Source organism: Oryza sativa, chromosome 12 (genome assembly GCF_034140825.1).
Source record: "Oryza sativa Japonica Group chromosome 12, ASM3414082v1".
Taxonomy (NCBI): domain Eukaryota; kingdom Viridiplantae; phylum Streptophyta; class Magnoliopsida; order Poales; family Poaceae; genus Oryza; species Oryza sativa.
In genome coordinates this window covers 13,085,627-13,157,715 of record NC_089046.1, presented here as the reverse complement: position 1 = coordinate 13,157,715, position 72,089 = coordinate 13,085,627, and the positions used below count along the sequence as shown (strand labels likewise).

At 41.4% G+C, this 72,089-nt stretch overlaps 1 long non-coding RNA gene across 1 annotated transcript; it reads left to right on the top strand.

Moving 5' to 3' along the window:
• The first annotated feature begins 35,717 nt into the window (after positions 1–35,717).
• On the top strand, positions 35,718–39,383 carry LOC9270269 (uncharacterized). The gene is made up of 3 exons (XR_010738687.1): positions 35,718–35,863; positions 37,893–37,948; positions 39,288–39,383. It is a non-coding gene; the product is annotated as an uncharacterized lncRNA (long non-coding RNA).
• The last annotated feature ends 32,706 nt before the right edge of the window (positions 39,384–72,089 follow it).

Genomic DNA, 72,089 nt, shown 5'->3' with positions numbered 1-72,089 from the left:
GATATTTACTTTATGCTTTCACTATCATATTTGGTTTAGGTCAGTTTTCAACTCTAGCTACAACAACAATTATAACTTTTACATCTTTATTTGCAAATTGATCGAAAACTGAAGTTCCGTCACTTAGAGGAAACAATCCAATTACTTCGTGAAATTTCTGAAATGTGCTCAAATATTCCAAGAGAGCCAAACAATCTTCCATGTAAGTGCTCTAAATATATTCTATGGTACCATTTAAATGACTTTAGATAATATTTAATGGTTTTTTAGTATACAGTAAGATGAAGTGCCATCAGTTAGAGGAAACAATTCAATTACTTCACAAATTTTCTGAAATGTGCTCAAATAATCCATGACTGCCAAACGATATTCCACATAAAGTTCTCTAAATATATTATATGGTACCATTTAAATGACTTTAGACGGTATTTAATGGTCTTTTAATATATAGTACATAGATACACATGCAGGTAGCTATGTGCTTCTATTCCATACCTACATATATGAACATTAACTTGCCATAAACATGTTTCTGTGTATACATACACTAGAAGAAATGAGTTTGGAATCCATTTATATTTTTACGATACACCGAGACTTGAGAAAAAAAGATTAATTATATAAACTTGAACGATACCGTGAACACTATTACAATGGATCACATGGCAACCTCCATGTCTCAGCATTAGACAAGTTATAAAACCATGTAGCATGATGTCTAGGAGGTGCAACAAAACCATTACCAACAAACAATTGTCACATACTAGACATACACAAATTTTACACTGAAATTTGTTTAGACTTTGGAACCCAAAAATTTTCTGCAAACTTGGATGAGAAAGGAAAGCAGGGAGAGAGTAAGTAGATCTTTCTTAATAAGATAAGAATAATGCATCAATAGAGGATGCGAGAGTTGTAATGAGCTCAGCCAGGGCTTATTTTTATCGCCGTAGGGCATATTGAGAAGGAGCTACAAGAGGACTGTATAGCAACCAAACAAATTGATTTTCATGCTAGAAATGCGAAAAGCTTTTAAATAATTTGTCTGATATTTGAAACACATATTTTCTAGGGTCTTCCAGAATTTGATGGAATATGTGATAATTATGGCAAGTGGATATACATTATAGGTCTCAGTTAAACGATTATATATTCTAACTGTACTTAATTCATACCGAGTGCAGCTAGCTAAACAAAATATTTGTAGATTGGTTACTTTTGAGTACATAATTCTTAATAGTTAGCTATAAATTTTATAAAATATTTAAATCATGGAACAATAAAAAAATTTCATTCCAAAATAATGATGCCTTCGCAGTTATGTTTAGCTGTCCAATCATGTTCTCGCTAGGCCGTGAGGAGCCTCGCACACTTGCATTAAATGATCCCATATGGGTTGTCTCCTACACTGCACAATAGAATTAGACTCTACAAGCATGTGTATTTGACATAGTCTCAAATCCCCCAAACCATAAAAAAAAATGAGAACCTATTTTAGTTTTATATGTGTATACAAAAGTCGATTAATTTTTATTTTTTAAAAAGGTTGACATATAAGGTGTAACGCTCTATCACTATTCTATCATCTCACAAAAAATGATCTTAAAATAAGATTACATGCGATAAAATAGAAAAATATGAAATGTCAATAAGGGTTAAAGTGAACTAATTTTAGAAAAACTTATAAAATTCATAGAAAGGTTCTTAGATTTCACTTAAACAAGAACACCCATTAACATAATCACTGCATCATTTTTGCGTGCTTAAATGCTTACATGGAAGTATGTCGTAAGTATGAAACAAGTAGCGTCAATGTGAACCAATTAGAGGGCACTAGCTTTATTGTGTTGGATTTTTTTTAAAAAAAATAGAGCCCTTAAATTATAAAAAGGAAAATACCTTACTTTTAATTTACACTTAATTTGTGAAATATGTTCCCAAAACAAGCTAAACCTATCTTCTTTTAAAGATGATTAAGCGAATTATAGATAATTTCTTATAGGGGCAAATTAATTTGTATAATACAATGATAACAAAATAGATTGGAAAAACGTTATTTAAGCAATACCATGAAGAATGTCTTTGGAAATCATACTTTTCAACCTCAACACGAGTAATCCAGCTGGTGTTATATGTCCTTATAAGTTTCTAACGCAATCTAATATGCATGCCCGCGCGAATGTGCGGGCTACCTTCCTAGTTAAATTATAAAAGTTATATTATGGTCCTAAAAACACCACGGCACATAAGGCCGACATATGTATGATAACTTTTCAGAAAATCACATCATATTTTAGGGAGGGCAATATCACTTCACAAATATGCAACAGAATTTAAATGTACATATGTAAAAATTCTATTATATACTAAATGTCCACTAAACCTCCTACGGACGCTCTTAAGCCGCCATGTGACACTCACTCCTAAGCCGCCACATGGGCAGTATATAATCTCACCGTTGATTTTTACTTAAATTGGTGGACCCATTATTTTTACACCATTAGATTGGACTTCAACACAATTTAGTTGTGCTTAAGTAGATCTGATTAAATTATAATTTGTTTGAGATTAAGATTCTCAAAGTATTTTTATATTTCTAGAACTATTTGACTATACATATTTGTCAAAATATAAATAATAAAATGATGCTCTGGATATTATCGTGGTGGTATGTCTCATGAGCTATAATTTTTTAAAATATCATCGAACGATTAACCTCGGTCATTTTCAAAAGAGAGTATTCTATATATCTATATCATAAAAAATTGAGTAGTAATGATCAACACCATAAACAAATTGTATCTACACTGCACCACAAATCTACTCAAAACATTTTAAAAAACTACTTTGGTCACCTCCATCTCTTTGTTCTTCCCTGAAGGATACCAAACTTGGACAACAAAGTTTATTATGGTGTCGTAAGTATAGCATGGAATATATGGCTAAGTTAGGACAGTCCCAGTGGAGGCCAACATCGCTAATAGTGCTCAAATTTCTACTTACCGATGCAATACTCCATGAACATGTGATAATGAATTATACATTAAAATTAAGCTCCAAGTTGGTCTTCAGGAGCATGACTCCATCGATGCGGGACCCACCCATTAGAGAAGCATCCGTGTTTAACTTTGATGTTGCTATTCCATTAATGGATACAAGTGGTAGTATTTTTACAATATTTATAAATGGATTTAGAAATAAATGAGACATGAAACCTAAGTAGTGGATAATTTAGTGTATTAATGATGTATTAGGTTTATTTTTTGTGCATATGCAGTTCACTCAGCTTTTAAAGCATAGCAAGGGCATGTTTAGTTTGCGAACCAAAATTTTTGGCGTGTCACATCAGATATACGGACATACATTTGAAGTATTAAATGTAGACTAATAACAAAACAAATTATAGATTCCGCCTGGAAACTGCGAGACGAATTTATTAAGCCTAATTAATCCATTAGCAAGTGGCACCCTATAAATGCTTTTAAGTCGCCAAGAGGCACCCTAATAAACAGGAGAAATCTAACCATCTATTTTTACTTAAATTGATGGACCCGCTGTTTTGGATGGTTAGATCTATTTTGTAAAAAAAAAAACAGAACTAACATACCTAACCAACGTACAAATGTTCGTACTAATCTAACAAACTTATGTATCGTTCGTATAGATACGTACTCCCCTTATGTCCTTTAAAGGCAAAAACATACAAATTTGTTATTTTCTATTTCATGAGAAACTAAATTCAAAATTGCTTTTGAAGGAAAAAAGAAAAAGCACAAATAGACCAACTACTAGGTCTAGCAGGTCTCCCTCCATCACTTTTAAGATCCTACGAATGCTTCTAAATCGCTACGTGGTGCTATTAAATTAAAGAATGTACTAGAAAATCATAAAAAAATACAAAACAATCGATTATTATTTTCTACTTAAATTAATGGATTTAGATTGTTAGAATTTTTAATGAAAAAATCCCAAACCTCTCTCTCTCCCTTACCATCCCCGTGCAATGTTAAAATCCATTAAACATTTTATAAACACCTCTAAGCTACTATATGACATACTTAAATTTTAAAAAAATCTTAGAAATTTCTGAAAAACTATTATATACTAGAAGTTCATTAAACATCCTACCAATACTCCTAAGACCATCGATTATTATTTAAATCGGTGGATCCATTATTTCTTAGGTTAAATCGATTTTTTTTAAAAAAACCACACATCTGGAACCTCCCCGTCACGTACATACCAAAACCACCAAGTGGCACCCTATAAACACTCTTAAGTTACCAAGTGGCACCCTAATAAACAAGAGAAATCTAACCATCTATTTTTACTTAAATTGGGACCCGCTGTTTTGGATGGTTAAATCTATTTTGTAAAAAAAAAAATCCCGGAACTAACATACGTAACCAACTTACAAACCTTCGTAATATAATAGTCTAACAAACGTATGTACTGTACGTGTACATACGTACTCCCCTTATGTCCTCTGTTATTTTCTATTTAATGAGAAACGAAAATCAAAATTGCTTTTACAGTCAAAAAGAAAAAGCACAAATAGACCAAGCAGCTCTCGCTCCGTCACTTTTAAGATCCTACGAATGCTTCAAAATCACTACGTGGTGCTATTAAATTAAAGAAACTACTAGGAAATCATAAAAAATACAAAACAACCGATTATCGTTTTCTACTTAAATTATTGGATTTAGTGTTGGTATTTCTTACGATCACAGATAGAATCCGGAAGCGCACGGATATACCGATGTAGCACTTCTCCTACGGAGTATTCCAAGGGTATCGAATCAAAGTGAACGTGTGCGATTATCTCTTCCTCCGGTTCATCCAAGAACACAAAGCTAATATGGGCAGAGGGCAGAGAGGATTTCCTAATGAGAAACAGTGTCTAGGGAAAGCTTAACTTTAATTCTAACGCAATACTTTAGGCACTGGCAACCCGCTGTTCCCAGATGTCGCTCTACTACGTACCCAGACAGGGAGGACTTAAGTGCTTTTGAGGGCTGTCACCATCTCTACACCCACCTCAAATGTACCGTGGGATACGCAGCAACCACTGCAGATTTATTACCCAGACACCGCATTTACGCAATTAATAACTACTCTAGTGCCGATCAAACACTAAAGCAATCACTATAAATAAATAGACTACAGGAAAGAATGATCACATATGCTAATTAGGAACTAACCAAGAATTAATTCTTACTAAGCAAATCTTAATTACTCAGAATGATATTTCTATTAAAGCAGAGTAATTAACAATATACAAAAGTAGAAGGAGAATACCGACAACTCCAGAATTCCTCCGATTCCTTCTACCTACTCTCTCCCTATTCTAATATACAATGAAGTACACTAGAGCCTCTTGTAATTCAATGAAGTACACTAGAGCCTCTTGTAATTCAGCTTATGCTTTGGTGTGTGTGAATGAGGGAGAGGAGAGGGGTATTTATAGTGTGGAGCTTGCTTGGGAGTGCGGAGATGCTAGGAATATTCTCCATAGAATCCAAAGTGCATCTTCCTTCTCCTCTTGCCATGTGTCCTATCTATGACGGTTTCCACCGATAGAAACGGCCACAACCGTCATTGGGATGAGGAGTACAACCGTCATACCGAATATGGGCTGGACTGGGCTAGCTGTGGGTTCGGTCGAACCAGGGAGTTCGGCCGAACCCTGGTTGGCTCCCCTGGCCCATATCCTTCTTCAGGATGCTGACATGTGGGCCCCAATTCATGATACTCCATGTTTTGGCTCCAAATGGTTGCACATTTTATATGTTGTAGCTCAAAACCATGTGAGTCCATCAGCGCAGAATATATTTCCATTCTTTATGCTCATTCTCTCCCAACTTTAGTGGTTGTTCACCTCCATACAAATATACACCAACACTCGTGGAAATTGTTAGAAATAAATCCTACCACTATGTTGGATGTTTCACATTTATGGTTTTATGCAGGTATTGACGACGTTATTTTGGCACTTAACAGCTGTCAACAAAACCCCCCACACTTAGCTCTTTACTCGTCCCGAGTAAAGGTTAAGGATTAATGTGGAATAAAATTTCCCAAGATATAATACAAGTACACAAATTATTCTAAGCCATACCTGTACCTGTGAACTTTTCAAGTGTCTAACTTACCATCTTGGGCAATTGATGAATGGAACGGTCGTGATTCAAATCCTCCTTTATCATCCTGTCAATCTCTTGGGGTTTTTATATATTTTCACAAAGTAGCTATACTCCTCAAATGACCTTCTCTGAGTTAACTCATGTGGTTTTATTTGTGGATCCTCACCAAGGCATGTTTGCCAAATTGTCCCTATTCTAAAAGGCTGTATAGGTGGAGCTTGGTAGGGATCAATCAGGGCATACCTACATCACATATATTGCAAAGCCAAAATACCGGACCCAAGAAGATAGAAAGTCATACTCTCTGATCAAGAATGTGCATGTGTGCGGTATGTGTATGGGTATGTGTATGTGTATGTGTATAGAAAATTGTGTGGATGGAAAAGGAAATAAAAGATAACAACTCCTTTGGTATACCTCCTCCTCCAACTTTTTCTCATTAGAAATTTGAGAGAGTGCATAGTTGTTTCTTTTCTTTTTTTTACATCATGCCCCATACTTTGTATGAGCAAGATTTTTTTTCTATTTTTTTTCTTCTTCTTTTTCATAGCCATGCCTTTCTCTCTCTTTTTTTTCTTTGAAAGAATTTTGGAGGAAGAGACAAAACTGAATGGACTATTTATTCTGTGGATGATGGATAAAATAAATAATGGATGAGGGATGCTAGCTTCCAGTGTAGAAGTTTAGCATAGTGTGTATATGTGGAGTGTGCGTGCGATCTTGATCATGAAAGTATGAAAAGCATCTCACACGGGTCACAATAATTTGACAAAGCTCAATGTAATGTCAAGCAACCTATACATATACAAGGTTTTCCAATGATAATCGTATATGGCCTTGGTAGGTAATAATATAGTCAGTGAGGAGTAGTGCTCTAAAAGATTTTTTTAAACTTTCGCAAAGACAAAATCTTAAGTATCATGATAGTTGGACAAGAATTTCTTTTGTCATAACCATATCACATATATCAATTACTTAGATGAGCAAAGTTCCCTATGATATGTCACGCCTGGAAATTCACTAGTAATTTCCGAACTTATTTATGCATAAAACCCTCGTCCAGGAATCAGCCAAGGTACACAAACTGACAATTTAAAATACAAATCCATCGTAATATTAATGTTACATACTTACAAAAGTAAAGAAAACAGCAGCGGAATTAACGGTCTAGCGATGGCTTCAGCTCCACTCCTACAGGCAGCTCAACTGGGGTATAAGCCAAACGTCTTCTCCTTCTGGATCCTTTTTCTTCAACTGAGGTTGATTGATTATTATAAGGTGAGCATATGACATACTCCGCAAGCCACACAGCAAATATGCAAGTGCACAAGGATACCAAAGGATGGCATAATATAGGCTCATTTGCAAAAGCAGCATTTAGCAAACATTTAAGAGTAGTGAAACAGTAAAGTAATTAATCATCAATTTTAATCAACACTGAACAACACGCCCATGCTGCTCAGGCCCAACCATTCTGAACAATCATACCTGACTGTACAGATCTAACTCCAAACCAGGAGCTAAGCAAATTATTACCAGTTATAGCATCAATAATTGTTGTGAGAGGTGTGAGACTAATCACGAAAAACATTACTCAACCCGCCCATAACCGTGGGCACGGCTATTCGAATAGTTTTACTCTGGCCAGAGGTGTACCACTGTACACACAAGACACAGCCTCAACATCATGTCTACCATGCGTCGCGATACTGGAAAGTACCCGAATAGAGGCTGTGACAGTACCCCCTGCACAACACAACTCACCATAGTGCACCATTCCTGGATCATAATCACCCCCTCTATAAATATAACCAGAGGCATGGACTCCCCAGCGACCCCCACGGACTTCTCACCGCTTATCAGTCTGGCACCCCGTAATGAATCATGCTATACAAAAGGTAAAGCCGTTGCCTACGCTGGCTTGTGGTTGGCACGGTTAATGTCTCACAACAGTAGCTCACGAACCTGTCTTTAATTGCCATGAGCACGACCTTCAAAACCATGTGCTCACAACCCACCATTGACAAGTTTCTAAGCAACTATAAATAACATCTAGCTGAACCAATCCAATATATAAGGTCCATGCTAGTCAAATTATAACCCATAGGAAAATAAAGTCATCTTCGGCCAGAATTAAATGGGAAATGCTCACCACCCAATGACATTCTAAAATAATAAATAAGTTGGAATAAAACATTAGCTTTAAACGGGTTCGACATGCTCAAAGGGTTGTTTGGGATCTGTGTGACTTGTCTTGCAATAATCGGTCTTCAATTAATCTTCTTGAACACTTCCGACGCACTCACGAACCTTCGCAACGACGGAAACGGCAAGCTAACACGCAAAACGAAGAAAAAGACTAATAAAAACCAAAAAAACAGTACACATAAAGTAAACAAACATGTAGATCATGATTTTAGATGAATTTAGCAACTTGAACCACTCGAATCCGAGTTACGATGATTTAGTTATGAATTTCCGAAGTTTAATTGATTTTCAACTAATAGAGAAAAAAGGATTAATGACGTCATCGCTGACATCATCGCCGGCCATGGCACGGCTTCCACGCGACCACCGGCAAAAGAGGGCTCGGTTGGGCTAACCGAGGACACCAACGTGAAGAGGACGACGACGCGAACTCACTGGTGCAAAGAACAACGACGGCTGGCGACGAGGTTCGACGGCGGCTCGGCTCGGCTCAACGACGGCGACGGCGCTCCGGTGGTCTTCGGCGGCTGCGAAGGGGCGGCTGAGGTACTCCTCCTCCGCGCGCACCCGACGGCGGCGACGGACGGCAACGGCGACGGCTACCGCGGCGGCGCGACGCGGGTGGAACGTCGACGGCGACAGCGGCGGCTAGGGCGACGCGGCGGTGGCGCTACGGGCGATGAGGGAGCTCGGGACTTGGGGCAAACGGAAGAGGACGTTAAGGGGATGCTTTATATAGGCTTGGACTAGAGAGATCGGACTCCAAACGAGAGGAATCGAAGCCGGAAAATCTTCGGGTTAGTTTGGAGAGATAAACTCGAAAACGAATTTGATTCGGTTTATCCGGGCAAAATTAATCTCCGAGACTTTAGGGGAAAGGGAGAGGATAAGGTGGAGATGATTTTCCCTCAACTAATTTTGCAAACGGCTGGCTGGAGCTTGAAGACGCACTGTAGCGAGAGGGAGGAAGATTAGACTTTAGGCTGGGCTGAGGAAGGGAGAGAGAAGAGGAAGGAATGGGCCGAAACGGGCCCAAGCTGAGGAGGAGGGTTTTTATTACTTTTCCAAGTAAATTAATCACTAAAATGATCTTTGAATTGTTAAAAATACTTCCTATGCTCAAATAATTTCAGGAAAAATCCTGAAACTAATTGGACACTCAAAGTACTTAACAAGATTATAATCAGACCATTTAAGGATTAATTTGTTATTTCAATAATTGCTGAACTGCTCTTTGTATTATTAAAATTAGGAATTGAGCTCCGAAAAATTCGAGAAAATTCCAGAGAGTATAATTAACCATGCAGAATTTAACAAAAATTAAATCCATCCATGCTTTATATTTAGGAAATTTTATTTCCCACATTTAACTTCACTTGTAAATTAATGAACATTTAATATAAATTCTAATAATAATTTATTAAATAATTTATAAATCCTAAAACGAAAATTAGGATGTGACATGATAGATGAGTGTTCACAAGTGACAAGTGTTAGCAAAGAATAAAAAGTATACATGATCAATCACAGGAATATTTTATTTGTTGAGAGTTAATGTTTTCAATTTTCATTTGGAGTCAAACTAAATTGTATTCAAGTTTTTTTGCCAAGTTTAACTCACCACTAGGGGAGGATAAGGGAGGAGACGTGCAAACCTGACCACACGGCGGAACAGGTGACAGAGCCAAGCCAGGCAGGGGGTCAAGCGAACACTTGGTTTAGCCATCCTAGCCAGGACTTGGTTCTGGTTGCTGAATTTTGTGCGCAGCCGTGGGCCGGTGTTCATCATGTTGTCATGTTGAGTTGATGCTATTGCGCGTCAGGAGTTCCAAAAGGACTCCCCCACACTTGTTTTGTACCTTGTCTTTATTGAACAAAAAACATAAAAAAACAAAAAAGGGCTTACACCGAGGTGAAATACCGGTGAGCCAAATTTTATTCAAATAACTCTAGGCGCATGAAGTGCCTAAAATTTTTATTTTATTTTATTTCACTTTTATTTTAATTTTTTTTTTGTGGCAACAATGAGCATGGTGGGTATCCTAGCAGGGTGGATATATGATGTCATGATTCTTACCAGATTGTACTTACCAAGCTTTGAACCAAATCGACGGTAACAAAGTGTTGCATTTGCTCTGCTTGGTTCTGTGTGCATCTCTCTCATAAACCAAGGATCATGGTATGGGTGTTGGAGTTATTGTACACTGCTCCTTAGTTGTCTTTTTTTATTTCTTGCAAAAGGTTAGTGGACAACAAATACCCGAGGGACTACAAAGATTTGAAAAGATTTTATCATAGCCTCAAGATTAGTTGTTCACATCCACGCTAAAAAGGATTTGGATTCAAAACTTAAAGAGCATGGATCCCACAAATTTGCCATAATTTTATTATGTCATTTTTTGAGAGACATTTCTTTTTTTCTTAAAAACAATTTTTTTTTGTTCACCAAACTTTTATTTAAGCAAAACTCATACAGGGCTAAGATAAAGTTACATAACGTAGCAAAGGAGCATTTGGCAATATACGTACCGTGCACCTTGAGAGGTGATATGTTTCTCCTTTGCCTGTTTTGGCAATTGATTTGTTCCTAGCCCTTGACTTACCTCCAGTGTGACTCGTGCTTGATAACTCACCCATCAAATTGAAAACTTTTCCTACAAGGGTTAGTCCACGAAAGATATACATCCAAAGTCCATGAAAGTACTGGCTCTACGGTTCATTTAAGCAAACTTGACACCACTTCAACTTTGATTAATGCAGGCTATTTATCCTAAGCATCATGCTTAATTTAAGAAGCCTATGAATGTCGACGACCACCCAAACCATAGCATACGAAAATGGGCCGAGGACGCATAGCCATGTATGATCAAGCCAGACTCAACTAGAGATAAGTATGAGTAAGAGAAATGGTGAATCTTTTGCTTCATGCCGTATACCTGAGTGTACTTACCTCCAGCATGATGTATATGTTGAAATCTCTGGAGCGGTGGCATGGTCACATGTAATTGTCGATATCTCCTCCGTCTTGATGTGGGTTGTGGCGCAAGTAGGCATTTTGACCATGCCAAATCAGGTGAGTGGTTTGGTTCTGCATACACCTCTAGTGCAAGAACCTTGTGCCTTGAAGGCATGTTCCGTTGGCACAATGCTAAACAGACTTAGGATACATCTCCTTTGGGGCATGTATCCAAGTGCCAACTGGAGTGGAGCAGCAAACACCTCGAAAAGAATAGGGCATCTCCTCTTGCTTGTATGCATGTAGGTGTTGCGGGAGCGAGAAGTTGTGCACAGCTAGGAGTGGATGAAGGCTAAGCCAAGGCTGCACATGAGCTCAAGAGAGGGGCTGGTTGTAGCGAGGCAGCATGATCGCTACTAGCGAGGTGTATGGCCGTATTTTGAAGACTCACAAATAATGCGGTCTTTGATCCAGATGTAGCATGTCAGCCCTCTTACTCTCTTCCTCTTCTCCCATCTTTCATTTCTTTTTTTTTCTTTCTCTCTTTTCTCTTTTTCTTTTTTTTCTCCCCCTTTTTTTTCAGCAAGGTAAGACTAACACTAATTATAAACCCAGATGGCCTTGGTTGATGGAACTCGTCATGCAAGCTCGTCGACCTCCCACCACACTTGGACTTTTGTGTCGCAAGACATCAAAAACCAAGTGTGATGTTGGAGTCTTCATAAAGTGTGTTTCAACACCAAGGATCACCAAAATGCATAGTTGATGTAGCTCCCGAGTTCTTAGGCATCGTACGTCCTTCGTTCTTAATCTCAACCTGAAATAGTTACTGACCAAGAATACCCGAAGGTGTATAATATCCTAAGAACTGGTTCTTGCTTTTATTATAAAGAAAACTTACCAAGATAATCCGGGGTATCTCCCGGCAGTGCTTTGTTTATGGTCACAAGCTCGACCATGGAGACATGTCGCTGCAAGATTAGTACCACAAACACATATGAGATTTGCAATATTTATGATAAATAAAAGCATCCAAAACCAACCTTCTAAACATGTTAGAGGTAAGGCCCAAAAGGTGGTTATGGTTCTCACACAAGGAAGTGATAGTAATCAGACAGAACTCTGAGGATTCTTTATGTGAGCATGAACACTGAGGAACTTTGAAAGAGAAGCTTTCATGCTCATTTGTTGAGTTCTCATCCTCTAGAGTTGATGTCTCAAGCTTGTCCATGGCTTGCAGGTTCTCCTTCTCAAGAGATGCATCGTGCAAGAAAAAGGTTGTTTCTTGACAAATGTCGAGAACAACATTTTGATGGCCAGAGGGACAAGGTTCAGGCTCGATAGGAGGTTGTGATGGTGGTTCTTTGGAGTGCAATTCAAGGGTCTCGCCAGAATCTTCTTGAATGAAATGAAGATCATCCTGCTCTAGAATAGATTCAGGGGACTCATGAAGAAGAACCGCCATTACTTCCTCTATCGGCGTATTATCAGGGAGGATGCCTGTCAAGGTTTTCTCTTAATCGCTATGAGGATCATCCCTGAATTTAGGAGCGCAACCCGGAGCTTGAATTTCTTTGGAATCCGGTGATGGCTCCACGGAGGACTCTTTAGTTAGACCCGAAGATGTTGAAGGCTTGGGTTCAGGCTTGGCTAAAGAAAGTTCCTCCCGTCTTGACACAAATGCCTCTGGATGGGGTTCAACACACTGCCCGACAAAGGAGGTATTTTCCGATATGCGATCGAGAATTTCCTAGCCTTCGGCGGGAGTTTTGTGCATAAATGATCCTCCAGCAGTTATGGCAAGGTAAAATGCAGACTCCCTATCTAAACCCGTTTGAAAATGCTGCAATAGCATGTAATCGGGTATAAACAGGGTTGGTCCAGATTGCACTAAATTAGTGAATCTGGACCAGGCTGCACCAATCGGTTCTTTATTTATCTGCTGGAAACTCAGGATTTCTACACGAAGAGTAGTAATACAAGTTATAGGGAAAAATGCGAGGCAGAAGCTGTCTTGTAATTTATCCTAGTCACCATTTACATACCCAACAGTAGATGTGTACCATTGTTTCACTCTGTCATGAAGAGAGAACGTAAACAATTTCCACCGAACAGTCTCTTGCTTCATGTCTTGAATCTTAAGGCACGAGCAAAACTGCTCGAATTCCCGCAGATGATGGTAGGGGTTTTCCTGGCCTAAACCAGAGAAAGATTTCTCCCTAACCATACTGATGAATTCGGGATGAATTTCATAGCCAGGCGTTAAGATAGGCTCCGATGAAAGAGGGCTCACAGAATTCGCCCCGAGGAGCAGACAACTCGAAGAGAGGTCGCTCCATGGTCGAGAAGGATTAAACAGGAATACTTATCTGGGATAGCAGGGGTGAAGGAAGAAGAAAAAAATAAAAATGATATGAGGATAAACAAGGTTCGGAGATAAACAGCAACCGTTCCCCAGCAACGGTGCCAGAAATGCTTGTTGGTATTTCTTACGATCACAGATAGAATCCGCAAGCACGGGTATACCGATGTAGCATTTCCCTACGGAGTTTTCCAAGGGTATCGAATCCAAGGGAACGTGTGTGATTATCTCTTCCTCTGGTTTATCCAAGGACACAAAGCTAATATCGGAGGGTAGAGAGGATTTCCTAATGAGAAACTATTGATGTAAAAACACGAGGCCTGGGAGATTTGCTTAACTCCAGTGCAGGTTCAAGTGATTGGGATAGATCGGTCGCCATGCCGAGACAGTATAAATCACTTGGATCAAAATATATACTAACAACAAGACTATATATGTTCATAGCATAGCCGATCAAATAGATCTAGCATGTATCGGCTAATACTCCGATACCACTCTATATTAAGATATTAAAGCAAGTAGAATATATCAAACAAAAAGCCTAATATATTTAAATTCAACAGGATCTTAACATGATGGGCAGATTTAACATGTCAATAAAGCATATGAGATAAATGTAGTTAAATCAGATAAGATCGGCTGAAACCCCGATATTACCCTAATAGGCAACCAAAGGCAGGCTAGAGATTGAGATTCTAATCACGACTCATAAGATCAAACTTAACTGATGCAGCTAAAAATATAAAAAGAAGGACAATATCTAGACAATCAAGCCGTTGGATGTTTCATAGGGTGGTAGATATCCTATATAATCTAAGTCAACATCGTTATTTAACCTAATCGGCTGCCTTCTATTGACAGATGTTAGCCGATTGTAGGTTAGATAACGATATTGTCAGAGATTATATAAGATATATGATAACTCGATGAATTACATAAACAAGATTAGAGTGTCATAAAGATGGAAGCACCAATCCCGAGAACGCAAGCCGCCATAACAAGTTTTACCTCTTGTTGAAGATCGAAACCGATGCAGCTCAACCCGAAAGCAAGACCTCGTCGAAACAAAACGAAAGTAAAAGGGTGGCGATGCGCCAAGAATGTATTAAACGTGTGTTAGTTTGATTACTTGCGGCTCGTGGTCTATTTATACCCGAGTTTACAAAATATGTCCATATCGGACATGACTCTTATCTCTAACAAACTCTAAGATACCATAAGTCTTTGAGGCAGACTTTTGCCCAAACATATCTCTAAGGAAATTACACAAAATATCCTAATTAATAGATACAATTGCCTTCTCAGGACTCTATCTATGCGTGGCAATCATCATGAAGCACATCAACCTAACCCGACAACATATGCAATGTCATATTGTCGGATTCGGCTCAATCGGCTAACCCTGTCCGACTCATACCCTGCCGATCTTAGTCATAGCCGATTCGGACTCCAGTCGATCTTTACTCTGTTTCCGAGACGATCTCCATCTCGAACTTGATCTCGATTTCTTCTTCATCTCCGATCCATGGATTACCAAATTTGGTCATTAACACATGCCCCCCAAGTTTGGAATATTGGATAATGTTTCGGATTCGCCATACGCCGACTCCGAGAGAAATCCGCAGTTGCCGTTTTCCGACCGTCACATAGTGCTTTAAATACTAACCGTCGTCTCCGAAAAACTTCACCCCGTTACTTCCGTTTTCACCGCCTAAGCAAACTTCGTCCTCTCTCTCTGGCGATCCCCTCGGTGCACGAAGCGACCCCCAGGCGATTTCCTCTCCGGCCAGATCTCCGCCCGCGGCGATGTCGACCTCCGCCAGCCCATCTGGCGCATCTTCAGCAGAGTACGCAGAGGTAAATTTCCATCGGCTAAATCCTCTCCTTTTGCATCAGATTGGTTTTCCCTCTGTTTATCTTGTTTTCTTCTTCTCTGTTCTTTTCGATTCGTAGCACCTCTCCAATCTGATCGCAGTTCCAAGTTTGTCTCATGAAAACCACTACTTTCTTGGTCCAATCGGCAATCCCGATCCCACTGAGTTTATCATTGGTGAAACCAATAGGATTCCCTTCAGATTAGCCAATCCAAATCTAGGTCATTGGAAGAATACCTTCAAGTCTTGGTCATCCCTTGAAAAAACCTCACCCGAGAAAAGCTGGACCACATGGTACAAATGTGTATCGGCTAGCAAGCAAACACATTGGGATGAGATCGGAATCGACCAAGCACTTGCCCTCACTGTAGCGAATTCAGCTAAGGATGAACCCTTAATGGCTGCCGCCACCTATTTCTGGTCCAATACTATTAATGCCTTTCTGTTCAACCCAATACTATTAATGCCTTTCTGTTCAACCAAGGGCCGATGACACCAACCCTGATAGATATCACCATGATTACTGGTCAGGATGTTACCTCGTCGGCTAACCCTATGAGTTTGAACACCAAGAATCAGTATGACTTCAGGACCAAGAGCATAGGCGGTTGGTTGGCTATGTGGCAGCATATATGGGCCAAGGATCTGTCACTCCTCGAGAGCATGTAGCTTTTTTGCTGATGTGGCTGGAAAAATTTCTTTTCTGTGGATCAAGCTGCGGTCCTACGACCAATTGGCAGTTTGTAGCCGAGGCCTTAGAATCAAAGAGACAACTCCCCTTAGGCAAAATCCTCCTCGGCTATCTGTACCAAACGTTGAACAATGCATCGACAAAAATAGCTGTCGGCTCAGTGGTTGGAGCAGGTGGTCCATGGTGGCTGCTACAGTCTTGGCTAAACCTGATGGTCATGAAATTTGTCAATCGGCCATATGTGACAGAAGCTGAATTCCCAAGACTAGAATCAATCATAGAAGACGATGGAGAAGAACGCACTCATCGCAGATGCACATCTTATGGAGAATATGCATCCACCCCAGCCGATGCAAGAGCAAAACTATCAGCTGAGCTGCTCAAGGACTGGTTCTGCAGCTTTTATGAAGGTTTTCAGAAAGATGCTCGAATTTGGTTCCCCTACGAAGATTCAACACTTCTAGAGCACCCATCGGACTTCAGATTTGAGGACATCAACCATGAGCGATTCCAAAAGTCCAGAGAGATCTTTTCGGCTGCAATCAGCCCATGCATCCTTCCTGTTGGCATTCATCAAGGGAGGAATATTCAAATTTCTTATGAATTCTATCACCCAATGAGCTCTGCCAGGTAGTTTGGGATGGGTCAACTACCAATCGTCTTGTTCTTTGCTGATAAAATTCAATGCCGAGGAGAGATCTCGTCAACCTTGATGATGGATCGGCTGCTGAATATTCAAGGATCTCCTTTGGGCAGCATTGAAAATATAGAGCTGGCAACCTTCAGGAGCAGGGCGTTTGACAGGTGGTGGGGTGAATGGAAGCTGCATCTGTTTCATCAATCGGCTTCTATGTACATGACAGATCTTTTTCCTGATATTATCCCTCAGGTACACCTTGACTTCATTAGTTCTATTTGAACAATTGTCAGCCGATTCATAACTTGACTAATCTTCCCTTTTGTTTTGCAGACAACAGAATCTTCTCCTCCACACCAAAGCAATAGTGGCAGAGATATAGAGTATGCCCCAGGTCTAATTCCAAATGGAGGTGGGCCATCTCCCCCTGTCATCGGCTATCATGCCCCCAAGACTTCAACTCTTCTCCAAGGGCTCATTAGAGAACCAGCCAATGCCGGTAAAAAGAAAAAAACTAGAGCATCGGGTGTAGATCCATCGGCTCCGGCTCCAAAGAAGAAAGCTAAGTCAAAGAAGACCAAGCTGACCGATGATTTGCCTGCCCTAGATCCATCCATTGAGCAAGCTTTGGATGAACAAGAGATCAAAGAGGATGTTGACAAAGCTGCAGTCGAGGTGAGTGATACAGAGAAAACGCCATCGGCTTCACCCAAACAAACCCCTCCAACTCCTTCTGCTCCAGCTCACTTCTCTAGGGTAAATATCTTTCCTTGATTCCCTTTTATAACTATTTTATCCCTAGCCGATTACTTATTAATCATGTCTTTGTAGAAAAAGAGAATTGCTGTGAAGAAGAAATCGGCAACAACAACTCTCAAACCGGCTCCACCAGTAAGTTGTTCTCAATTTCTCACTAGTTGATCATAACCAATCTTATCTAAACACTTATCTCTTTTTGCAGCCTCCTCCTCCTCCTTGTTACCCTGTACAACAATAACCACGTGGCCAAACTCCATCAGCTATAGGGAGTCATCATGTTGAAGAAGAAGAATAACCAGCTGCTCTTGCTATCCAAGTAAGTTTCCTTTTGATACAAGGACTTAGATCGGCTATGTCTATTTGGCTTCTAACTATTCTTAAATTATTCTTGCAGGTTTTAGCCGATCTGTTCTCTTTTGACATCAAGGACTATCTTGATGTCCTTGATGAAGAAACAGAAGTAGATACCACTAGCATGGCTCTAGCTCCCCTGTCTGATGATGTGAAGAAAACACTTGAAGATATTTCTCGTCGGCTAGAGACATCATCACTAGACAGTTTGGTGGTCGACTGTGGATCAATTAGGACTCGGCTACACGAAGTTCAAGCTTTGATTCCTGAAGAACTAGCTGATGTTCTCACTCCAGCTGCTTATCTTGAACAGCATCAATTCAAGCTGGGGAAAGCCAAGCAAAGATTAGCAGAACGCCGAGAACGCAAAGAGATTGAAGCTACCATCCAGGCCAATCGGTAACTTGTGTATGAAGAGAAGTCCAAGCTTGATCAATTATCTGAAGGCCCAATCAAGTCTAATATTGATCGACTTGAAGCTCAAAAGATTGAGCTCTTGGCACAACTCCAAGAATGCAATGCCGAACTGGATTTGGAATGCAAGAAGCTAGACGATCTCCCACAGTCTATCGAAGAACAAAAGACAAGGCTGAAATCGGCAATCAAGAATGTCGCTGATATGACCAAGTCCCTAAAAGTCATCTCTAGAACCGATGCTGAAGATACCCAAGCCATCGAAGAAGTAGAACAAATTAGGCAAAGAGCTATATCGGCTATCCAGCGCTACTTGTCTCAGTGATGTCTTGTGTAATAGACCTTAGGAAATTTTGTAATCGGCTAAGAGACTCTGGCTCTTTATCTAACTCATCTTGATAATCTTTATGCCAATTCAATATAACTCCATACTTTGCTCAAAAAATTTGCAATTTTTGCATATATGTGCCCCCCTAATTTTACAATGACAAAGGCATTGTTAAAATTATAAGTTGAACTAAGGGCGATATAACAATATCGGCCATTGTACATCGGCAAAACACAGCCGATTACAATATGAAAAACAACTAAGGGCGATATAACAATATCGACCATTGTACATCGGCAAACCACAACCGGTTACAATTAAAACAACTAATGGCGATATAACAATATCGGCCATCTGAAGGCGATGCGAATACATCGGCTATCATGTGTCGGCAACACCAGCCGATTGCACCAGGACACCTAAAAGCTGTCTTATGGATATCTTCTTCAGCCATGAAAATCTGATTGTATCCTGCATTTCCATCCATGAAACTCAATATCTTGTGCCCTGAAGCAGCATCAACCAGCTGATCGGCTACTGGCATTGGATACTCATCCTTCGGGGTAGCCTTGTTTAAATCCCTGAAATCAATGCACACCTTAACCTTGCCGTTTTTCTTGATAACGGGAACTATACTAGAAACCCACTCAGCATATCGTCAAGGACAAATAAAACCAGCATCATATAAACGTTTAATCTCAGCCTTGACAGGTTCTAGCATATCGGCTTTGCATCTTCTCGGAGGTTGTTGATGTGGTCTAACCCCTGGTTTGATAGGTAGCCAATGTTCAACAATCGATCGGCCGAGTCCTGGCATCTCATAATACTCCCAAGCAAAGCAATCTCTGAATTCCTTTAAGAGCTCTATCAACTTGGTTCTAAATTTTGGAGATAAGTTCTTACTGATAAATGTCGGCCTTGGTCGATCACCTGGACCTATGTCAATTTCCTCCAAATCATCGGCCGACATGAAACCCTGTCCTTGCTTGTCATCGAGATCATCTACTGTGTCCTTGGTGTAGACGCTTGAACCCTCCACGACGCCCTCAAAATAATAACATGGGCTCTCCATCTTCAATTGGCTGTATATCGTAATCGGACACTTTTAGAAAATCTCCATCCCAAACTTTCCCAGATAAGCAATCGAGACCATCCATCTCCCAATGAGCTAAATCGGCACTGGCAACATTGATTGACCTGTCGGCTGGCACGATTTCAATCTTGTCGCCTTGCCACTGAATCAAGCATTGATGCATGGTTGAAGGAATACAACAATTGGCATGAATCCAATCCCTTTGAAGCAACAAACTGTAAGAACCCTTCCCATCGATCACAAAAAATGTTGTAGCGATAGTCTTGCTGCCGACTGTCAGCTCTACATTCAAAACTCCTTTGGTTTATGATGTATTGCCACCAAAGTCTTTGAGCACCATATTCGTCTTGATGAGATCCTCAGCATTCCTGCCTAGCTTCCTAAATGTAGCATAAGGCATCAAATTCATTGCAGCCCCACCATTGACCATCATCTTAGACATCGGCTTCCCATTGACATAGCCGTTTACATACAACGGCTTAAGATGCCAATTCTCTATCCCTTCTGGCTTCTCAAAGACTGCTTGTTCTGGTGATCAAATCAACTTAGCCGATTCTTCTTCCACTTCATTAACATCGGCTTGTTCGACTCCAAACTCAGCAGGTAACGTGGAAGCCATGTTAACCGATGTAATCACAACACTTTTCCCTTTAGCCAATCTCTTCGCTTCATTGGTTGTAGCTTCATTGGCTGTAGGAACCTGATTCTTAATGCGCCACTCCTGCTTCGGCTTTGTTTTCTTTAGCCGATGGTTGATCTCTTCCTCAACCTCCTGAAAGTGCTCCCTGTTCCTCAACCTTTGAAACCTTTCCTTCTGATTCTTTGTAAAAATACTAGAAGGACACGATTGAGTCTTCTGGTCTTCATTGTCCTCTTGGTCACGATCTTGGTTCACTGGGCCAAATCTTTGATGAACAGGAACTCTTGCTTGCCTTGGCCGATTGCTTCTATTATACAATCAGCTTGAACTTTCTGCAATATTGCTGCACCTAGGATAGTCTTCAATAGATGGCAACCTCATACCTTCATTCCAGCAAAACCTAAAGAACTCACAACCCCAATGAGGATCAAAACCGCCATCATTTTCTTCATAATACCTCTCCTGCTGCTAGCCGAATTCACCTAAAAACCTCTAGCCCTTCCTCCATCGGCTGTTCGAGCAGCTGTGTGCACCATATTGGGAAAAGGATTACTATCGACCTTCATTGGCTTCTTGGAGTTATCAAACATGATTTTGCCTCCCTCAATAGCCGCCTGGATCTGCTGCTTGAAGACTTTACAATCATTGGTAGAGTGAGACCCAGAATTATGCCACTTGCAATACCTCCTCTTGCCTAGCTCCTCAGCCGATGAGATTGTATGACCAGCAGGAAGTTGAATCTATTTCTCTCGAAGTAGCAAATCAAAGATCTTATCAGCCTTGGTGATATCAAAGTCATACCTCTCTTTTTTTTCCAGAACTCTTCACCCATTGGCATGGTATAACCTTCTTGTCTCTAACCCATTCGGCTGCTGCTACCTCGGAATCATCATCATCATCATCATCCGATCCATATATGTAAGGACAAACATGATTAACCTTTTTAAAGTTCTTCCTGGCTTCTGCAAACCTCTGTTCATGCAAGGTTACCTTCTGTGCAAGGTGTGACAAACTATCAAAGTCCTGGGATGAGAACTTCTCCCTAATCGGAGCTATCATACCCTAAAAAGCCAAATCGGCTAACTAGGCATCGGTCAAGCTCAAGCTGTAGCACTTGTTCCTCATCTCCGGAAACCTTTGGATGTAGTCTTGCACAGGCTCATCATGTCTTTGCCTAATCGCTGTTAAATCAGACAATTTCATCTCATGAATCCCACTATAAAAATAGCTATGAAAGTGCTTCTCCAAATCGGCCCAACTGTTAATTGATCCACATGGCAAAGAAGAAAACCAAGTATAAGCCGATCCAGACAAAGACAATGGAAACAACCTAACCCTTAGGGAATCCACAGCCGATGCTTCCCGACACTGAGCTAAAAATCGGCTAACGTGTTCATAGGTTGAAACGCTATCCTGTCCTGAGAATTTTGAAAAATCTGGAACCTTGAATCGGTAAGGCAATGGAACCCTCTCAAACCATTCAGGGTATGGATGCCGATACAAGTTTCCAGCATCCTTCGGCTTAAGCCCAAACTGCTCTCTCATCACATCTGCAATCATATCGGCCCATGGTCGTTGCTGAGGTACCCCCTGTGCTTGTTGTGGCACTGGCTCGAATTGATTTTACTGAGGAGCGAACTAAGGTTGCGCCGATCCTCCTTGCTGATATTGAACTTGCGGTGACGGAGGCTGATACTGATAATTCAAGTTGCCCCCTTGATAATTCTGAATGTTTGGTTGTATATTGCGCACCAAATGTTCGGGAATAACTTGAGGTATCACCGTTTGATCTGGTTGGACATTATGAACCAAATGCTCTAGGACAACTTGACTCGCAACATGTTGCCTTAGCTGATTGTTAGGAGTTCCGAACCCAGCCGATGCATTCATCAAACCTTGCTGCTGAATCAGCTGAACTACCTATTGCCTCGGTGGCGTTTGCTGAATTGGCTGCACAACCTGCTGCCTTGGTGGCGTTTGCTGAATCGGCTGTTGCTGGATTGGGTTAACAGTAGGCTGAGCCGGTAAGAATAGAGCTGTAACTTGGTCTTAAGTTAGCCGATTCACATTTTGTCCACTATGTTGTGGTTGCTCTCTCACCAACAACCGAGGATTAATTAGTTGACCTGGTGCCGATGATGGTGCGGCAGGTGCAAGAGCTGATACTGGTGCTGTCGGCTGAGCCGATGGCACATTAGGAGCAATTGGCTGAGCAGCTGGCTGGCTATTAGTGATCAATGGCTGATAATTCGGGGAAACATCTCCTGGTAAATAAACCGGTCCTGTAGCTTAATACTCAGCTATTGAACCATCAACCATCGACTTCACTATGTTTGACAAAGTATTGACTAACACCCCAGATTGATTAATCAAAGCATGTTGCACGGCATAGTCGATCCGATCTTGGAAGTTGTTAAATTGCAGTTGTGCGTGTTACCATCTTGGTTAAGATTCTCACCTTGAAATCCCTGAGAACCATCACATTGAGCCCCTTGAGAACCATCACCTTTGTCACCCGAGCCATCTGCAGCACCTTTATCACCTGGCTGAGCTATACCATCTGACACTTGTTGCACTTCTCCATCCTTGGAAGAGCTTGTCCCAGGAACATCAGCAACTAGTTTCATCTTGTACCTCAGAACAATTGTTCCTTGGCGAGTCTCCATGTATGAGTTCAAAAATTGGCTCTGTGTCTGCTGCATCATTGCCTCAAGATCCTTCTTCTGTTCGGGTGTCAACTTGTCCAAAGTGATGGGCACGATGTTGCTCTCATTAACTTCGGACCCAACAAGCTTAGGGATCCTAGATTTGGGAGGACCCTCTTTGCCAGCTAAGGACGGCGATGCCGGTGGTTTCTCAGCCATGAGAGAACGCTGTTGTGATTCTGACTTCTAATCGGTCCTACCGGGCGTGCCAAAAGCGTGTTGATGTAAAAACACGAGGCCTAGGAGATCTGCTTAACTCCAGTGCAGGTCCAAAACATGCCTTTGGGTGTGTAAGCGTGCCAGTTGATTTGATCCTGCAATCAACAAGAAACAAAGACAAAGAAACCGCGGTTAAATCCATAAACAATAACCGATTGGCTAGGTGCCGATGACATATCATTTATCTTGGAGCCGATGTCATATATGCATCGATCGACAGTCATTAATAAATAAGAAAGGACTAAATCTACTCGATCGGCTATGGATATTGACAACATATAATCCTTATGTCGATATATACTTAAATCAAGTGATTGGGATAAATCGGTCACCATGCCGAGACAGTATAAATCACTTAGATTGAAATATATACTAACAACAAGACTATATACGTTCATAGCATAGCCGATCAGATAGATCTAGCATGTATCGGCTAATACTCCGATATCACTCTATATTAAGATATTAAAGCAAGTAGAATATATCAAACAAAAAGCCTAATATATTTAAATGCAACAAGATCTAAACATAAAGGGTAGATTTAACGTGTCAATAAAGTATATGAGATAAATGTAGTTAAATCAGATAAGATCGGCTGAAACCCCGATACTACCCTAATCGGCAACCAAAGGTAGGCTAGAGATTGAGATTCTAATCACGACTCATAAGATCAAACTCAACTGATGCAGCTATAAGTATGAAAAGATGGACAATATCTAGACAATCAAGCCGTTAGATGTTTCATAGGGTGGTATATATCCTATATAATCTAAGTCAACATGGGTATTTAACCTAATCGGCTGGCTTCCATTGACAGATGTTAGCCGATTGTAGGTTAGATAACGATATTGTCGGAGATTATATAAGATATATGATAACTTGATGAATTATATAAAAAAGATTAGAGTGTCATAAAGATGGAAGCACTAATCCCGAGAACACAAACCGCCATAACAAGTTTTACCTCTTGTTGAAGATCGAAACCGATGTAGCTCAACCCGAAAGAAAGAGCTCGTCGAAACAAAACGAAAGTAAAAGGGTGGCGATGCGCCGACATTGTATTGAACGTGTGTTAGTTTAATTACATGGAGCTCGGGGTCTATTTATACCCGAGATTACAAAATATGTCCATATCGGGCACGACTCTTATCTCTAACAAACTCTAAGATACCATAAGTCTTTGCGGCAGACATTTGCCCAAACATATCTCTATGCAAATTACACAAAATATCCTAATTAATAGATACAACTGCCTTCTCAGGACTCTGTCCATGCGTGGCAATCATCATGAAGCACATCAATCTAACCCGACAACATATGCAATGTCATATTGTTGGATTCGGCTCAATCGGCTAACCCTGTCCGACTCGTACCCTGCCGATCTTAGCCATAGCCGATTCGGACTGCAGCCGATCTTTACTCTGTTTCCAGGATGATCTCCATCTCGAACTCAATCTCGATTTCTTCTTCATCTTCGATCCTTGGATTATCAAATTTGGTCGTTAACAGAAACAATGTCTAGGGAAAGCTTAACTTTAATGCTAACGCAATACTTCAGGCACTAGCAACTCACTGTTCCTAGATGTCGCTCTACTACGTACCCGGATAGGGAGTACTTAAGTACTCTTGAGGGCTGTCACCACCTCTACACCCACCTCAAACGTAATGTGGGATACGCAGCAACCACTGGAGATTAATTACCTAGACACCGCATCTACGCAATTAATGACTACCCTAGTGCCGATCAAACTCTAAAGCAATCACTATAAATAAATAGACTATAGTGAACAATGATCTCGTATGCTAATTAGGAACTAACCAAGAAGTAATTCTCACTAAGCAAATCTTAATTACTCAAAATGATATTTCTATTAAAGCAGAGTAATTAATAAGATATAAAAGTAGGAGGAGATTACCGACAACTCCGGGATTCCTCCGATTCCTTCTACCTACTCTCTCCCTATTCTAATATACAATGAAGTACACTAGAGCCTCTTGTAATTCAGCTCATGCTTTGGTGTGTGTGAATGAGGGAGAGGAGAGGGGTATTTATAGTGTGGAGCATGATTGGGAGTGTTGAGATGCTAGGAATATTCTCCATAGAATCCAAAGAGCATCTTCCTTCTCCTCTTGCCATGTGTCCTCTCTATGACGGTTTCCACCGGTAGAAACGGCCACAACCGTCATTGGGATGAGGAGTACAACCGTCATACCAAATATGGGCTGGACTGGGCTAGCTGTGGGTTCGGCCGAACCCTGGTTGGCTCCCCTGGCCCACATCCTTCTTCAGGATGCTGACATGTGGGCCCCAATTCATGATAGTCCATGTTTTGGCTCTAAATGGTTGCACATTTTATATGTTGTAGGTCAAAACCATGTGAGTCCATCAGCGCAGAATATATTTCCATTCTTTATGCTCATTCTCTCCCAACTTTGGTGGTTGTTCACCTCCATACAAATATACACCAATACTCGTGGAAATTGTTAGAAATAAATCCTACCACTATGTTGGATGTTTCACATTTATGGTTTTATGCAGGTATTGACGGCGTTATTTTGGCACTTAACAGCCATCAACATTTAGATTGCTAGAAAAAATCCCAAACCTCTCTCTCACCCTTACCATCCTCGTGCAGTGTTAAAATCCATTAAACATTTTATAAACACCTCTAAGCTACTATATGACATACTTAAATTAAAGAAAATCTTAGAAATTTCAGAAAAACTATTATATACTAAAAGTTCATGAAACATCCTACCAATACTGCTAAGACCATCTATTATTATTTAAATCGGTGGATCCATTATTTTTATTTTAGAATGTTACATCGATTTTTTTTAAAAAAAGCACACATTTGGAACCTCCCTGTCACGTACGTACCAAAATTAAAACTAAATTATTTTTAGATTATAAAATAACACAAATAGACCTCTACCTATTAGGTCTAGCAGCACCCTCGCTTTGTAACTCTAAACATCCTACGAATGCTTCTAAGCTGCTACGTGGTCCTATTAAATTAAAGAAAATACTAGAAAATCTTAGAAAATACCAAAGCATTCCCCTATTAGATTTGTTAGTTTTTTCAATAGGAAAAAAAACAAACCTCTCTGCCTCCCTCCCCACCCCCGTGTGGCATTAAAATCCATTAAATATCTTATAAATGCTTCTAAGCTGCTATATGACATTCTTAAATTAGAGAAAAATCTTAGAAATTTTGGAAAAAAAAAACATCCAACCATCGGATTTGACATAAATCGATGGACTCATTATTTTCAATTGATTGACACATTATTTTAGGTCATTAGCTCTTTTTTTTAAAAAAAAAGAGAACACCCTAAACCTCCTTCCCTCCCTCCTTCTTTGCGGCATGCGCTGTTAAAAGTCCATTACACATCTTATAAATGCTCTTAAGATGTTACGTCATTCTCTTAAATTAGTGAAAGTCCTTATAAAATTCTAACAAGAAAACAAAATATCCGACCATCAGTTTGGATATTTTAGGTTTTTAGATTAATCATTTAGACAAACATCCCAAACATCCCTCCCTCTCTGTCCATGTACAGCGTACGCCATTCTTTTCTTTTTGTTTTTTAATCTCATTGACAGTTAAAATTAAAATTGTTTATATGGAAAAAAACCACAAATGAACCTCCATCGATTACTTATAACCCGTTAGGCATCTAACGACTTACTACCAACTTAATTAATTTGTCTTAACATGCATATGAGGGCTACGTACATACCTATACAAGTTGACATTGATACTTTCAAAGTAATCTTTTTAGAGATAAATAAATATTTTTAAGAAAGATGATCATAGTGTCTAAATTACTCATGTGGTCTATGAAGTCACTAATCATAGCAGGTATTCATCTAGCAATATAGACAACAGGTTCAAAATAAAGCTGTGGTTGGTTGAACATCATACCGATAAGCGTGTGGGTTGCACCTAGGAATCTTAACATGTTGAAAATTAAGCTGTGATTGGTTGAACATCATACCGATAAGCATATGGGTTGCACCTAGGAATCTTAACAGTGGAACAACCTTGCAGTGGCCTTAGCAATAAATCATCAGTTCCATATAGGAATTAAGGACCATGTCTATTTTTTTATTTATTTTTGTTAAACTTGCTACAGTACATTGTAAAGTCTTGACGTAGAACAATTTAGAAACATGTATTTATTATAAGACAATCCACTTTAGAGATGATTCAGTAAATACATTATGACCATTACATCAATATTTCATGAGAGAAAATTTAGAACATATGCCTTTACCCCATGCCAGGTTATATGCACTTATATTTTCGTCCCAAATTGCAAAGATCATATTATTTCAAGGATGATTCATAGAATGAAAATATCATAATAAAATTTCATTTACATTATATAAGAAGGTGCCCGCGCACATGCGCGGGCTACCTTACTAGTTAATTTGAAAAGTTACTCTGAGGCTAACCGTATATTTTGACACCAGTTCTCTAGTTAGTCCCAATCTAAAGGTTAAATTTGTTTCAACCCTAGCCTGCGTTCTGTAAAGAAAAATAAACACCATCGATAATCTCATAAATCAAATACCACCCAAATTTACGGGTTTGCTTGGAAAAAAGAAAGGACTAAATTTAGGATTTGGTTGGGGAAAATGAAATCCTAAATTTGGTTGAACACGGACATGCATACTCCACCCATTCATAAAAATCAAACATTGGATGTGACATAGCGTAGTACAATGAATCTAAACAGGAATTTGTTTAGATTCGTTGTACTAGGTTACATCCCGTCCAATTCTAGGTTTGTTTGTTTTTTTTTTTGATAAATGGAGGAGCAATCAGCAGAAGATTATAGAAAAAGAAAGAGAAAGAGAGAAAGAGAGAAGCGCAGTCTGGAAGTCGCAGAGGCTGGCTAGTGTAAGGAATGGAGAATAGGAGATGATGGAAGCTGGCCATGCGACACGCATCCGACTCGGCCACCGAAACTGTGCAGTATATGTTTGATCAAATTTCTTTGAATTCGAATTCTAGAATAAAATAATAAATTTCATATAAGTGGCACCTAATTTCTCGAGCTATGCGATGAAAATTATGTGAAAAGAGCACCAAAATGTTATAGAAAAAAAGAGAAAAGAAATGAACTGATGTGTTGGGCCAACATGAGCACTATCCATGAAACCCATTAGGCCCAGTAATGAGGAAAATATCTCCTATCTTACACTTCAAACCCTCCCCAAAACCATTAAAAAAAGGTAAACTGTATTGTTAGTTCCTAAATTGTTCATATGTGTTATTCAGGTTCCTGAACTTACATTTTGAAGTACTCGATATATCATTTCAGTTCTAAATTACCACAACCCCTTCGAAAGCCTACGTGATGCCACATGAACATTATGGTTCAAACTTTTCCTTTTTTTCCCATGTGATGCCACATGATGCCACATGAACATTATGCCACATGAAAAAGAAGGTGGAGAAAAAAAGATAAAAAAAGACAAGTCAACGCCAGTATGGTATGCCATGTGAGTGCCACTTAGGATCTTGAATGGATCGTGGCAATTTGAAACTCTCTCTTTTTACCACACGAATAGGAATGAAGAAGAAAAAAGGTGGAGAAAAAGGATAAAGAAGATGAGTCAACATCTGTATGGGCATGCCATGTGAGCGCCACTTAGGGTCTCGAAGGGATCGTGGCAATTTGGAACAAAAATGATATACTTTCACAATTTCAAAGACTTAAAAATTTATTTTGAGTTAGGGACATGGATAACACAGACGAATAAGTTTAGGGGCAAACAGTGTAGTCTACTTTAAAAAACAAAAACATGCCCTCTCTGGCTGTTGCACACTACAATTTGATCAAAACAGTCAAAAGGCAAGGCCTTAAATTACATTGGTGGTACACAAACTTGTTATGTAGGTGCAATTTAGTACATAAACTTATAAAATGCAAATTATGGTGCATGAACTTTTCTAGTACTCTAGTGTGTATAAGTCAAGTCTAAAATGATATATTATGACTAATCATGCTAATATAGAGTTTGATTAGGATGTCACGCGCATAATTAAGGACATGAGAGATGTCTTATGTGTAAATAACCTTTATATATAGTTTATTTATTTATTTATTTTGTTTTTATCCATTATTTTGTATACATTGCATCTTCCTTTTATATTTTAGGGGAAAGTCCATTTTACAACCCCCGAACTTTCGTGTCTCCAACTATTAATATTAAACACCTAAAAAAACTATTAGTACTAGACACTTTACCCCTAAAGTGGTTTTAAGGTGGTTTTTCATGCACATGGACGCTATGTGGGATGCCACCTGTATTAGTAGTCCACGCAGCCCTTGAGGGTTAAATGGGCCAAACCCATATGTGAATAATTTGCCTTTTGTCATTGGTATCGACAGGAGTATAGATGGCCAAATGGACCGCCCGGTCGCACATAACCAGGCAAGGGCCCGAGATCAGTCGGGTCGGCACGGCCCAACCTACACGCCGAGCTGGGCTGGGCCCGCCCACGGGCTGCACCAACGGCCTAGGCACGGCCCAATAAGACTCGGGCCGTGAAGGGCCGACCCGAAGGCACAAAAGTCCACCGTGCTTCTCCTTGGAATAACTCTATTTTGCCTCCCTCACCTCTTTGGGCTGTCTTAAATGGTTGGAATAAGTCTATTTTGCCTCCCTAATCATTGGTCCGTGCCATGCTAGCTGGGCCATCATGCCAAGGCAGAGGCTGTTGGTATTTCTTAATGTTTACAGGTAAAATCCGCAAGCGCACCGATATACTGATGTAGCACTTCACCCAGGAGTATTCCAAGGATACGGAATCAAAGGGAACGTGAATGATTATCTCCTTCTCTGTTTCTTCCAAGGATGATAAATGTTGGCAATGGGTAGAGAGGATTTTCTAGTGAGATACGTGGTCAGGTGGAAAGCTTAAGTTTAATCCTATCGTAATACTTCAGGCACTAGCTTACTCGCTGCTACCAGGATGCGCTCTACTCCATACCCGGACAGTGAGGACTGCGGTGATCTTGAGGGTTGTCACCACCTCTACACCAACCTCTAATTAATTGTGGGATACGCAACAATTACAGGTACCCAAATATTATAGACACCACGTCTATAATATCGAATACTACTCTAGCATTAGCCAAACACTAAGGTAACACTATTACTAGTGACAGTAATCGAGTACGCTAATAGGAACTAACCAAGAATTTTACCACACAAGATAAATCTCAATTACTTAAATAAAGTTTTCTCAATCATTGGAAAGTAATTGCTAAGGTACAAAAGAAATGATAGTGTTACCGACAACTCTGGAACTGCTTCAACTCTTTCTTCCTCACTCTCTTTTCCTTATTCTAAGTATGCTATAAAGCATACAAAGAGCCTCTTATAATTCAGCTCAAGTTAGTGCGTTTAGAATGAAGGATGAGGAGGGGTATTTATAGGTGGAGCTTTCTTGGAAGACCGGAGATCTTCCATGGCATGCAAAGAGCACATTTCTTCTCCTCATGCCATCTGTCCTCTCCATGGTAGTTTCTACCGGTAGAACTGCTCTCAACCGCCACAGCAAGTCGGCTACAACTGACATGTGAAAGATTGGGCTAGTTGGGCAATCTGCTGGGTCAGGCGACCCTGATGGGCCCATCTAGCCCAATCCTTCTTCCTGGACACTTTCATGTGGGTCCCCTCTTGTGTCTTCATGGATTTGGCCCATTTAATTATGATCTTATTGGGTTTGTGGGCTCAAGACTCCATGGACTTGGATATGGAAGTTATATTTCCATACTTCATGTATATTTTCTCTTACCCCCGGGGGGTGGGGGGTTAAAACTTTTTTCTCTGTACACTCAACATAACTTATCCTATGTTTGATTAAGTATATGATTTTTTTTAAATAAGCAGTAGCTCTGCAATTTCAATTGATAGGAGAGAAAAAAATCAGAAATACATAGCATTACCATATGCCGAGGAAACCATGAATGAAATGAAGGTCTAATCTTCCTAGAAGAATCGGAGCCAATAGCCAAAAACATGAACCCATGTTCATTTTACTGATCTACAAAGCCATTTTACTGATTGAGCATATGCATAATATCCCACTCAGAGTGCAACTTAGATAAATTAGCTATAGAGTTTTTTTTTTGACTTAATTTTTGCTTGCACTGGCTAGATAATAGTTTGTCAATCGAAACGAGCAATTTATAAGTTCATATACTAAATTGCACTTACCTAACAAGTTCGCGTATCGGCAGTGCAATTTACTCTTAATTAATTTCTAGTTATTTATCGATTGATTTGATTCTTTTTTTGCAATCAAATATACTGAATATGGCAGATATGGTTCTATTTATATGCCTCTCTTGTTATTTTTTTTACAGATTATAGGGTTAGAGTTTATCATTTGGGGGTAGAAACTGTATGCAATGACATATTTTATGTAATGCTACCAATGTTGTATTGTACATCTCCTCATTTGATGCAATGCCACCATTAACCTGACCAATAAATGATGGCAATATAAGCAATAAATGAGAAGTGATAAAAATGCAATTGGACTCACAAAAGATGGTATTGAAAAAATATATATATATATATCTGCCAGCTTCAATGTCCTGCATATATAGCCCACAACTAAAATTAAACATCCCAATTTGCAACAGAAAACTATAAAATAATCAGATAATGTATTACTCTATCTCCCTGATTAGAGTGTGGCAAGAATAAGGTTCAAATTTGACCTGGCCCCCTCTTCCTAATTGACATGAACTACTTGTGTAATTGACTTTGTTTAGTAGCTTTCATAAAAAAATTAACTACTGTTATGTCAGTTTTATACCGCTTAAGAAATTTATATACTGCTATAAGTATAAAGAAGTAGTGACCAAACCCCTCCTTTCTCTTCAAGCTCACTTTTCTTGTGATGTGTTCACATTTTCTTACCGAGTTTGCATAATGCTAGGCACCAGGATTTGAATTGAGTCGTGTATCGCAGCTGTAGTATTTTTCCCCGACATTTACATATTGACTTTTCGAGCTCATTTGTCATGCCCCGTCTGACACCTCCATTCAATGGCATTATGGCTGTGTTTAGATTCAAAGTTTGGATCCAAACTTTATTCCTTTTTCATCACATCAACCTGTCATACACACACCTTTTTAGTTACATCATCTCTAATTTCAACCAAAATCCAAACTTATAGGGTGCAGCGCAAGAGAACATACAAACCACCTAATGTAGAACCACGATACCAGTACCAATTCTAGAAGATAGTGCGCTCTGACACCCAAGCAAGACAAACATTGTTGCTATCTATAATTTATAACATAACTTAAGTTGCAATTCGGGGCCTCCTGAGAATCCATTAAGTAGAATAATAGAAGCATAACAACAAAACCAATGGGCTAAGCATCTTCAGCAAGGCTTGGGGAATTTTTGAGGGCTGAATGCAAAATTACAGCTCCAGCAGGGGTCCTAATATAGGACCCATTAGGCCTCTCACGGTGCAAGACGTGGAGCGTTATCTCGCGTGGCCAGCTCGGATTTGCGCATGCGTGGCGCTAGGACGCGCGCCTCACCAGAGCTCTTCGCGCCTACACATGGAAGCGCGATTCCTCGCTCACGCGAGACCACGCACGGCGGAGAAACAGCTGGAACCTGCACTGTGGAGGGCATGCCTCCGACTCACCGTCACCTCGCGCCCTCTCACTTCGCGTCACCGACCTCGTCGTCATCCCCGCGCTCTGCTCCGCGCCGCCGCCTCCGAGACCTTGACGCCGGCCGGAAGTGGAGACGAAGTGAGGCGGACGATGACCACGAGCGGCTCCGTCTCCTCGTCGCCGGCCGAGAGAGGAGGGGTCCAGATTCGCGCCGCCGCCGCCGCTCGGCCCGGAGGAGAGGAGAGCCGGCGCCGGCGGAGCGAGGAGGGGAGAGTCGGCTCCGCTCGGCCCCGAGGACGCCGCCACCGTAGGTCCCGCTACCTCGCCACGCGCGCAGCCGTCCCGCCGTCGAGGTCGTCGCCGTCAGGCCCCGACAAGGAGAGGAGGGGGCGGGCAGTTCGCCGTCGTGCGCCGCCGTGGAGCCGAGTGAGGGAGAGCCTCATCGTCGTCCACATGCTCCGCTCCGCGTTGCCGACCTCGGTGTCACCGGGGAGCTCGTTGCCATGTCGCTTCGGTATGCGCCGCCGCCACTGTCCTCGTCGGAGAAGCTCACTGGCTCGATAGGGAAAGCGCGGAGAAGGAGAGGAGCTCGAGGTTGAGGCCGCGTCCGAGCTCGCCGGCGTCTGTGCCTTCTTGCCCGCCGTCCTCGCCCCTTGCCGCTTGCCGTCCTGGTCAGTGGCATGCGAGGAGAATGGATAGAGATAGAGGGAGAGATGAATGTGAAAAGAGAGATGGTGGGACCTACTAACATGGGTGGGACCCACAAAGAGAGTATTGTTTAAGATACATGCACTGTGAAGTATAGTTCTTTACCCGGTTATTTGTCTAGCTAGAGGCTTTGAGCTCCTCGTGTGTGTTACCCGCACTGCTACTGGCCTTATAGGAAGACCCTAAAAATCCCGTCCGAGCCCCAAGTCCAAAGGGCTCTCCCACAACTGTAACGTAACTAAATTATAGGATTAAGGAATTTCCATCAAAACTAGTTGAAAGGGAAGTTCTTCAATTTTGTAAACCAAAAATTTCTATTTTAAACCTAGGTGGAGTTGATCCAACTCTTGCAAGAATAAAATTTGAGAACAAATTAAAAACTTTTTCACCTTTAACCTAGGACTTGGATGCAACCCAAGTGAAAGCATGCATACTTGCATAAATCATATTTTGACTTGAGTCCTTCATATGCATTTGGATTTTCGATTTGCATTTCATAATAGGTCTCATGAATATAACTGCAATCTAGACAAACAACTAAACCATTAGGGCCTAGTGCTAACTAATGGAAAATAATACACAGAAACCATACACCTTAAAAAAAATCAACATGGCTAATGTCAAGCCTCACAAAACTAATTTGGACATCCATCTGAAGACATGTCATGAACATGAAAGTGAACAAATAAATTATATCATATAGGGTATATTCTATCTTAATCATCTCTATAAGCATTCTCTTAATTTAATACTAAAGTAAACTTATGCATAAATAGGGAAGGAGCTTATGACATGTGTAAGGTAAACTGTAATTCTAACATATCAACATCACCTCATGTTAATGAGAGTCCAAATATAACTTTTATAAATATTTTCATGCATTTAGGAAAGGGAAACACATATAAGACATAAGTCCTGCGAATTATCTAAAATAATTCATGCAAGATAAAATCATGGGAAAATTCATGTAGGCTCTACTCAACACATACAACTCACTATAATTTTGGTATAATTTAATAACTAAATTTGGTACCTCAAATAAATTAGTCAAACTAATAAAAACTAGATTAACTGTAGTTCTTAATCGGCTAAAACCATACTTTGTCTAAAAGTGCATTTAACTGCATAAAAGTGTATAAGTAAAATAATTTATTCAAATACTAGGTAATTTATCATGAATAAAAATAATTTTTCCAGAATTTATCTTCTCTGTTTAGGTCTCCTAAAATTTCGAACTAGTTTCCAAAGAACCCATATTCCTCTAATTTCTGTGAGTAATCTATCCATAATTTTTGAGTTCAACCAAAGAAAATGGAATCTAGGTATCTTCATCTACCTTCAGAAAAATCCACACTAAATTATTCTACCCACAAATTAAATAATTGAAATACTAAAGTGGGAGAGAGAAATAATCCTTAAAATCATTCAAACCTTTTGTTCACCCACGTTTCTGCCCAACCCTCTCACCCTAGCTTAGTTTGCCACGACCTGGACCCACTTGGCAGCCACTCTGGCTCGTCCTCACCCTGTGCAAATCTTCCAGCCGGACCAAAGACAGCCGAGAGAGAGAGATTGGCGCCGGCTGTGTACGACGCGTGGCCTCGACGTGGCAGCGCCGAACCGAGGCTTCACCTCCACCCAGCTGCGTCGCCATTCTTCACCCACCATCCCAGTGCCGATCCAACCGAGGGAGAAAGCTCCAGCTCTCCCTCTCCACCTCTCTTTCGTCGCCGGCCGCCAAGAAGAGGGACATCGCCAACCGTTGTCGAGCCCTCTTCATCTCTAACTCATACTCGTTCCATTCTCATCTCACCATGACGAACAACTTTGGTTTTGATCCCATTCCATTTCATCTTCTACAGCAGCGGGAACGCCGCCATGTCATGGTCGCTCTAGAGCGCGCTCTGTGCACCGCCGCAGCGACATCATCGCCGTTCCCGCTTATCTGGACCAAGCCGGGCCAAGCTGTCGCGCCAGCGTCTTCGCCTCGACCTCCTCTCCATTTCCCCTCAAGAATCTCGAAGGATGGTGCTACGAGTGTGGAGATCGTCCACCGTCTTCTCCACCTCCGGTCACCGTCGCCGTTGCCGAATCCACCCCCTCCGGTGAGTACCAACCCAATTCCATGCATCAGTAGCATCTCTGGGGCCTCTCTAACCTCATGGACACACATGCATGATAGTTCTTGGAGCTGATTGAGCCATCGCCGTTCACCCGGAGGTTCTTGCCGCCGCCGAGCCGTTACACGAGCCACCGTCATAAACCTAGCTACCCCAGCCATGTCTACCATCTCGGTGAGCACCCTTCAGCCTATAGAACATACATGCATGCACCCAATTAACCAATACATGATTGTAGAAGCACATGCATCACCACCCGAAAACATCCTCCTTTCGGACTCGCCGCCGGCGTTACTCCGATGTCCACTGACCGAGAAAAGTAGAGGAATGGAATCGCAATAACATGATCTTCATTTTGTATTTTGGTTGCACCCCCAAACGAGCCATCGTTTGTCGCCGGTGAGCTCGAGATCGAACTCAGCCATGGCTGTTCTGCCTCTGTGCGTGAGAAAAGAAGTCAGGGACCTTGTTTCGAGAATTTAAACAGCTATAAGGTTTAATGTGCAACTTTTCAACTCACTGACATATGAGGCTAGGTCTGTGGGTTGATTCTTAGAAACCTCAGGGATCTTTTTGTATATTGATCTTTCACTGACAGTGGACCCCTTGGAAACAAAAATCTGAAATTATAAAAGGAAAGTACCTAAAACTTGTAAAATCCATATAAAATTAAATATAGCTCATTTTAAGATGATACAAATTTCTGTCAACTCACCAAATTGTGAACTTTAGTGTTATGGAATAAAAACTTGCACTCACAGTACAAATTTAGCCTCTAAAATTTATCCAAGTTAAATCACACATAAAGCATGCACAAATTTATAAAATGCATACAAAATTCATTTCAACTCATTTTGGAGCAAACTCAGTTTCTACAGATCCACCAACTTATGTTCTCCTATAAAGCAAAATGAAATAGTATACATACTATACATCGAATGCCTCTAAAACTATTACCTTTAAAATGACTAGTTTTACATAAGCTGAACTTTAGAAGTTTATATAAAATTCATCTTAGATCCTTTTTGAGTAAACCCAAATTCAGTAGAATCATAGGGTTGTGCACTTCAATGTTATAAAATAAAAAGACATACTTACAGTATAATGAAAACCCCTAAGTATTTAAGTAAGGAATAAGCAACATGGAGCATACCTTAAATTGTAACATTTGTAGAAAATTCATCTATAGTCTAAATGAAGTGAACCAAATTTTCTATAGAACCAGCAAGTAATATACTTCAACCTAGTAGAGTGAATTATAGCACCCTCTTACAGACCATGGCTCTGAACCTTAATTTGGTAGAATAGGTACTAAACACATAGTAATGGTTAAACAATACATATGAAAAAGTATATATATGCTTGGTAGCTCCAAATAAATCCAAATAAAACTTGTTGAACCAGTGAAGGCATAGATCCATCCCCTTCCACCAAAACTTAGTATCCTTAACTTATATAATAATCTCCAGATTGATATGTTAAGTTTCTAACATAGAACATCCCCTAGCTTATAAAATGTGAAGTAAAGTAATTTGAACACTAAAATTTTATAAACTAAGATTAGATTAGTTAACTAAAATACTCATTTTATACAACACTAGCAAGTTAGAGCAAGTTCTGGACCTAAATCTCCATAGCCATGTACACATAGGGAATATATGCCTAGAACACGTTAAAACTTGTAAAATACATAAATAATTCATATTAACTCTAAAAATTATGAAACCAAATGTGTTAGTCTTAGAAAACAAATATCTTCACCCCAGCAAACATAAACTTAATAAGAATCACCTTACAACAGCATTTCACAATAGTAACTAAGTAAATCCTACACTATACCGACGAAACTTCTAAAATTCATAACTCCCAAATAAAATGAGATAAAATAGAAATTCTTTCACCTAAATTAATTTTAGACCAGTACCTATTCACTGTGCACAAATCATCCATTTTAGAGCATTTTGGATTTTTCGCATATTTCGGTGTTTAATTGCATAACGTGTACTTTGTATAGATGATTGCTTAATCGGTGAAGAAGTGATTTAGGTGCTGACATTTTCCAGTTGCAAGGCAAGTCCCACCTCCCTCTCTTTGATCACTTTGAACCTATCTTTTGGAGGTTATTGAAAATGTTTGCAAATCTTGCATGTCGATTGTACACTAATAAATTAAAATTTTGTTAAACTTGTTAGATAAACTCCTATTATTTGCATTATCACCTTAACTCCACATATATCCATATTCCTCATTCCTAACCTTAGGAACAATATGGCTATACCTCTTTATATATGAGTTTTGGTGACACTAGGTTACTATAAAGCATAGCCATGCTTAGAATGGTCTTCCTTGTCATTATGGGCTCATTTCAAACATGAAAATTGATTTTTAATTAATCTGGACAGAACTTTAATACTTGTGATTTTGATAAATAAAATGGTGGAAAACATGGATTTTAGGTTTGGGCCTCAAGTGGTGCACATATGGTGATTAGTTGTGTACCGATAGGGGGAGAGTGCGCCCAAACCGACCTAAGGACTTCACTCAATGTCAGTTCATTTCGTATACAGTACAACCACATGTGCTAGTATGGGATAGTCCAAGCTTAGTAAATTATTTATGGTTTAGCCTTACATTCTGGTAGGCCGGTGTGTATGAGTTCGGATAACTCAGAGGAACTTCCTATTTACCCCGACGTGGTAGTTTAGGTGACTAAGTCTGTCCAATACAACGGTATTGTGCCACGTGGGTGGGTTCCCGTTGTGTCCGCCACCACGGCGTTAAGTTCAAGGCGTGGGCCCGCCACTTAACGGTTCTAGGTCATATTTCCAGTATGACTAGGATGGAGGAACACGTATCGTGCTGGTGTAAGGCTAAATCATGAATTTTAGAAAAGCTTTGTTACGGGTAATAAATCGGGTACTTATGTATCGCGTGCCATGCTCTTGCATGATTATTATTTCGCATCATGTGGGTAAAGTGTACAAACTCTGCAGAGTTAAAACTAATCGATTAGCCGTGCTCGCGGTCATGAGCGGCGTGTGGATATGTATTGAGTATAGACTTGTGTTTATTCTCCTAAATGCTGAAATTTACCTTCAAATTGTGATGAGATTTGAGAATGATCTCCTTGCTGCCATGGATGGCAATGAGGTGAATATTTATACATGATTAATGCCTACTTTGATGCCCATATGCTAAGTACTAGCTTGCTGAAATTTTATTTGAAAGCAAATCCGTTTTGAATGTGTTTTATGCAAATAAAACTTGCTTTATGCTAAAAAGAACCATACTATGCCTTCCTTGATTATATACCTTGCAAGTAGGGTGTTAGGCTTGTCTTGGTGCTTGCCAGTACATTATTTAGAAATAATGTACTGACTCTTGCTGTTGAATTAACTTTTGCTTGCAGGATTTAGACTTAGTCTTTGAGTGATGCGGGTTATCGACTGCTTCTTCTAGGACTTGAACATAATGGGTAAACCCCTAGTCGGTGTGCTTGTGGATTGGGTAGACAAGTTTTCGCTGTTCTATTATTTATTTGGCCGGTCGGCCAATGTAACTAAAGTAGATGTAGTTTATAATCGCTTTCATCTTATTTGTGTTTGCTATGTATAATCATGCTTGAGATGAAAGTGTGAATCTAGTGCACATCCTGGGAACTGATTCAAATGAGTATGAGTTAGGAATATTTGAGATGTTGTAGAACTTTAGCCATTTTTGTCAAGTCTCCTAAATGTGTAACACATCTGGTCGCCGCCTTCGAGTGGTTTGACGGGCACGTCTCAGGCTGAAGTTGACTGGCAGGCTAAAGGCCTAGCAATATCTCCAATATTCCTCTCTCGAGGCGTCGGATATTTTATTATGCTTGTTTGATGACTTGAATTATTCACTTCATCTCTCAATTATAATAGAAGGTTCGGAGAGCCTACGACAACAACCCCCGTAGAAATGTTGCCTACATGGCTGAAAATTTACCACGGACGCGCGCACCACCCTCGCTCCACTTCTGTGCCCACCGACGACGGCGTTGACTGCATCCGCCCACCATCCGCCCATCTCCATGCCGATTGGCTGACGTCCGCTCTCCCCAGCGACCCATGCTGCCCTCCACTGTCCACAGCACCCTAGAAGGCATCCCTAGAAGGCATCCGATGGCACTGCCTCATCCCGCGCCTAATGAACTCAGAGGTGGAGCTCGGTTGCCTCCCGCCACCCTTTGCCTCTGACTCCATGATGAGTCCGACCACGACAAGCTCCTTAAGCCACGACCACCTCATGTTTGGTCAGTTCAATGCATTGATGATGGAATTGTGTTGAATTTGTTTTTTGGGTTTAAATTTTGATGATGAAGGGCCTGTTTAGTTGGTGAAAATTTTTAGGTGTTATATTAGACGTTTGACTTTGACCGGATGTCAGAAGGAGTTTTCAGACACGAATGAAAAAACTATCATAGCTCGTCCGAAAACCGCGAGAGGAATTTTTAAGCCTAATTAATTCGTCATTAGCACATGTGGGTTACCATAGCACTAATGGTTAATCATGGACTAATTAGGCTCAAAAGATTCGTCTCGCGATTTACATGTAGACTGTGCAATTACTTTTTGTTTTTATCTATATTTAATGCTCCATACATATGTTCAAAGATTCGATGTAATGTTTTTAATAAAAGTTTTTGGGAACTAAATAGCCCCGAATTTTAGTCTATGTAATGGAATTTAAGATGAAATTTACTATGTGACGGAGTGAAGGAATTGACGATGAAATTCTATATGTGATATCTGATGAAATAGAAGAGAAAAAGATGCGGGCTGAGAAATACTAAGAGCTATTACTGGAGTTTGAGGTATTAGCGCTTGTTTGGCATAGCTCCAGAGCTGGAGCTCAGCCAAATAGTTTTATCTCCACTAAAATTGGGAGTGGAGCTCTCTCATAAAATGAACTAGAGTTGTGAAGCTTGGTTTAGGCAACTCCACAACTCCACTCCAGACCCAACTCCTAGAGCTAAATTTAGGAGTTGGAGCTGTACCAAACAGACCTGAGGGGCCAAAGAAATAGGGGTAGCGCGCATTTAGCTTTTATGGGCTCCAAAATAGATGATATTACTGGAGATGGTCCCCAACACTTTTGGATGGAGGGAGTGCCATCAAACATTATCATTCATTGCCCTGTGACTTCCATATATTTCCAACTGTTACCAGGAAAATTGCACATCCATAATTAGTTTGATTTGTTCTATTATTGCCGTCGTTGAGAAAATTGCATTGGGAAATGGGAAAGAATCCAATTGAGGCCCAGCAGATGTTGATATTTGCTAAAGTTGCATGAGAAGAAAAGATGGTGCAAAGTTTCCAAGTGCCCCTCAGAGGCATGGCACACAGTTCAGATAACTGTTTGGCGGGCAACGATGTTTCCTGTCCATCATTTATCTCGTGCTTAGCCTGTTGATTAAAAGCAGCTAGCCAGAAACCATTTATTCACAGATACTCCTCCAGAGATTTAGGCCTGGTTTAGATCAAAAAATTTTGGCTAAAAACATCACATCAAATATTTGGACACATGCATAAGGCACTAAATGTAGGAAAAAAAACAAATTACACAGTTTATATGTAAATTGCGAGGCTCAACTGAGCCTAATTACGACATGATTTGACACTGTGATGCTACAGTAAACATTTACGCTTAATAAATTCGTCTCACAGTTTATAGGCGGAATCTGTAATTTGTTTTATTATTAGTCTACGTTTAATACTTCAAATGTACGTCCGTATACTTTAAAAACTTTACACCCAAAAAACTAAACATACCCTCATTGAAAGGTTGTGAGATTTGTATGGTTGTGAAGTTTAATGTGAGACAAGACCGAGATGAAACGATTAAAACTATGACTATTAATAATTAATCTTAAAATGGTATTTTTAATTAAATTAAATATATATCTTTTTTATATATGGTAAATTACATGAAAACCATATCGTTGCAAGCAAGAATTATAAAACTGGAGGTGGATGATAAGGTTGGACACGTATGTAAAAAAAAAAATTCATCGTACGCCTGAATTTATTCTTGTTGTGCATGTTCTGTTAGAGCCCCATAAAGCTTTTGGATCTGTCCATGCTGTTGGAATTTTCTGTCGACCCATTAAATGCTTGAAGTGGGCTTAGACTTCGAACATTTGTGCACCTTCTACGGACTACGGTACATTCTGCTTCAATGTTCATTGAGTACGGGTATGAATTTGATTGGAACCGGCATAATTTGCAGTAGAGAAGAAGTAATCGATTTTAATACGTTAACTAGCTTTGTTAGGTTCTAGTTATAACAGATCTGATTTTTCTTTCTGCAAATTCAGTGCAAACGTATCAACATAAGATTTTTTTTTTCTGACAACAAAATCAATCCAATCTCTACATCGAATGTAGTTGTAACGCAACTCTCAAGTCTCAACATCTCTGCGTTCACTGCAGGAATAATATATGATGCTGGGATAGGTTGCTCTCAATCAGAGTATCTCTTTCCATTTCCTGTCATTCATCACGCCTTAAATTTAGACGAACAAATCGATTGCCGACCCATGCTAAGCTGACAGGGGAATTTAATACCCAATGCATACCTAACAACAACTTTCCGCTGACCCCATTTACGTGGCCAAAGCTGAGTTACAATGTGTACTCGAGTGTGTTTAGTTTCACCTTAAAATTAAAAGTTTAACTAAAATTGAAAGTTCGTTGAAAATGTTAGACTTTGCACTAGGATCACCTAGGTTAGATCTAGTCGTGTGGTTCTATTTGGGTTTGATGAACGACGTTGTAGATGAAAGGGAGAGGGTTTAGATACCGACCGGTTGAGGAGTTCGTGGAGGAAGAGGCGCCGGACATCGTCGTTGTCATCGCGGCTTGACGTCGACGGCAGCGACGGTGTGCTTGACGGCGGCGGTTGTCGTTGCAGCGGTGGTTGTGGGCGATCCCCCAGCGAGGTCGTGGCGTGGCGGTGGCGTTTCCCGTCACTGGCTGTGCCCCCTCGATCGGATTAGGGTTTTGTGGGGTGGAGTTGGCGGCGGCAGTGAATCTCGTACCTTGTGCCGTGCCGGCCTCCACCCCTCTTTTATATGGCGCAGTGTGACAGGGGCCCACCAGCGATTGGGCTGGACGCCCCCGATCAGGGCGCGGTTAAGGTCCGTTGTGCTGTTGGGCCCGACGGGTGGGAGATCTATCTAACATTCTCCCCCTTGATCTCACTATTTCTTTTAGCGTTTTCTATTCCATCACAGATTTGTAAATAGAGTATGTTTCATCGTCACGGTCAATCACCGATGGATTCGACAGCCACTATACACATATCTATTCAGAAACAGATACTTTACTTTTGGGCCTTGTAGTCCAGGATTCATAAAGCTTCCCTTAAACCCATACCGGCTACATGTTTCTTGAACACGTTGGGTGGTAGGCCTTTCATGAGCGGATCCGCGAGCATCCTTTCTGTTCTAATGTGCTCGAGACTGATTGTTTGATCCCGGACTTTGTCCTTTACAACATAGTACTTTATGTCAATGTGTTTGCAGCACCACTTGACTGATTGTTGTGAGCGTACATTACTGCGGGTTCGTTGTCGCAGTATAACTTTAGTGGTTTCTCAATACTGTCAACCACCTTTAAACCGGGTATGAACTTCTTTAGCCAGTTAACCTGCCCCGTTGCCTCATAGCATGCTATAAACTCGGCATACATAGTAGACCCTGCAGTGATAGTCTGTTTTGAGCTTTTCCATGAAATAGCTCCTCCTGCCAGAGTGAACACATATGCCGATGTTGACTTTGTATTATCTTTTGCAAAATCAGAATCTGAATACCCCACTATCTGGACTGATTCTGATCTTCTGTAAGATAGCATGAGGCCTTTTGTTCCTTGCAAATAACGCAAGACTTTCTTTACCAATTTCTAGTGCTCTGGGCCTGGATTACTTTGAAATCTGCCAAGTAACCCGGTAACAAATGCCAAGTTAGGTCGTGTGCACACTTGCGCGTACTGTAGGCTTCCTACAGCTGATGCATATGGCTTTGTTTTCATTTAATTGAGCTCATACTGATTTCTGGGACATTGCGATGCCCCATATTTTTCGCCTTTCACTATAGGAGCAGGTGTAGCACTGCATCTGTACATGTTGAATTTCTTCAACACATTTTCTATATATGTCTTTTGAGAAAGTCCCAATGCATACTTTATTCTATCTCGGTGAATCTCTATGCCCAAAACATATGAAGCTTCACCGAGGTCTTTCATGTCAAAGTTTGAGGACAAGAACTTCTTTGTTTCCTGCAGTAGACTGACATCACTACTGGCCAGTAGAATGTCATCCACATACAGAATTAGGAAAAAAAATCTCTCATTCTTAAACTTTGAATAAATACAGTTGTCCTCGACATTCTCTTAAAACCCAAATTTATTTATTGTCCGATCAAACTTCAAGTACCACTGTCTCGAAGCTTGCTTTAATCCATAAATGGATCTCTTTAGACGGCATCCCATATTTTCATTTCCTTTCATGACAAAAGCTTTCGGTTGCGCCATGTATACTTTTTCCTCCAAATCTCCATTTAGAAATGCCGTTTTTACATCCATCTGATGTAATTCCAAATCATAATGTGCCACTAGTGCCATTATAATCCTGAAGGAATCTTCACAAGAGACTGGAGAAAATGTCTCATTGTAATCAATCCCTTCTCATTGCGTGAAGCCTTTTGCCACAAGTCGCGCTTTAAACTTTTCTATATTCCCTCTGAAGTCATATTTGGTTTTGTAGACCCATTTACAGCCTACTGTTTTGGCTCCTTTAGGAATTTCTTCTAAATCCCAAACATCGTTTAGTTTCATTGATTTCATTTCATCTTTCATGGCTTCCAACCATTCAGATGAGCGAGCGCTTCTCATGGCCTCTTCATATGAGGTGGGATCATCCTCCATATGCGACTCTTCTATATTATAAACTTTATAGTCATCACGGATAGCCGATCTTCTGACTCTTTCAGACCTTCTAGGGGCCTGCACATTTGGTACATCCTGTACCTGAGGCTCTTGTTGAGTCTCCTGTACTGGCACATTATCTGTTTGAGGCTGTTGCAGCTCCTCCTCTGGTGTGGCAACCATTTCTGTTGAATCTTGTATAACAAGTTCCTCATTTTCATTTATTGTTGCCACAGGAGAGGTAACAATAGGTGCTGGTACCTCAATGACAGGCATTGCAGGCACAACATCAGCAGGTAGAGAGAAGAAAGGTTCCTGAGTCGACGGAGCGGGTGCAGACACCCACCTCTCCTCAAGATCAATTTCTCGAACTACCGAGCTCCCCCTAATCATTTCGTCTTCCAAGAAGATGGCATGTCTCGTTTCAATAAACTTTGTATAACTGTTTGGACAGTAGAAACGATAGCCTTTTGATCTTTCAGGATAGCCAATAAAATGGCAGCTGACTGTTTTGGGGTCCAACTTCCCAATATTTGGGTTAAATACTTTAGCCTCTGCAGGGCTCCCCCACACACGGAGGTGAGCTAGCGAGGGTACTTTTCCTGTCCATAGCTCATACGGTGTTTTGGGCACCGATTTGCTTGGAACTCTGTTGAGAATATGAATGGCGGTTTTTAACGCCTCCATCTATAAACCAAGTGGTAGTGTGGAGTAGCTCATCATGCTGCGCACCATATCCATAAGGGTACGGTTGCGTCTTTCAGCTACCCCATTCTGTTGAGGTTCGCCCGGTGTTGAATACTGGGCTACTATTCCATTCTCTAGCAAGAACCTTGCAAAAGGTCCAGGGACTTGCCCATAAGGCGTATGTCGACCATAGTACTCCCCCCACAGTCAGATCTTACTACTTTAATCTTTATATCATGCTGATTTTCAACTTCAGCTTTGAATATCTATAATTTATCCAATGCTTCTGATCACTCTTTAATTGGATAAATATAACCATAGCAGGAGTAATCATCTGTGAATATTATGAACGAGTCATAGCCATCCACACTTTTCACAGGAAATGGACCACAAATATCTGTATGAATGATCTCTAAAATTCCTGCGCTTCGTTTTGCACCCTTTTTGATGCTCTTTACAAATTTTCCTTTAATGCATTCTATGCATTGTTCTAAGTCTGAGAACTCCAATGGAGGAAGAATTTCATTCTTAACTAGTCTCTCAATTCTCCCCCTCGAAATATGGCCCAAACGACAGTGCCATAATTTCGATGAGACATTGGGAGTTCGCTTTCTTTTCTTGTTTTCTTTTGTCAACGAGGACACAACATTCACATTCTCAGAAAGAGATAACAAATAAAACTCGTCTCGCAACACAGCAAGACCAATACATGCATTATTATACCATAGTTCACATTTGCCACTTCCAAAGCGGCAATCATATCCATCAAAATCCAACTTTGATACACTTATTAAGTTTCTTTGCAAAAAAGGAACATAAAAGACATCTCGAAGTAAAAGTGTGAAGCCATTCGCGAGCTCTAGCGGAAGATCTCCAACAGCTTGAACTTTTTCTTCAACTCTATTGGCAACTCTAATGGAGCTTTCTCTTCTTTACGTAGTCCTCGTCGAACGGAATGCCTTTCAACAATTACAAGCATCAATAGTTGCTCCAGAATCAATCCACCATGTGGATCTAGAGTAACCAATATAATGAGATTCATTTACAAATGTAATAATGTTCACACCTTTCCTTGCCATGATCATTTTCAAAAGTCAGGACAGTCTTTCTTGTAATGTCCTGTCTTCTTGCAGTGGAGACACTGATCTTTCTCAACAGCGAACTGTTGTTGCTGAGGCAGATGTTGAGACTGTTTAGCTTTTGAGGTGGGAGACTTGTAGTTCTTTTTCTTATCTTTAACATAGTTAATTGAACCACCATTTGACTCTTTGATTCTCTCCTCCTCTTGCACACAATTAGCAATGAGCTTCTCAAAGTTCCATTTCTCTGGACTTATGTTGTAGTTGACAATAAAATTGTCAAACTGCTTTGGAAATGAGGCCATAACAAGATGGACCAGAAAGTCATATGTTATGCCCAAATCCATTGGCTTCAACTTGGAAGCCATGTTGCTCATTCTAAGTATGTGGTCTCTAACACCACCTCCATGGTACCTTTCTGTCACAAGCTGCTTGATCAGCTGTGTAGCATAAGTCTTTGAAGAGCCAGTAAACTGACTCTTTGTTCTTTCAAGGTACTCTGAGACAGCGTCACACTCTAGGATTGAGCCCAATATAGTTGGCTCAATCGTATTCTTTACCACAGCCAAACATTTCTTGTTGGCTAAGGACCATGTCTTTTGTTCAATGTCATACGACATGACGAGAGGAGCATTGTCCCTCTGTCTCTTTTTCCAGTCAGCATCTGACTTATTTTCACCTCTGACAAGTGCAGCAGGTTCTATAGGACATGGGGTAGTCAACACCCAGTCCACCTCTCCCAAGATGAAAGCAAGGTTGAGTTTTCTTTTCCATTGTGCGTAGTTATCTTCTTTTAGGGTCGGAATATCTTTAATGCAACCCATCAAGGAGTAGCCACCTGAAATAATCATGTACGGTGAGAACAAAATTAACATTAAAATAATATGCATTAAGCCTACATCACCGTTGGGCAGAATTAGACATAACACATATAACCCTAACTATAACATTACAATTATCAACGTTGGTCAGAAAATTACAACATCATAGCACATAATTAATGTTCCTAAAATTAAATTCTCCCGTTGGTTCAAAATTTAATTTTATAAACACTAATTTTCATCAATTTCATCTATTTGCAGCGGAAAAAACTATATAAAATTCATATGAACAGTGGCAAAACTTTGTAATTTACTCTCTGTAAAAATTACTCCCGTTGGTTCAAATTTAGACAGAGGTAAAACATGCAAAAATCTATTCAAAATTCTATTGAAATTTGCATGAAAAATTGACAAAATCTAAAAAGAAAAATGCTACTGTTCCTTTCCTTTCTTATTCGGCCCCCCAGAGGGACCTAATTTAAACTTTTTTCCGGCGGCCCACGGCCTTTTGGCGCGCGCGGGCACGCTTCCTCCCTCCCCAGGCCGCAACCTGGGCCTGGGCCGGGAAAGCCGCCGCGCGCGCTCCCTTTTGGGTCGGTTTCGGCCCGACCGCTGCCGGCCGTCCGATCGGCTAGGGTTTCGATCGGACGGCCGGGCGCCGAGATCGGAGGGACAAAACCCCGACCCCAGCCGCTGGCCGGCCAAAACCCTAGCCTATCTTCTCTCTCGTGCGACCGCATTGAGCGGCGTCACCGTCGCTGGCGACCTTCGCGCCCGCCGTGCCGTGGCCGGTGCCTTTTCTCTTCTCTTATCCCCCCACCGTCTCTCGCCCCCACCCGTGTGAAGTGAGAGAGAGAACGGCGACGACGGAGATGGCGGCGCCGCCGCGGGCCCCCTCGCCAGCGTGCGCGTGCACCCGCGGGTGCGCGCGCGCGGCCGTTGAGTGGCTCCTAGGCGGCACCTCTTTGCCCCTCCCCCCCTCCGTTGCCGGCGTCGACGACGGCCGGAGACGAGGTAAGATTAGGGTTAGGGTTTTCGGTTCTTTTGATCCGTGCGGATCTTGTGCTTTTCTTTCTTTGGATTTCTTTCCCCGAACCGATCTAATCACTAGGAAAGCTCTGATACCATTGTTAGACTTTGCACTAGGATCACCTAGGTTAGATCTAGTCGGGTGGTTCTATTTGGGTTTGATGAACGACGTTGTAGATGAAAGGGAGAGGGTTTAGATACCGACCGGTTGAGGAGTTCGTGGAGGAAGAGGCGCCGGACATCGTCGTTGTCGTCGCGGCTTGACGTGGACGGCAGCGACGGTGTGCTTGACGGCGGCGGTTGTCGTTGCAGCGGTGGTTGTGGGCGATCCCCCAGCGAGGTCGTGGCGCGGCGGTGGCGTTTCCCGTCACTGGCTGCGCCCCCTCGATCGGATTAGGGTTTTGTGGGGTGGAGTTGGCGGCGGCGGTGAATCTCATACCTTGTGCCGTGGCGGCCTCCACCCCTCGTTTATATGGCGCAGTGTGACGGAGGCCCACTAGCCATTGGGCTGGATGCCCCCGATCAGGGCGCTGTCAAGGTCCATTGTGCCGTTGGGCCCAACGGGTGGGAGATCTATCTAACAGAAAAAAGTTAGAAGTTTATGTGTGTAGAAAAGTTTTGATGTGATGGAAAAATTAAAAGTTTAAAGAAAAAGTTGGGAACTAAACCTGACCTCACTTTCAGTATATCTAGCAAGCGGTTGGAGGGATACGACGAGTCACGTTGGTTTTCTTCAGATGTTTTGTTTGGGGACATATGGAATTGGTGCAATAAAATAAACCTTAAAAGGAATATTCACTACTACTACAGACTCGATCTTTACATGCAGTCGGAATCGGGATCGGTTTTCGCAGGTGGCTGGGTAATATTTTTGCAGCCTGCACTCAGGTGTGATCGAAAATCAATATTATTGCACATGGGTAGTGTAGCCGCTCATGAAAATTGTATTTTCGCAAGCGGGCGTGTTGGTGTGTTGGAGGGAAAACACGACGGCTTGGAAAATATGCTTAACTTTAGTGCAAGTCCAAAAAGCTTTGAGTTTAGGGCGTGCCAGTTGGTTTGATCTGCGACCAACAAGATAGATAATAGCAAAAGTTAGAAGACGATAACCGATAAACCAATAGGCCGATGTTGTATCGTATCAGCCGATGCGAAAATGAATAGGCTATAGGTGAATAAGATATTGCTCATAGACCGGATTTGAATTAAATATAATTACAAACAACTTTTCTCTAACAAATCAATCTTATAATTCAAACCTAATTGACGCAACATAAGATTGAGTCTTATATGATTATGTGACCTAAATAACTAGCCGATGAACATACATTTGTAAATTAAACCAAGATAACTACTATCGGCTGTAGAAGTAAATAACATGCAATTACTAATTTAGTCTTTCTCTTAAAAACAAGCAATTATGATAGATTGGACTTAACCAGAGAATATTAATTGCTTATAACCATGATTGAATTAAATTAATAATTGTATGAATTTATATAATAGCCAATGAAATAACTTGGGGGCTGCTATATAACGGAATCCCGTTTTCGAACGGGATAATCCCGAGTAGGTATCAGGTGTGATACCTATCAGGTTTCAGACGATTCTACACAACAGGATGATCCCGAGTAGGTATCAGGTGTGATACCTATCAGGTATCAGATGATTCTACACACGTTTCAGGTGATACTTATCAGGTATCATGCGATTTCTACCACGTATCGCGTGATACTCGCGAGGTATCATGTGAAACCTGTCAGGTATCAGACGATTTCAGCCACGTATCGCGTGATACTCACGAGGTATCATGCGATACCTGTCATGTATCAAACGATTTCTACCACGTATCGCGTGATTCTCGCGAGGTATCATGTGATACTTGTCAGGTATCAGACGATTTCTACCATGTATCGCGTGATACTTGCGAGGTATCGGATGATACCTACCAGGTATCAGGTGATTCCTACTAGATATAGCTGGGCATCCCATTGCGGGAGGAGCACCCCGACATGCGCGGTCGGCCCCTTGCAGCCATCCCTTGTAGACGAGGACGGCGGCGGCAAGAGACGGGCACGGCGACGGCGGCAGCATGGCGGCGGCGGCGTAGACGGGGACAGGCATGGCGGCGGCGGGGGACAGCGACGACGACGGTGGGGGATGGGCGCGGCAGCGGCGGGGGACGGCGACGGCGGCGAGTAAGCAGGCCTGGTGCGTGTATGGATAAGAATTGTGTTGTGGAGGAGGAGCTATCCCGTTGGGGGACGGCATCCCGTCCCCTAGCATTCCCGAATAACTTAAGTGGCCAAAGATAACATATCGGCTATAGCTCCGATACAGCCTTGCATAAGAATATCAAGTTTTATTTAAATCAATTCAACAATCTGCTTTCTCAACATATCGGACCTAACTAAGACAATGTGAAATTGATGACGAGCTTAATGGTTTCAAAGGTTTGATAGACTTATATAAGATGATAGATATAACAAATTAAACAGAAGATAGAATGCAATCTTAAAGCAAAACAGGTAAGATCGACTAAAACCCCGATACTACCCCTATTGGCAAACAAAGATCAAGTTAGTTATTACAATTTCAACTACAACTTAATACGTCAAACCCATTTGATGCACCAACAAATTATGATTGAAATTGTAAGGTTTACACAAACCTTTGGATGTTTTTCAGGGTAGTAGATACACTAAACAATCTAAATCAACAAGAGCAGTTTAATCGATACCAGCAAACCCAAGAAAAATCGGTCGATGTGAATAAACATAAATATTTATAACTTAGAATGTGAAATGCATATGTTAAATTAGAGCTTGTATTGACAGGTTTAGAGGATCGAACTTAACCGATGGAAGCCCTAGCCCCACTGATACAAGTAACTACAGACAGAACTCACCTTTTGCCGGAGATCCAACTACACCGATGCAGCCCAACTTGAAGACAAGAACTTGTCGAGAGAAAAAAAAAAGAAAACTAGGATGGTGATGTGCCAAGAGTGATTATTCAATTGTTGTTATTTACAAAAGACACATGGTGTACTTATTTATACCCATAGGCAGATATAAGTCCTTATCGGACACGACTCGAACTTCCCTAAAGATAAATCAGAAAATTACAAGCCTAGAAGGACTATGAAACAAACATTCCTAAAACATAAAAGGAAAATAACCGACTCGTCCTAATAGTTTAAATTAATAGATAAATTGCCATGTCATATCCTCTTCAAAGTTGGTCTTCTCCTGTTAACACCATCATTTTCTCAAAAACCGAGTCTGACAAAGAATTGATTCTCGGCCATTGTCTATTCCTTATCGGCCACATCCATAAAGTCGTAGTTGATACGCCAACCGATTGTTAACAACCAAATTTGGTAATTCAAGTATCGGAGATGAAGATAAAACTGAAGCGGAGTCCAAGATGGAGATTGTTACGGAAACAGAGCAAGAATCGGCTAAAGTCCTAATCGACTGCGATCAGGATCGGCAGAGTTCGAGTCGGATAAGGTTGGCCGATTAAGCCGATTCCGACAATATAACTCGGTACATATTGTCGGGTTGAGTTAATGTGCTTCATGTGGATTACCATGCACGGATTAAGTCCTGGGAAGACAATTGTATCTATTAATTATGATATTTTGTGTAATTTCCTTAGAGATAAGTTTGGGCAAAAGTCTGCCATAAAGACTTATGGTATCTTAGAGTTTGTTAGAGATAAGAGTCGTGTCCGACATGGACATATTTTGTAATCTCGGGTATAAATAGACCCCGAGCCCCATGTAATCAATCTAACACATGTTCAATACAATCTCCGCGCATTGCCACCTTTTACTTTTGTTTTGTTTCGACGAGTTCTTGCTTTCGGCTTGAGCTGCATTGGTTTTGATCTTCAACTAGAGGTAAAAATTGTTATGGCGGCTTGCGTTCTCGGGATTAGTGCTTCCATCTTTATGATACTCTAATCTTGTTTATGTAATTCGTCGAGTTATCATATATTCTATATAATCTCTGGCAATATTGTTATTTAACCCTCAGTCGGCTAACATTTATCACTAGAAGGCAGCCGACCAGGTTAAATACCAACGTTGACATAGATTATATAGGGTATCTACCACCCTATGAAGCATCCAATGGCTTGATTGTCTAGATATTGTTCTTCTTTTCATACTTAATGCTGCATCAGTTAAGTTTGATCTATTAAGTCGTGCTTAGAATCTCAATCTCTAGCCTGCTTTTTGGTTGCTGATTAGGGTAGCATCGGGGTTTCAGCCGATCTTACCTGATTTAACTCTTTATATCATATATGCTTGATTGACATGCTAGATCTGCCCTTTATGTTAAGATCTTACTACAACAAAGTATATTAGGCTTCTGTTTGATATATTTTACTTGCTTTAATATCTTAATATAGAGTGCTATCGGAGTATTAGCCGATGCATGCTAGATTTATCTGATCGGCTATGCTATAAATGTTTATAATCTTCTTTTTAATATATATTTTGATCTAAGTGATTTATACTGTCTCGGCATGGCGACCGATCTATCCTAATCACTTAATTTAAGTATATATCGACAAAAATATTATATACCATTGATATCTACAGCCGATCGAATAGATTTAGTTCTTTCATGCTTATTTATGACTGCCGATCGATTCATACATGACATCGGCTCAAAGATAAATGATACGTCATCGGCAGCTAGATGATCGGCTATCGTTTATGGATTTAACTGCTATTTTCCTGTCTTTATTTCTTGTTGATTGCAAGATCAAATCAACTGGCACGCTCACGAACCTAAAAGCAAGATTTTTGGATCTGCACTGAAATTAAGCAGATCTTCCAGGCCTCGTGTTTTTCGCTTCAACACGCTTTTGGCACACCCAGTGGGACCTGACAAACATGTCACCAGAAAAGCCACCTCCGCCATCGACGGGAAAATCGACAGATCTTCAATCCTAGATTCCAAAGCTTCCGGGAACTAATGAGTCTGAGGTTAACGAAGGAAATATTGTTCCAATCACTGTAGACAAGCTATCAGTAGAGCAAAAGAAGGAGTTCGGATTGAAGATGAAACATACACAACAACAGTTCATGAATTCATTCACAGAGACTCGGCAAGGGAGAGTTGTTCAAAAATACAAGTTGAATCTAGTTGCTAATGTCCCTGGAACCGGTTATTCTAAAGATGGTGAGGTGCAAAAAAACTCAAGTTAGTACAGATGATTCGGGCGATAAAGGCATCGCAGGTGGCTCAGGCGACAAAGGTGACGGTTTTCAGGAAGGGGTGGTTCAGGACCTTGGTCCAGATGGCAATGGATTACAACCACAATTTAACAACTTCCAAGATCAGATTGACTACGCAGTGCAACATGCTTTGATCAACCAATCAAGAATACTGGTTAATACCTTAACAAATGTCACGCCCGAAAATTCACTAGTAATTTCCGAACTTATTTGTGCATAAAATCCTCGTCCAGGAATCAGCCGAGGTACACAAACTGACAATTTAATATACAGATTCATCAAATTAGCTAAAACGATAAATACTTACTTAAGAGGCACTTAGTCCTCACCAAGAAGAAAACTGCAGCGGAAAATAAAATCTAGCGAAGCTCCGGCTCCACTCCCACAGGCAGCTCAACTGGGGTATAAGCCAAACGTCTTCTCCTTCGCAACTTGTCTTCAACTGAGGTTGATTGATTATTGCAAGGTGAGCATATGACATACTCAGCAAGCCACACAGCAAATATGCAAGTGCACAAGGATACCAAAGGATGGCATAATATAGACTCATTTGCAAAAACAGCATTTAGCAAAACATTTAAGAGAAGTAAAACAGTGGAGTAATTAATCAGAAATTTTAATCAACACTGAGCAACACACCCATGCTGCACAGGCCCAACCACCCTGAACAACCATACCCGGCTGTACAGGTCTAACTCCAAACCAGGAGCTAAGCAAATTATTACCAGGTATAACATCCATACTTATTGTGAGAGGTGTGGGACTAATCACGAAAAACATTGCTCAACTCGCCCATAACCGCGGGCACGGCTATTCGAATAATTTTACTCTGGCCAGAGGTGTACCACTGTACCCACAAGACACAGCCTCAACATCATGTCTACCATGCGTCGCGATACTGGAAAGTACCCGAATAGAGGCTGTGACAATACCCTCTGCACAACACAACTCACCACAGTGCACCATTCTCGGATCATAGTCACCCCCTTATAAACAAGGTATGGACTCCCCAGCGACCCCCGTGGGCTTATCTCTGCCACTTCTCAGTCTGGTGCTCCGCAATGAATCATGTTATACAAAAGGTAAAGCCGTTGCCCACGCTGGCTTGTGGTTGGCACGGTTAATGTTTCACAACAGTAGCTCGCGAACCGGTTCTTAATTGCCATGAGCACGACTCTCAAAACCATGTGCTCACAACCCACCATTATCAAGTTTTAGTTGGCAAGTAATTAATTAACCAATCACGATTGACCATCGTGAACTATCATTAAGCCATCATTAAATAATAGTGAGTCATGAGTTATCCCAATAGTGTGCTAATGTTTCTAAGCATGGCTAAGCAATTATATCTAATATCTAGTTGAACCAATATATTTGAAGCTCAACTAGTCCAATTATAATCACCCAAGGTATCAAGGAATAAAATAATCAAGAACAAAAGGGCCATAACAAAGAATAGGTTCACACCACCCAGTGACATTCGAAAATAAATGCACAGTTGAAATAAATAGAGAATTTAAATATAGGATCAACATGCTCAAAGGATTGTGTTTAGGATCTGTGTGACTTGCCTTGCAATAATCGGTCTTCAATTAATCTTCTTGAATACTTCCGGCGCACTCGCGAACCTTCGCAACGACGGAAACGACAAGCTAACACGCAAAACAAGAAAAAGACTAATAAAAACCAAATAAACAATACATAAAAAGTAAACAAACATGTGGATCATAATTTTAGATGAATTATGAGACTTGAACGGCCTCATTCTGACTTCAAATGAATTTATTATGAATTTTACAAGATTAAATCTATTTAAAGCCCATTTAAAAAGAATTAAATAAATTTAATTCAATTTATGGACAATTTTAATATGTAGAGCTTTATTTTATATAACTTTTGCAACTTGAACCACATTAAACTGAGTTAAGATGAATTAGTTATGAATTTTTAAAGATTAAATTGGATTAAAACACTTATATGGATTTTAATTGAATTATGACGCAATAATGAATTATTTTTGAAAAGGAAAAGAAGGATTATTGCGTCAGCGGCTAGGGTTTGCGGTGGACCGGGTGCACGGCAGCGGTTCACGGGAACGGACGGCCGAGATCAACCCTATCCAAAACGGACGGCTGAGATCGAACGGTCCACGACGGGTCTACGGCAGACGGCCACGATGACGTCAGCGATGACGGCAGCGATGACGTCAGCACCGGCAGCGGCTCGGGAGTGCAAGCTCGTCGGCGAACGACGGCGCGATGACAAGAACGGAGGTCACCAGGACATAGAGCGCGGCGCGGCGAACTCACCGGTGACCAAAACGGCGGCGGAAAAGCAACGGACGGCGCCGGCGACGAGGAAGAAGCGGCGGCGGAGATCGGGTCGACGGCGGCGACGGTGCTCCGGCGATCTTCGGCGACGGCGAAGCGGCGGACGGGGACGGCGACGACTTGGCGATCCCGACGGTGGCCTTCCCGAATGACGACGACGACCGTAGCGACGGCGGCGCACGGCTGAACGAACGGCGGCGGCGACGGCGCAAAAGCTCACGAGGCTAGGGCGCTACACACGACGGCGGGCGAAGGCGAGAGAGGCGACGGGTAGCGGAGACACCGGGGGTGCTTTTAAAGGGGCTAGGAGGCGGCGGCAAAGGCCCACGGCGACCGGAGACGGCGAAGGAAAGCTAGGGTTCGGAGGAGAGAGATCGATCCGAATCGAACTCGAATCCACAAGTTTCCAAACCGAATTAGGCGATGATTCCAAAAGAGAAAAGGAAGAGGAGATCTCAAGGATCATTTCCCCTCTAAAGATTTCACCGGAGAAGGAAAGACGCGGCCGAATTTGGAAGGAGACGGCGGCAGCTTGCGCTAGGGTTTCGGGCGGCGGCGACCGAAGGAAGACGACGGGTCTGACAGGTGGGACCCACCTGTCAGCGGCAGAGAGAGAGAAGAGCGGCGGCTCGGCGGACTGGGCCGGACTGGGCCGAGGGAAAGAGAGAGAGAGGGTTTTGGGCCGGCTTTCGGCCCAAAGCCAAAAGAAGACTTTTAAAAACCTTTTTCAATTTAAATTATTCATGAAATGCAATTCCATTTATTAAAAATACTTCCTTAGCTCAAATAAATCCCAGAAAAATCTAGGAATTATAGAATTAAGCAAAGTATTTAACAAAATTTTATCTAGCCCAATTTTATATTGAGATTTAACAAATTAAAATTAGATCTTCTCTTTTAGGCTTTTAAAATCATTTCTAATAATTCCTTTTAAACAACAATTTATAATTTAAGGATTTTTAAACAAGAAAAGCTCTTAACAATTATAAATAGATCATTAATGATCAAATAATTACTAAACTGTTCTTTGTATCATTTAGGAATTGAGCTCTGAAAAATTCGAGAAAATTTCAGAGAGTGTACTTAATTATGGAGAATTCAATAAAAATTAAATCCATCCATGCTTTATATTTAGGAAATTTTATTTCCCACATTTAACTTCACTTGTAAATTAAAGATCATTTAATATAAATTCTATTAATAATTTATTAAATAATTTATAAATCCTAAAACGAAAATCAGGATGTGACAACAAATATGGTGAAGTCATTGGTTGATGGTACAATAGCTGAGCATCAAGCTACGGGACCAGTCTATTTACGAGGTGGTATTTTCCCAAACTATAGGCCTTTGGTCATAGGTAACCAACAGGGTTCTTCCAATGTACCACCAGTGCATTGGCTAGGTAACCAACATGCATTGGCTAGGTTGAGAACACCTGATAATCAGCCAAGGCAGCACGTAGCAATGCAAGTTATCCCTGAGCACTTGGTCCATAACGTGCAGCCAGATCAGTCGGTTGTGCCTCAAGTTATTCTTGAACATTTGGTGCGCAATATCCAGCCGAATATCCAGAATTACCACGGGGGTAACTTGAATTATCATTATCAGCCTCCCTCGCCCCGTATCCAACAAGGGGGATCACCTCAGCCTCAGTATGCTCCTCAGTTCAACCAGTTTGAGCCGATACAACAACAGATGCAAGGGGTGCCTCAGCAGAGACAGTGGGCTAATATGATTGCAGATGTGATGAGGGAGTAGTTTTGGCTTAAGCCGAAGGATACTGGAAACTTGTATCGGCATCTGTACCCTGAGTGGTTTGAGAGGGTTCCATTGCCTAACCGATACAAAGTTCCAGATTTTTCAAAATTCTCAGGACAAGATAATGTCTCAACTTATGAACATGTCAGCCGATTCTTGGCTCAATGTGGTGAGGCATCGGCTGTTGATGCCTTGAGAGTTAGGTTATTTCCTTTGTCCTTGTCTGGATCGGCGTTTACTTAGTTTTCTTCTTTGCCATACAACTCTATCAATAGTTGGGCCGATTTGGAGAAACAATTTCATAGCTATTTTTACAGTGGGATCCATGAGATGAAATTATCTGACCTAATGGCAATCAAATAGGCATGATGAATCTGGACAAGATTATATTTAGAGATTCAGAGAGATGAGGAATAGATGCTACAGTTTGGCTCTGACTGATTCTCAGCTAGCCGATCTAGCTTTTAAGGGTCTGATAGCTCCAATCAAGGAGAAATTCTTATCTCAGGGGTTTGAAAGCCTGTCTCATCTCGCACAAAAGGTGACTCTGCATGAATAAAGATTTGCAAAGGCTAAGAAGAATTTCAAGAAGATCAATCATGTGTATCCCTATATGTATGGCTCGATGATGAAGACAATTCTGAGGTAGCAGCAGCCGAGTGGGTCAGGAGCAAGAAGGTTGTCCCATGCCCATGGGTGAGAAGTTCTGGAAAAGAAAAAAGATTTGACTTTGATATCACCAAGGCTGACAAGATTTCCGACTTATTACTTCGGGAGAAATAGATTTCACTTCCTGCTAGTCATATAATCCCATCAGCCGAAGAGCTAGGCAAGAGGAGGTATTACAAATGGCATAATTTTGTTTCTCATTCTACTAATGAAGGGGGAAATATTAAATTTCTCATTCTACAAATGGCTGACAAGGTTTCTAGACAGCAAATCCAGGTGGCCATTGAAGGGGGAAATATTAAATTTGATGACTCAAAGAAGCCGATGAAGGTTGATGGTAATCCTTTCCCTGTTAACATGTTACATACATCTGGAAGGATAGTCGATGGGGGGAAGAATCGAAACTTTCAGATAAATTCGGCCAGAATTATCAACAAGTACAATAGAAAGTACGACAAACGACAGGAGAGGTGTTATGAGGAAGATGATGGTAGTTTTGATCCTCATTGGGACTGTGAGTTTTTCAGATTCTGTTGGAATGAAGGTATGAGGCTGCCATCGATCGAAGATTGTCCTGGATGCAGTGACATTGCAAGGAGTTCGAGCCGATCCTACAATAGAGGCAATCGGCTGAGGCAAACAAGGGTTCCTGTTCATCAGAGGTTGGGTCCAGCCAACCAAGACCATGATCAAGATAATGATGAGGGTAGAAAGACTCAATGGTGTCCTTCTGGTATTTTCACGAAGAATCAGAAGAGAAGGGTTCAGAGACTGAGGAACAGAGAACGCTTTCAAGAAGTAGAGCAAGAGATCAACCATCGGCTGAAGAAAGCGAAGCCTAGACAAGAATGGCGTGTTAAGAGCCAGATTGCAACAGCCGATGAGGTTGAAGCCGATAAAGCAAAAGGATTGCTCAAGGGCAAGGCTACTGCATCTGCATCGGTAAACATGGTTTTTATGCTACCCGCAGAATTTGGAGCTAGACAAGCCAATGTTGATGAAGTTGAGGATGCCTCGGCTAGATTGATGTTGTCACTAGAACAGGCGATTTTTGAGAAACCGGATGGGACAGAAAATCGGCATCTCAAGCCATTGTACATTAATGGTTATGTCAATGGGAAGCCGATGTCTAAGATGATGGTTGATGGTGGGGCTACTGTGAATTTGATGCCATATGCCACATTCAGAAAGTTAGGAAGGAATTCAGATGATCTCATCAAGACTAACATGGTTCTCAAGGAGTTTGTTGACAATCCATCGGAGACTAGGGGTGTTTTGAATGCGGAACTGACAGTCAGCAGCAAGACCGTTCCTACAACGTTTTTTGTCATCGATGGGAAGGGTTCCTATAGCTTGTTGCTCGGAAGGGATTGGATTCATGCTAATTGTTGTATTCCTTCGACCATGCATCAATGCTTGATTCAATGGCAAGGCGACAAGATTGAGATCGTGCCAGCCGACAGGTCAGTTAACGTTGCCAGTGCCGATTTAGCTCTTGGGAGATGGATGGTATTGATTGCCTGTCTGGAAAAGTTTGGGATGGAGATTTTCTAAAAGTGTCCGATTGTGATATACAACCAATTGAAGATTGAGAGCCCAAATTATTATTTTGAGGGCGTCACGGAGGGTTTAAACGTCTACACCAAGGACACAGTAGATGATCTCGATTGCAAGCAAGGACAAGGTTTCATGTCGGCTGATGATTTGGAAGAAATTGATACAAGTCCAGGCGATAGACCAAGGCCGACATTCATCAGTAAGAATTTATCTCCTGAATTCAGAACCAAGTTGATAGAGCTTTAAAGGAATATAAAGATTGCTTCGCTTGGGAGTATTATGAGATGCCAGGACTCAGCCGATCAATTGTCGAACATCGGCTTCCTATTAAACCAGGGGTTAGACCATACCAGTAGCTGCCATGAAGATGCAAAGCCGATTTGCTTGAGGCTGTCAGGGCTGAGGTTACACGTTTATATGATGCTGGTTTTATTCGTCCATGCCGATATGCTGAGTGGGTTTCTAATATAGTTCCAGTTATCAATAAAAATGGCAAAGTCAGAGTGTGCATTGATTTTTGGGATCTAAACAAGGCTACCCCAAAGGACGAGTACCCAATGCCGGTTGCCGATCAGTTGGTTGATGTCACGCCCGGAAATTCACTAGTAATTTCCAAACTTATTTGTGCATGAAATCCTCGTCCAGGAATCAGCCGAGGTACACAAATTGACAATTTAATATACAGATTCATCAAATTAACTAAAACGATAAGTACTTACTTAAGAGGCACTTAGTCCTCACCAAGAAGAAAACTGCAGCGGAAAATAAAATCTAGCGAAGCTCCGGCTCCACTCCCACAGGCAGCTCAACTGGGGTATAAGCCAAACGTCTTCTCCTTCGCAACTTGTCTTCAACTGAGGTTGATTGATTATTGCAAGAATGAGCATATGACATACTCAACAAACCACACAGCAAATATGCAAGTGCACAAGGATACCAAAGGATGGCATAATATAGGCTCATTTGCAAAAGCAGCATTTAACAAAACATTTAAGAGAAGTAAAACAGTGGAGTAATTAATCAGAAATTTTAATCAACACTGAACAACATGCCCATGCTGCTCAGGCCCAACCATTCTGAAACAACCATACCCGGCTGTACAGATCTAATCTCCAAACCAGGAATTATCCATTCCAAACCGGAGCTAAGCAAATTATTACCAGTTATAACATCCATAATTATTGTGAGAGGTGTGAGACTAATCACGAAAAACATTGCTCAACTCGCCCATAACCGCGGGCACGGCTATTCGAATAGTTTTACTCTGGCCAGAGGTGTACCACTGTACCCACAAGACACAGCCTCAACATCATGTCTACCATGCGTCGCGATACTGGAAAGTACCCGAATAGAGGCTGTGACAATACCCTTTGTACAACACAACTCACCACAGTGCACCATTCCTGGATCATAATCACCCCCTTATAAAACGAGGCATGGACTCCCCAGCGACCCCCGTGGGCTTATCTCCGCCACTTCTCAGTCTGGTGCTCCGCAATGAATCATGCTATACAAAAGGTAAAGCCGTTGCCCACGCTGGCTTGTGGTTGGCACGATTAATGTTTCACAATAGTAGCTCGCGAACCAGTCCTTAATTGTCATGAGCACGACTCTCAAAACCATGTGCTCACAACCCACCATTATCAAGTTTTAGTTGGCAAGTAATTAATTAACCAATCATGATTGACCATCGTGAACTATCATTAAGCCATCATTAAATAATGAGTCATAAGTTATCCCAATAGTGTGCTAATGTTTCTAAGCATGGCTAAGCAATTATATCTAATATCTAGTTGAACCAATATATATAAAGCTCAACTAGTCCAATTATAATCACCCAAGGTATCAAGGAATAAAGTAATCAATGCAAACAGGCCATAACAAAGGAATAGGTTCACACCACCCAGTGACATTCGAAAATAAATGCACAGTTGAAATAAATAGAGAATTTAAATATAGGATCAACATGCTCAAAGGATTGTATTTAGGATCTGTGTGACTTGCCTTGCAATAATCGGTCTTCAAATAATCTTCTTGAATACTTCCGGCGCACTCGCGAACCTTCGCAACGACGGAAACGACAAGCTATCACGCAAAACGAGGAAAAAGACTAATAAAAACCAAATAAACAATACATAAAAAATAAACAAACATGTAGATCATAATTTTAGATGAATTATGAGACTTGAACGGCCTCATTCTGACTTCAAATGAATTTATTACCAATTTTACAAGATTAAATCTATTTAAAGCCCATTTAAAAAGAATTAAATAAATTTAATTCAATTTATGGACAATTTTAATATGTAGACCTTTATTTTATATAATTTTTGCAACTTGAACCACATTAAACTGAGTTCAAATGAATTAGTTATGAATTTTTAAAGATTAAATCGGATTAAAACACTTATATGGATTTTAATTGAATTATGACGCAATAATGAATTATTTTTGAAAAGGAAAAGAGAATTATTGCGTCAGCGGGTCGGGTTCACGGTGGACCGGGCGCACGGCAGCGGTTCACGCGAACGAACGGCCGAGATCGATCCATCCAAAACGGACGGCTGAGATCGAACGGTCCACGACCGGGCCACGGCGGACAGCGACGATGACGTCACCACCGGCGGCGGCGGCTCGGTGGCTCGGACGGCTCGGACGGCGCACGCTTGCCGGTGAATGGCGGCGCTAGGACGCAAACGGAGGGCACCAACGGGTAGAGGGCGACGCGGCGAACTCACCGGTGACCAAAGAAGCGGCGGAGGAACAACGGACGGCGCCGGCGACGAGGAAGAAGCGGCGGCGGAGATCGGGTCGACGGCGGCGGCGCACGGCTGGAGCGACGGCGGCGACGGCGGCTCGAGGTCTCACGGTGCTAGGGCGTTTTCGACGATAAGAGGCGAAGGCGAGGGAGGCGGCGGGTAGAGGAGAGCTCGGGGATCCTTTTAAAGGGGCAAGGAGGCGGCGGCGAAGGCCCACGGCTGCCAGCGACGAGAAGGAAAGGTCGGGGTTTGAGGACAGAGATGAATCCGAATCCAACTCAAATCCACCGGTTTCCAAAGAAAATTAGCCGACGATTCCAAAAGAGAAAAGGAAGAGGAGATCTCAAGGATCATTTCCCCTCTAAAGATTTCACCGGAGAAGGAAAGACGCGGCCAAATTTGGAAGGAGACGGCAGCGGCTTGCGCTAGGGTTTCGGGCGGCGGCGACGGCGCGAGGAAGACGAACCTGACAGGTGGGACCCACCTGTCAGCGACACCGAGAGAGAAAAGGAAGGAGCGCGGGCTGACTGGGCCGACTGGGCCGGGGAGGGAGAGAGAAAGAGAGAGGGGTTTTGGGCCGACTTTCGGCCCAAAGCCAAAAGAAGACTTTTAAAAACCTTTTTCAATTTAAATTATTCATGAAATGCAATTCCATTTATTAAAAATACTTCCTTAGCTCAAATAAATCCCAGAAAAATCTAGGAATTATAGAATTAAGCAAAGTATTTAACAAAATTTTATCTAGCCCAATTTTATATTGAGATTTAACAAATTAAAATTAGATCTTCTCTTTTAGGCTTTTAAAATCATTTCTAATAATTCCTTTTAAACAACAATTTATAATTTAAGGATTTTTAAACAAGAAAAGCTCTTAACAATTATAATTAGATCATTAATGATCAAATAATTACTGAACTGTTCTTTGTATCATTTAGGAATTGAGCTCTGAAAAATCCGAGAAAATTTCAGAGAGTTGACTTAATCATGGAGAATTTAATAAAAATTAAATCCATCCATGCTTTATATTTAGGAAATTTTATTTCCCACCTTTAACTTCACTTGTAAATTAAAGATCATTTAATATAAATTCTATTAATAATTTATTAAATAATTTATAAATCCTAAAATGAAAATCAGGATGTGACAGATCTACCCCCCTTACAAAGAATCTCGTCCCGAGATTCGGAACAGCTAGAAAGAAAAAGGGAATAGGTAAACTGCAGTCTATCTTATTCCATAACTCCGATAATTATTCTAAGGCTTTAAAGAAAACTATTGCTGCCTTGAAACTGGTGGCTGAGCTGTAACACTTGAAGACGCAACTCTTGAAGATGCAACTGGCACTGCATTGGCTCCTGTGACGACAATGTTGTTGACTTGACCTTGCGGCTGCTGATGCTTGGGCTTCGGACATTCTCTTGCAAAGTGACCTGGCTTGTAACAGTTGAAACATACCTACTGCTCCCTTCCACTACTGTTATTCTCCTGAGACTGATCCTGCTGAACTGGCACCGGCTGATTAGCTTGCTCGATGTTTACTTCATTACTTTCATTAGTCTCTAATTTGATCTCACCACCGATGTTCAACAGTTGCGACTGTCCTTGACCAGCGGAAGAAGATTCACCAATTTGGAGTGGCTTGATACGCTGCCTCTGGCTACTACCTTGTGCCTCCTGGAAAACAGTCATTTTCCTTTTACGGTTATCCATCCTGTTCTTCTTGTCTTCAAGGCGAATTGCTTTGTCAACCAGCTGCTGAAAATCAACATAGTCATGGGAGATTAACGTAACTGACAGTTCATCCTTTAAGCCTTCCAAGAACTTCTCCTGCCTTTCCTCGTCAGTACGCACATCTTCTGGAGCATAACGTGCCAAACGATTGAACTCATGAAGATACTCTGCCACGGTATGATCCTTTTGCTTCAATGCCCTAAACTCACGCTTCTTCAAAGAAACAACTCCTGCAGGTATGTGTGTCTCCTTGAATGCTTCCGTGAACTCCGCCCAAGTGATTGTTTGTCCTTCTGCTCTGTTCATCCGGAAATGATCCCACCATTCTGAAGCAGATCCTTGCAACTGATGTGAAGCGAACACGACTTTCTCCTGATCCGTGCACTGGAGCAGTTCCAACTTCTTCTCAATAGTGTGCAACCAATCACCTGCTTCCACTGGGTTGGTAGTGCTAGAAAAGGTAGGTGGCCTCACACGAAGAAAATCAGTTAACTTGTTCTGCGGCGGTGGAGCATTGTTGTTCCCTTGGTTGAGCTGGTTCTGCATCTGCTGTATCATCATATTCATTAACTGAGTCTGTTGAGCCAGAACTTGAGCAAGAGTTGGGTTCCCTTCATTGTTATTGTTTCCACTTCCACTGGCGCGAGTGTTCACCATCTGTTGCATATTAGAGAAGATAGAAGGAGAGAGGTTACCCTAAAGACAAGACCTTAACCGGTTTAACACTGATCTGATGTGTGTAGACCATTATATTGTTCAAGTTGATTAAGCAAGCAACCTAGTATAATTACATGCTCATCACTGAACTACTCCAATGATGGGAATGCAACCATACCTACACACAAAGCAAACAACAAACGTTCTACCCTACTAACTATTCTTCAAAGACACTTTGGCGGCATAGGTTCTAAGGTAGGATCCAAACTTCATTCCATCTTGACATCTGGGCACTTCAGATCGACCATCACCTTCTTATTCATCGATCCACTTGACTTAACCTCCATAAGTAGACCACATTGGCGTCTTCAAGTTTCAACAACTAGTTTCAGAACTACTCAAGTTGAAAGAGAGAGGGGAGTAGACAATGAAACAATTTGCAAAGAATTCTAGATAAGAAGAAAGGAGAAATTTTCACAAATCATGTTTTCGGAGAATTTGTCCTTAAGGTTTGACCATTTGGTTTATCCTACAGTCGAGATGGCTCTGATACCAACTTGTCACGCCCGGAAATTCACTAGTAATTTCCAAACTTATTTGAGCATGAAATCCTCGTCCAGGAATCAGCCGAGGTACAAACTGACAATTTAATATACAGATTCATCAAATTAACTAAAACGATAAGTACTTACTTAAGAGGCACTTAGTCCTCACCAAGAAGAAAACTGCAGCGGAAAATAAAATCTAGCGAAGCTCCGGCTCCACTCCCACAGGCAGCTCAACTGGGGTATAAGCCAAACGTCTTCTCCTTCGCAACTTGTCTTCAACTGAGGTTGATTGATTATTGCAAGAATGAGCATATGACATACTCAACAAGCCACACAGCAAATATGCAAGTGCACAAGGATACCAAAGGATGGCATAATATAGGCTCATTTGCAAAAGCAGCATTTAACAAAACATTTAAGAGAAGTAAAACAGTGGAGTAATTAATCAGAAATTTTAATCAACACTGAACAACATGCCCATGCTGCTCAGGCCCAACCATTCTGAAACAACCATACCCGGCTGTACAGATCTAATCTCCAAACCAGGAATTATCCATTCCAAACCGGAGCTAAGCAAATTATTACCAGTTATAACATCCATAATTATTGTGAGAGGTGTGAGACTAATCACGAAAAACATTGCTCAACTCGCCCATAACCGCGGGCACGGCTATTCGAATAGTTTTACTCTGGCCAGAGGTGTACCACTGTACCCACAAGACACAGCCTCAACATCATGTCTACCATGCGTCGCGATACTGGAAAGTACCCGAATAGAGGCTGTGACAATACCCTTTGTACAACACAACTCACCACAGTGCACCATTCCTGGATCATAATCACCCCCTTATAAAACGAGGCATGGACTCCCCAGCGACCCCCGTGGGCTTATCTCCGCCACTTCTCAGTCTGGTGCTCCGCAATGAATCATGCTATACAAAAGGTAAAGCCGTTGCCCACGCTGGCTTGTGGTTGGCACGATTAATGTTTCACAATAGTAGCTCGCGAACCAGTCCTTAATTGTCATGAGCACGACTCTCAAAACCATGTGCTCACAACCCACCATTATCAAGTTTTAGTTGGCAAGTAATTAATTAACCAATCATGATTGACCATCGTGAACTATCATTAAGCCATCATTAAATAATGAGTCATAAGTTATCCCAATAGTGTGCTAATGTTTCTAAGCATGGCTAAGCAATTATATCTAATATCTAGTTGAACCAATATATATAAAGCTCAACTAGTCCAATTATAATCACCCAAGGTATCAAGGAATAAAGTAATCAATGCAAACAGGCCATAACAAAGGAATAGGTTCACACCACCCAGTGACATTCGAAAATAAATGCACAGTTGAAATAAATAGAGAATTTAAATATAGGATCAACATGCTCAAAGGATTGTGTTTAGGATCTGTGTGACTTGCCTTGCAATAATCGGTCTTCAAATAATCTTCTTGAATACTTCCGGCGCACTCGCGAACCTTCGCAACGACGGAAACGACAAGCTATCACGCAAAACGAGGAAAAAGACTAATAAAAACCAAATAAACAATACATAAAAAATAAACAAACATGTAGATCATAATTTTAGATGAATTATGAGACTTGAACGGCCTCATTCTGACTTCAAATGAATTTATTACCAATTTTACAAGATTAAATCTATTTAAAGCCCATTTAAAAAGAATTAAATAAATTTAATTGAATTTATGGACAATTTTAATATGTAGACCTTTATTTTATATAATTTTTGCAACTTGAACCACATTAAACTGAGTTCAAATGAATTAGTTATGAATTTTTAAAGATTAAATCGGATTAAAACACTTATATGGATTTTAATTGAATTATGACGCAATAATGAATTATTTTTGAAAAGGAAAAGAGAATTATTGCGTCAGCGGGTCGGGTTCACGGTGGACCGGGCGCACGGCAGCGGTTCACGGGAACGAACGGCCGAGATCGATCCATCCAAAACGGACGGCCGAGATCGAACGGTCCACGACCGGGCCACGGCGGACAGCGACGATGACGTCACCACCGGCGGCGGCGGCTCGGTGGCTCGGACGGCTCGGACGGCGCACGCTTGCCGGTGAACGGCGGCGCTAGGACGCAAACGGAGGGCACCAACGGGTAGAGGGCGACGCGGCGAACTCACCGGTGACCAAAGAAGCGGCGGAGGAACAACGGACGGCGCCGGCGACGAGGAAGAAGCGGCGGCGGAGATCGGGTCGACGGCGGCGACGGTGCTCCGGCGGTCTTCGGCGGTGACTTGGCGATCCCGACGGTGGCCTTCCCGAGCGACGACGACGACCGGAACGGCGGCGGCGCACGGCTGGAGCGACGGCGGCGACGGCGGCTCGAGGTCTCACGGTGCTAGGGCGTTTTCGACGATGAGAGGCGAAGGCGAGGGAGGCGGCGGGTAGAGGAGAGCTCGGGGATCCTTTTAAAGGGGCAAGGAGGCGGCGGCGAAGGCCCACGGCTGCCAGCGACGAGAAGGAAAGGTCGGGGTTTGAGGAGAGAGATGAATCCGAATCCAACTCAAATCCACCGGTTTCCAAAGAAAATTAGCCGACGATTCCAAAAGAGAAAAGGAAGAAGAGATCTCAAGGATCATTTCCCCTATGAAGATTTCACCGGAGAAGGAAAGACGCGGCCAAATTTGGAAGGAGACGGCAGCGGCTTGCGCTAGGGTTTCGGGCGGCGGCGACGGCGCGAGGAAGACGAACCTGACAGGTGGGACCCACCTGTCAGCGACACCGAGAGAGAAAAGGAAGGAGCGCGGGCTGACTGGGCCGACTGGGCCGGGGAGGGAGAGAGAAACAGAGAGGGGTTTTGGGCCGACTTTCGGCCCAAAGCCAAAAGAAGACTTTTAAAAACCTTTTTCAATTTAAATTATTCATGAAATGCAATTCCATTTATTAAAAATACTTCCTTAGCTCAAATAAATCCCAGAAAAATCTAGGAATTATAGAATTAAGCAAAGTATTTAACAAAATTTTATCTAGCCCAATTTTATATTGAGATTTAACAAATTAAAATTAGATCTTCTCTTTTAGGCTTTTAAAATCATTTCTAATAATTCCTTTTAAACAACAATTTATAATTTAAGGATTTTTAAACAAGAAAAGCTCTTAACAATTATAATTAGATCATTAATGATCAAATAATTACTGAACTGTTCTTTGTATCATTTAGGAATTGAGCTCTGAAAAATCCGAGAAAATTTCAGAGAGTTGACTTAATCATGGAGAATTTAATAAAAATTAAATCCATCCATGCTTTATATTTAGGAAATTTTATTTCCCACATTTAACTTCACTTGTAAATTAAAGATCATTTAATATAAATTCTATTAATAATTTATTAAATAATTTATAAATCCTAAAATGAAAATCAGGATGTGACAGATCTACCCCCCTCACAAAGAATCTCGTCCCGAGATTCGGAACGGCTAGAAAGAAAAAGGGAATAGGTAAACTGCAGTCTATCTTATTCCATAACTCCGATAATTATTCTAAGGCTTTAGAGAAAACTATTGCTGCCTTGAAACTGGTGGCTGAGCTGTAACACTTGAAGACGCAACTCTTGAAGATGCAACTGGCACTGCATTGGCTCCTGTGACGACAATGTTGTTGACTTGACCTTGCGGCTGCTGATGCTTGGGCTTCGGACATTCTCTTGCAAAGTGACCTAGCTTGTAACAGTTGAAACATACCTACTGCTCCCTTCCACTACTGTTATTCTCCTGAGACTGATCCTGCTGAACTGGCACCGGCTGATTAGCTTGCTCGATGTTTACTTCATTACTTTCATTAGTCTCTAATTTGATCTCACCACCGATGTTCAACAGTTGCGACTGTCCTTGACCAGCGGAAGAAGATTCACCAATTTGGAGTGGCTTGATACGCTGCCTCTGGCTACTACCTTGTGCCTCCTGGAAAACAGTCATTTTCCTTTTACGGTTATCCATCCTGTTCTTCTTGTCTTCAAGGCGAATTGCTTTGTCAACCAGCTGCTGAAAATCAACATAGTCATGGGAGATTAACGTAACTGACAGTTCATCCTTTAAGCCTTCCAAGAACTTCTCCTGCCTTTCCTCGTCAGTACGCACATCTTCTGGAGCATAACGTGCCAAACGATTGAACTCATGAAGATACTCTGCCACGGTATGATCCTTTTGCTTCAATGCCCTAAACTCATGCTTCTTCAAAGAAACAACTCCTGCAGGTATGTGTGTCTCCTTGAATGCTTCCGTGAACTCCGCCCAAGTGATTGGTTGTCCTTCTGCTCTGTTCATCCGGAAATGATCCCACCATTCTGAAGCAGATCCTTGCAACTGATGTGAAGCGAACACGACTTTCTCCTGATCCGTGCACTGGAGCAGTTCCAACTTCTTCTCAATAGTGTGCAACCAATCACCTGCTTCCACTGGGTTGGTAGTGCTAGAAAAGGTAGGTGGCCTCACACGAAGAAAATCAGTTAACTTGTTCTGCGGCGGTGGAGCATTGTTGTTCCCTTGGTTGAGCTGGTTCTGCATCTGCTGTATCATCATATTCATTAACTGAGTCTGTTGAGCCAGAACTTGAGCAAGAGTTGGGTTCCCTTCATTGTTATTGTTTCCACTTCCACTGGCGCGAGTGTTCACCATCTGTTGCATATTAGAGAAGATAGAAGGAGAGAGGTTACCCTAAAGACAAGACCTTAACCGGTTTAACACTGATCTGATGTGTGTAGACCATTATATTGTTCAAGTTGATTAAGCAAGCAACCTAGTATAATTACATGCTCATCACTGAACTACTCCAATGATGGGAATGCAACCATACCTACACACAAAGCAAACAACAAACGTTCTACCCTACTAACTATTCTTCAAAGACACTTTGGCGGCATAGGTTCTAAGGTAGGATCCAAACTTCATTCCATCTTGACATCTGGGCACTTCAGATCGACCATCACCTTCTTATTCATCGATCCACTTGACTTAACCTCCATAAGTAGACCACATTGGCGTCTTCAAGTTTCAACAACTAGTTTCAGAACTACTCAAGTTGAAAGAGAGAGGGGAGTAGACAATGAAACAATTTGCAAAGAATTCTAGATAAGAAGAAAGGAGAAATTTTCACAAATCATGTTTTCGGAGAATTTGTCCTTAAGGTTTGACCATTTGGTTTATCCTACAGTCGAGATGGCTCTAATACCAACTTGTCACGCCCGGAAATTCACTAGTAATTTCCAAACTTATTTGAGCATGAAATCCTCGTCCAGGAATCAGCCGAGGTACAAACTGACAATTTAATATACAGATTCATCAAATTAACTAAAACGATAAGTACTTACTTAAGAGGCACTTAGTCCTCACCAAGAAGAAAACTGCAGCGGAAAATAAAATCTAGCGAAGCTCCGGCTCCACTCCCACAGGCAGCTCAACTGGGGTATAAGCCAAACGTCTTCTCCTTCGCAACTTGTCTTCAACTGAGGTTGATTGATTATTGCAAGAATGAGCATATGACATACTCAACAAGCCACACAGCAAATATGCAAGTGCACAAGGATACCAAAGGATGGCATAATATAGGCTCATTTGCAAAAGCAGCATTTAACAAAACGTTTAAGAGAAGTAAAACAGTGGAGTAATTAATCAGAAATTTTAATCAACACTGAACAACATGCCCATGCTGCTCAGGCCCAACCATTCTGAAACAACCATACCCGGCTGTACAGATCTAATCTCCAAACCAGGAATTATCCATTCCAAACCGGAGCTAAGCAAATTATTACCAGTTATAACATCCATACTTATTGTGAGAGGTGTGAGACTAATCACGAAAAACATTGCTCAACTCGCCCATAACCGCGGACACGGCTATTCGAATAGTTTTACTCTGGCCAGAGGTGTACCACTGTACCCACAAGACACAGCCTCAACATCATGTCTACCATGCGTCGCGATACTGGAAAGTACCCGAATAGAGGCTGTGACAATACCCTTTGTACAACACAACTCACCACAGTGCACCATTCCTGGATCATAATCACCCCCTTATAAAACAAGGCATGGACTCCCCAGTGACCCCCGTGGGCTTATCTCCGCCACTTCTCAGTCTGGTGCTCCGCAATGAATCATACTATACAAAAGGTAAAGCCGTTGCCCATGCTGGCTTGTGGTTGGCACGATTAATGTTTCACAATAGTAGCTCGCGAACCGGTCCTTAATTGTCATGAGCACGACTCTCAAAACCATGTGCTCACAACCCACCATTATCAAGTTTTAGTTGGCAAGTAATTAATTAACCAATCACGATTGACCATCGTGAACTATCATTAAGCCATCATTAAATAATGAGTCATAAGTTATCCCAAT